At 46.5% G+C, this 64,653-nt stretch overlaps 1 protein-coding gene across 1 annotated transcript; it reads left to right on the top strand.

Annotated features, from left to right (window-relative positions):
* The first annotated feature begins 24,416 nt into the window (after window positions 1-24,416).
* Window positions 24,417-59,951, top strand: LOC119398804 (putative sodium-coupled neutral amino acid transporter 10). The gene is made up of 11 exons (XM_049417427.1): window positions 24,417-24,625; window positions 32,077-32,202; window positions 34,104-34,221; window positions 35,483-35,528; window positions 36,841-37,075; window positions 37,487-37,608; window positions 42,766-42,868; window positions 44,415-44,603; window positions 55,200-55,430; window positions 57,887-58,028; window positions 59,947-59,951. Exons 2-11 carry the CDS (start codon window positions 32,095-32,097, stop codon window positions 59,949-59,951), a joined length of 1,299 nt encoding a protein of 432 aa, XP_049273384.1. The 5' UTR covers window positions 24,417-24,625; window positions 32,077-32,094.
* Window positions 59,952-64,653: the final 4,702 nt, after the last annotated feature.

Here is a 64,653-nt window from a genome sequence, read left to right on the forward strand (position 1 = left end):
TGAATATCCTCATATTTCAGGCCTATCATTCATATAGGGTGCCTCATGTACACGCACAGGCAAGGATTGTTACTTGGAAATATAGAAACACCTTCATGAAACCTATGTCTCGTTGTAGTTGTCCCAGCCTTTATCTGACACGCCAGGTTCCCTTTCTGTCTATGCCACGTTTACGGCTCGATGCCCTAACCTCGTCTGCACCGTCACCTCCATGTTCTTTGTCTACCTTGTTGGCCTTCAATAGCTGTTAGTCGGCTGCTGTAAGTCTCTCTCCTACAACCTTCCTGATGTCTCTCGTTCTATGCCTAAGCATTCTCTAAGTCTAGTAATGTCTTCACGATCTCACCCTGGGAAGTTGATATTCCCTTCATTTTCGGCTCGGCTCGAACTCGCATTGCCTGTACATAATCTCTGCTTCTCCTGCCTCCTTTTTCGGACCAACATGTATTTTCAATCCCGCCCCGTACCCCCCGTCTAGTGGTTCTGGTGCTCAACTGCGGATCCCGGCGGCGGCGGCCGCAATTCAGTGAAGGCAAGATACCAGAGACCCGTGTGATTAGTACGTTAATGAATTCCCGGAGCCTTCCGCTACGCCGTGGCTTTGGGACGTAAAATCTAAAACGTAATTCCGCCCCATACACTGAACACATTGCTGTCTTTTTCACCGTGGGTAAAAAAATACACCGGTGCCCACATGCTACATGATTGCCTCCTGAGGAAAGATCGAAACAAAAAGAAAAGAACAAGTTCATCCTGTCACGTACGCCTCCCTTACGAAAAAGCAACAAAAACAAATTATGCTAGAAGCAATCCTGGAGGTGCCTGCCTAAGTGCGTCCCGAACTCGAAGCTACAGCTACGAGTAGCACTGGGTAACAATGCGATGATTACACGCACAGAAATACCCAATAAATAAAAGGACGCCTGAGCTTTGCCTTCAAGAGTGAAACGCTGTAGAGTAAGAGGGCCTTGTTCGCATCGCCTTATCATTCGTCTGGCACGCTTCGCTTTCCTGTGAATACATCAACCATGTCGTGAAGAAAGGAACGTCTGTGCCCGGATAACATTGGTCGCTTCAAATACTCATGGAATGCCTGCTGCAAATAAGCACAGCTGAGAAGTGCCAACTATACCCAGGGTGTCTACCGAGTTGACATTTCTAAATTCCCTGAGGTTTCGAGGTTTTTTCCGTGAGTGTTTTTGCTAAAATTCCCTGAGTGAAACAGAACTTTGTTTTGTGTCAAGATGCGTAGAGACCATATCGCTCGGTGATGTCGCTCTCTAATACGCAGGTTAGAAAATGAAAACGACTTAATCCCATTTGAATAGTACACAGAACAGATAAACCTCAATATAGCGAAGTTGGTAAAAGCGGTAACTCACTTCGTTATATCGAAACTTCGTTAAATTGAAATTCGGCCTTTGATGCAAGGCATAGTTACTGAAGGATTAATCTTAAACTGAAAATGCCACAAGAATGCTCGAAAGAAAAAATTTTTTTATTTTTTGCGTGAAAAAAAATCAATTTTGTTGAGCCTGAGATGCAGCGATAACAGTTACATGCCTTGCCAGAGTGTCACATGTAAAGACGAAACAAATTCGGGTTTAATGCACTGTGGAATTGCGCTTGTTCTGCTGCTGCTGGTTGTTGTCAAATCCTCGCTCGTTGCCCAGAGCAATGCAACGTCTTTGCTATCATGTTGCCCAACCGAACCATTTGCTCTCGACGAACGAACAACATCGAAAACCATCCCACGTTAGGAAAAAAGAGTCACAGTTTCACCGCGAGAGCAAAATAGTAAATCCGATAGCAACAAAGAGGAATCTTATATGAATATAGGCTAGCAGCTCGCTCCTTCAGCAAACGCAGCCACTGCACTAAGACTAGTGCCCTATCTATGGCTCAGGGGCGGATTCAGGTACATAATGGGGGGGGGGGGGGGTGTACAAAGGCTGAAGCCACCGCTCAGCAGTGAATTTTGGTGGGTCACGCATATTTACAACAGCCCAGAGGGGATTATGGCGGCGCCTAAGAAGCCTTCGTTGTAAATGTGCATAGGGAAGTAGGAAAGGGTAGAGCGATGAGATAGGTAGAGAGCAGGGACAAGATTCATTTTACCCCTTTTGGACAGTGGCAGGCAAAGCAACCTGACAAAGGGGGCAAACTCAAGCCCGACAAAGCAGGTGGACGACAGGCACTGAAGGGAGGGGGCTGGTTTAGGGGGGGGGAGGGGGGCGCTCGCCGCTACCGCCCCCCCCCGGGATCTGCCACTGCTATGGCTTCAACGGAAGTTTTCCAATTAGAGCACAACACCTACAAAGGTATGAGCCGTATGCTGATCCCCACTAAAGATACCGCGGCGCACGCGACCACGCCCGCTGGTACAAAGTACGCACTTCCTGTCGGACTCACGCAGCCGCCGCCTCCCCCTCCCCCCCCCCCCCACCTTCCCAACGCGCCGGCTCCTATCTCCATGTGCCCATCGCGCGAATGAGACGTCGGCTCGTTTCATCTCTGCTTAAGCCCCGTTCGTCGGCAGCGCTCGCGCACTTTCACTCGCACATGGAGCATACGACGCGCGGGGTGATGTAATCGCGATTCGGACAATTAATATAGAAGATCATGGCGAAGGCAAAAAATTCGCGTCGGAGTGTCTATATAATTGCTATCGCAAAAGAAAAGCGATATAGCTGCGGGCCAAGATCGCATAAAAGCGCGGCAACAGCCTGAATTACGGCACGTTCGATATGGTGGACGCGTTACTGTTTTCCGACATCGCGCGCCAAATCGAGCAAGTGGGACCCGCGCCGGTATCGCGAATTTCGGTCGCCGCTATGCCTTGGCTCTGAAAAGTTTTGTAATTCGGCTTTGTAGCAAACATCTACGTGGTGTGGCTGGTAATTGCGAGCTACAGCCCCAAAAAATATCAGTCGACTGCCTAAAACTTGTTTCAGCAGTGCCCTCATCGGGAAAAAAAGAAAGAAAAAAGCTTTCGCTTGCTGTGAAAGGGCCCGTTAGTTACGCTAGCTCTCGCCTGGAAATTTATTCTATTCTTCACGGAGTCCTAAATAGCATCTTTGAAGCTCGGGATCAGAGCGAGTGAGCTCTCCGATAACAAGCGTCGTCTTTTTTCTCGCCGATCGGGATGGCTTGCCATACGAGCCTTGTCGAAGACATCCGCTTCCTGCACGATCGCAATTGCTTGCAAGATAACTCAAGCTCGTTACATCTACTGCTACCGCTTCTACAACTAATCATGCTTGTTCCTTGACAAGCGACGATAACAAAAACACCATATCGGGCGCTAACGCACAGCACGCGCGAGAAAGATTACAGAACTACACCGCGTAGTCACAGAACACCCTGACAACATTGCGCGATACGATGTGTCGTGGTTCGCGGTTCCCGCATGCCACGCATGCCACGCATTAGCCGGATTCTCTGCCCACTTCACCGCTCCGAAGGCGATGACAGCATCGAGGTGCGCCACTTCCCCGCCGCCGCAGCGGCCATTTGATTTGAAAAATGCGTTCACAAAATATCGAGCAAGCGCTACCGCGACTTTCGTGGCCTTTCAATAAAGTTACTGTGGATTTTCCCTGATGGGAGCACAATTTTCCTGAGTTTTCCCTGAGAATTTCCAGACTACCCAAAGTCCCTGAGAATTCCCGGTTTTCCCGGTCGGTTGACACCCTGATACCTTACTTCGTTTTACGAATTAGCGAAGTGTCCACTACCGTCCGTAAGCAATAAGCGCAAATACTCTCACTTGGTCGTGACGTTGACAAAGGGAACAGTCGGCGTGTTCAAGAGCTGTGTTCAAGAGCGTGTTGAAGAGCTCTTTATTTGGGCGAACCTGTGCCCGGAAAATGAATACTGAAACTACAGCAATACAACCTATACACTGATAGTGGCGAACAAAGCGTCGGCAGTCGATAATCTGAATCTGTGGTTACGCGAGCTGGCCATTCATGTGGCATCGAACATTCGAGTCTTATCACTGGTGCCTGCGCTACTTCCAGAACAACCTCAACTGTTCGCGTTTGTGCGCTCAGGCCTACCAGAAGATTCTAAAATAATCTACAAGCTCCCCAGACAATCGGGCGCGGTTTGGGAAAGGCAGTAGCTATACCTGTAGCGCATCGGCTACATAGAAATACGAAAAGGAGTGCAGATGGCATTACCCCTTTCTGAAAAGGCATCGTCCCGATGCTTAAAACAGAACACGGAAAGGAGGAAACTATGCATACACAAAGAATGAACAATAATAAAGCAAAAAAAATGTAGAGCCCTCAGGTTCGCTAACGCATTTGAAACTGCCTAAGGCGCACTACGTGGACGACTTCAGGACGTGTGCGGCGCCGCTGAGAGTACGTAATGTCGTCCGGGATGACGTCGTAGTCTAGAGCACCAAGACGTTGAAACACCTGGTATGGACCGAGTATCGCCGAATAAGTTTTTCGCTGATTCCACGTCTGCGTGGCGTTGTCCAGACCCAGGCACAGTGGCCCGGCTGGTATTCCACGAAGCGTCGCCGAAGATTGTAACGACGGCTGTCGGTCGTGTGCTTCACTTCCCCGAAGCCGTGCGCAGAGGCCTGTCCTTGGAGAAGCCTTTCAGCTTGACAACGCCCTTCGGGAGAGCAAGGGCCCTGACCGGATCATCGTGGACATCCAGCCGAGCTGCATGGAACAACTCGACCTCCTGGTGTATCATGTGGCGGCGGAAGTGTTGCTGCACCGCAGCACAAATGCCACGATGCCACCGACCTGCGAGCGGCGAAGGATACCGGCAATCGTGGAACCTTCATCCTGCCGGCACTGTCAGCTGACTCCAATCGTCGTTCTCTCACGCATTTCTGCGACTGAGACATTCCAGGGGCAACATTCCTGAACGGGATGGAGGGGACAAACAATAGCGCTCCGCGTACCTGCGGTGTCGATTCTCCGATGACGTGCAGATGTCGCCTGTCTGGCCCAGGTGCGTCTTCAACGAGCCGGCCAATTCCCCCAAAAAAAGGGGTCATCCCAAGTGCCCATCAGCAACCGTAGCCAACTGGCCATTGACCTTGGGAGGCACAGGCGTGCTCTTCTTCATGTTCCTGCCAGTGCTGCAGGATTGGTGGAATCATGGCCACCGCGTGAAAAGGAGAAAGAGGGGGTAGGCCCCAAGCATGTTATTTAATCCGGCGTACTAAAGAGCGCCTGAGCCTGTTGACTGAGATCGAACGCTGTAGATACGTGTACGTAGTCATTTTCTCTCTTCAACTCGTCATGTTGAGTGCTCCCGGCATGACACCCACTCGTGGTTCCACCGGTACGCTACCTGAGTCGCAGCAGAGGTGACAGCGATGGGATACCGCACCCCGTATCCTTAGCTGTGCGCAACTAACGCGACCCCAGATGCAACAACGGGCAGAGCTAAAGAAGCCGCCGGCTAGTTCTCTTCGGCGCTCTAATAAACAGTTCTTTCGGAAGCCCTTTGTAACCGACGCTGAGCCTAAGCCATGCTATAGGAACAGACGAACCGAGACACGAGAGACCACACGACGCTGCGGCACCTGGAGCGTCTCAGATGCAAGTGCCGGTTTATTATTAGAGCCACGGCCGCTACATAAAAAAAAGCGGCCGTGTTAGAGCACTCGGAAGGGGACGGAGCCCAAGGTTGCCAAACAACTATGTAATGTCCGCTGCACCTCCCTTTCTTGGCGAAGATGCATTGGTCAACACTGCATCTCGAAGATCTGCTTGAACTGCTTGTCGTAAGACAGGAACTGCGTTGGACGACGTGTTCTCATAGATCTCCGAAGAGGCTGTGTGTCGGAAGCGCTTTCTGCCGGGGTGGTTGGCTCTACTGGAACAGAGTCACAGGAGCAGATGAACCAGCACTGTCGTTGTAATCCTGGTCAGGCGTTTGAGGCACTTCCGAATCACAGGGTACCTGCACATCTATTGTCATCCCATCATCGGGTAGGCTGCTAAAACTAAAGGCTTCCGACGTGCGGCGAAGATGCTGTCTATTTCGCCTGTATTCCTTACGGTCTTCAGTGAGTACTCTGTAGGAACGAGGTGCAACCTGGTCGAGCACCGTTGCTTTTCGTGACCATCCCTTCTCATCCCTCAGGCGAACGATGTCACCTGGCTGAAGGCTTGAAAGCGTTCCCTTTGGTTCATCGCGTTGAGGGCGCTTTGTGACCTTTCGGCTGCGAAGTGGATTAAAGTCGGGAAGACCAGACCTGAGGCGGCGATTCATTAGCAGTTCACCAGGGGAGCTACCGCATTCTAGAGGACTTGTGCGATAATTCAGAAGGCCTTGATAAAAGTCACCTCCTGAATGGTGGGTCTTCTTTAGGATATGTTTCACCACTTGCACGCCTTTTTCTGCGAGTTCATTTGAACGAGGAAAGCGAGGACTCGACGTGATATGCTTGAAGCACGGTGTAAGAAAAATAATTTAGGTGTGGACACTCCGCCCAACGGCGCGTCCACATAATGTTCGCCTCTTTCCTCCTCTCGGCCCCCATGTCGCAGCGCCTCCCACGCAACCGCGGCCGGCGCATGTACTGTAGAAGACGAGCTGCGTGCGTAGCGTCCGTAACGGCGTTGCGCACGTGAGAAGTCAGCGAGCAGAAAGAATGCTCACGCGCTCTAAGCAAGACGCCGCGCTTTTACGTACGCAACGCTGTTAGGGACGCTATGTGCGTCGGGTGCGCCGTTTACACCGTGGCCATATGAAAACTCGCCGTGAAAAAATGCAGAGGTGAAAAAAAAAATGAAGAAAAACGCGCGTTCGCCTCGTCGCAATAGGTTTCTTAAGCCCCCATGTCGCAGCGCCCCCCACGAAACTGCGGCCGGCGCATGTATTAAAGGCGAACATTATCTGGACGCGCTCTCCTTCGCGGCGGGCGGAGAGTGTCCACACCTAAATTATTTTTCTTACACCGTGGCTTGAAGTCATATGACGCTGCGAAGCGGGCAAACTCTCTTGATGTAAACTGTGGCCCATTGTCGCTGAGAACTTCCAGTGGTACTCCATGCCTAGCAAAAATGGACGACATTTTGCGTATAACTTCTTGTGCTGAAGTACTCTGTAGCTCTTCAACCTCCGGATAATTGGAGCACGCGTCGTAGAGCACCAGGTACGTTTTACCTCCATATTGACATAGATCTGCTCCAACGCGAATCCATGGAGAATGGGCAATTTCTCTCATCAAGAGCGATTCCTCAGGTTGAGCATATGCATTGATCTTACAAGTTTCGCATCTGCTGATCATGTTCTTTATGTCATGAGTCATTCCTGGCCAGAACATCAACAGCCTCGCCTTCGCGAGCGATTTGTTTATGCCTAAGTGGCCTTCATGCAGCCGACTCAGCATTTCTGTTCGTAATGACCGTGGTATGACCACTTTGGCTCCCTTGAATAACAGCTTTCCAATGACCCACAATTCTGAGCCGTACGCTTTGTACGGACCCGTAAGCGGTTGCTCATGCTCAGATTGAATTACTTTGATCACATCTGAGAGAATTGGATCTTTTGCTGTCTCTTCGACCAGTCTCGCGCTGGTTTTATCACTGACCAGACTGGACCGGACCGATACTGCATGTACCTCCACATCGCTATCTTCGTCCTCTGTTACATTGCAGTAGGGAGTTGGAGCCCTGGATAGCGTGTCTGGCAGGACTAGAAGTTTACCCGGAACATAGGCAAACTGGTACTCATATCTCATCAGTCGGAGGAACAGGCGTTGTAGTCGAGGAGGCATGTCGCCAATACATATTCTTGATATCGAAATCAACGGCTGATGATCCGTTTCTGTGAGCACCTTTCGGCCATATATAAATTCGTGGAACTTTTCACAGCCGTAGACAACGCCTAACGCCTCCTTTTCGATTTGTGAGTATCGTTTTTCGCATTCTGTGAGGCGTCTGGAGCTATATGCTACTGGTCGCCAATCTAAACCATGCCTCTGGAAGAATGCTGCGCCAAGCCCGAATCCTGAGGCGTCAGTAGAGACTTTACATTCTCTTTTGGGATCGTACACTGCAAGCACAGGTGAGCTAGTTATAGCCTCCTTAATGGCTTCTAACTCTTTTGTATGCTCGGGTCCCCATGCGAAGTCTCTATCGTGCTTTAACAGTTCACGGAGAAGAGTAGTCCTGTCTGAGAGATGTGGCACGTATTTTCCGAAATACGTAACCAGGCCTAGGACGCGCTGAAGCTCTTGCTCTGTACTTGGCTCAGGCATTTGCAAGATGCTGCTGATGAGTTCGGGCCACGGTGTAAGAAAAATAATTTAGGTGTGGACACTCTCCGCCCGCCGCGAAGGAGAGCGCGTCCAGATAATGTTCGCCTTTAATACATGCGCCGGCCGCAGTTTCGTGGGGGGCGCTGCGACATGGGGGCTTAAGAAACCTATTGCGACGAGGCGAACGCGCGTTTTTCTTCATTTTTTTTTCACCTCTGCATTTTTTCACGGCGAGTTTTCATATGGCCACGGTGTAAACGGCGCACCCGACGCACATAGCGTCCCTAACAGCGTTGCGTACGTAAAAGCGCGGCGTCTTGCTTAGAGCGCGTGAGCATTCTTTCTGCTCGCTGACTTCTCACGTGCGCAACGCCGTTACGGACGCTACGCACGCAGCTCGTCTTCTACAGTACATGCGCCGGCCGCGGTTGCGTGGGAGGCGCTGCGACATGGGGGCCGAGAGGAGGAAAGAGGCGAACATTATGTGGACGCGCCGTTGGGCGGAGTGTCCACACCTAAATTATTTTTCTTACACCGTGGTTCGGGCGATGGCTGTATGCCTTTCTCACTGATCTTATCGCCAAGAAAAATTATTTCTTTCATGCCCATTTCAGACTTTTCAGCGTTTAACGTGACACCATGTTTTTGAGCCGCGTCTAGCGCAGCCCTCAAACGCTCTTCATGCCCTTTTTCATTCGAGCCCCATATGAGCACATCATCGACGTATACTCTGACACCCGAGAGGCCATCAAATACTTGCGACATGGCCTTCTGGTACACCTCTGGTGCAGACGCTAAACCGAATGGCATGCGAAGAAATCTGAAACGCCCGAATGGCGTGCTGAATGTACAAATGCGAGAGCTCTCTTCGTCTAACGGAATCTGATAGAAACCAGAGTTGGCGTCTAATCTTGAGAAGATACGCGCGCCTGTCAGCTCGGCTTCAATTTCTTCCCGCTTCGGCATTTCAGAGTGCTCACGCTTGAGGCATTCATTAATGTTCCGTGGATCCATACAAATTCTCAGAGCTCCACTTTTTTTCCGAACTATAACCAAGGGACTCACCCATTCAGTTGGTTCATCAACCCGTGCGATGATGCCTGCGTCGCTCATACGCTGCAACTCATCCTTTAGTGATTGCTTGAGGAGGTGGGGCACTCGACGCGGGTGTTGAATAACTGGACGCGTTCCTTGTCGAAGCACGATCTTATACGGCGTTCGAACGCATCTCAAGCCGCGAAACAAGTTCGGGTAGTCTTTCATGACGCGTTCCCGAAGCGTTGCCTGTCCCGGTCCAACATGAGACAACACTGCCGATACCTCCGCGGTGCGACGCACGAGGTCAAAGTCCTCAGACGCAGCAAGTCCGAGTAGGGCACATCTTTTTAACACCACAAAAAATTTCAGGCTCACAGTCTTGCCTTGGTAACTAACTGGCATCACTACTGTTCCAAGATGCTTGATGGCTTGACCGCTGTAACTGCGTAGCGTTGCCTTGCTCTCCTGTAGCTCGTACTTGTGGCCTCCGAAATTCTTGAGCCAACGCACAGGAATTAAATTTACCTGTGATCCTGTGTCTACTTTTGAGCTTCAGTTTGCTGTTTTCCACGGTTGCGTTTATAATCCATTCCGAGCTCTTGCTGGCACAAACTTGCAAGATTTCATACTGCGCGTTCGACGAGATGCTGCGCGTCTCTTCCACATCGTCGACCATTTTCTTCGTTCTGCAGGCCGCTGCAAAATGATTCTTCCGGCCACACTTTCTGCATCGTTGACCGTACGCCGGGCATTTTTTCGGTTCATGCCACCTCTTGCACTTGTAGCAGGCTCTTTTTTCGTTCGGCGTCTTGTCCTTGCTTGACACTTTTTCTTTACTGATGGCTTCAACAGCTTTTGTTTCCGGAGATTGCCACACTCTTTTCTGGTTTGCTGCTATTTCTGTGGATTGTGCTGCTTTAATGGCACTTTCCAGCGATAGCGAGTCTTCTCTGAGTAGGCGCTCTCGAAGCTGGTCGTCAGCTGTTCCGAACACAATTTGATCCCGTATCAAGGATTCCCGCAAAGTTTCGAACTTGCAACCGTGTGCTTTTAACTGCAGGTCTCTCAAGAAGCTTTCAAAAGGTTCGCCATCCGCCTGGACGCGCTTCCGAAACAAGTACCGTTCGAAAGTCTCATTCGTGCGAGGCTGACAATAGCTTTCGAACTTTTGAAGAAGCGTGTCATAGCTCTCCTTTTCTGTCGTCGTGCAACCAAAAGTGTCGAATAGTTCGATAGCTTCTGGCCCTGCGACATGGAGTAGCAACGCCGCTTTCTGCTTCTGACTGCGTTCCTTCTCGCTTTCCGTGGCTTCGAGGTAGAGTTCAAAACGCTGACGAAACTTACGCCAGTTTTCAGCAATGTTCGCGGAAAATACGAGATGGTCCGGTGGGCGTAGTCCTTCCATGGCTTGAAGACGCGTTTAGACCGTGCACTTCTGACACCATGTAACAGACGCTGAGCCTAAGCCATGCTATAGGAACAGACCACTGGCGGCACCTGGAGCGTCTCAGATGCAAGTGCCGGTTTATAGAGCACTCGGAAGGGGACGCAGCCCAAGGTTGCCAGACAACTATGTAATGTCCGGTCTTGCTTTAAGACATAACACTTTCAAAGACCAAAGAAGGCCACACAATGACGATGAGATAGGCATCTTCAGGGCACAGTGAGGAGGGTGGCTCTCACGCTAACGGGTGCGACTCGCTTTGGCAGATCCATGGCACTGCGGTGGCGGAGACTTGGGGAACAAGGGCGGGGACAGAAGCCCCTTTTTTGCGAAAACGCAGTGTACGTATGGGGCAGGTGCATGCGGAGGAGTCAAAAGAACAGCTTCAATTTATCTAACACTGCCCATCTTGGTATATTCCTCCCAGAAACAATTAGAGGACGTTTTTTTCTCTCTCATTGCATCGTGGAAGGAAAGAAGTTTGAAGGAGACGTTCTGATGTTTCTACTCAACAGCTTCTGCTCGTCACCACTCAACCTATAAATGCCGCCATTCTTCAACTTTACATGGGCGTTGTATCTTGTGGTCGTTGTTTGAAATGCAATAATAGGATTGCGTGGTTAGCACCGCGTACAAGAGACAGCCGGCTATGCCTTGCCTTATATTGTCCTGTAAATATTTCGCAAAAGTGTTACGGGCATAATTAACCGAAAGTCTACACAGTACTAGTGGAAATCGTGACACAGTCGCAAGTTCTCACAATACTCTTCATAAAACAACATGTGTGCGGCTCGTATCTTGACAGTAACCGAGGATTGGACAGCGCTTACTTATGCTTAAGGCATAATTGGTTGAAACGGGCCCAAATCTTTTGGACCCTGGGCGGGTACGGGCCATATTTCAAAACTCCAGAACGGGCTCGGGCGGGCCGGAGCATGGCGCTTTCGGGCCAGTCAGGGCCGGGAAAATCAGCCCGTGCAGTGCTCTACAAGTGTCAAGAGTGGCCGTTGCTGTCTACGTAAGCTAAATCTGAGAAAACACCCACAGAAAAAAGTGGTTTCTTTGTCCTGCATATGAACAAAAGAATGGCTAACACACTTCTCTTTTTCTCTAACTCTGGTAAGCTTCTACTACTTCTCTGCTAATCTGATATATTTATTTATAGTTGATTAGTAGCTGGGGCAAGTAATCATACATTTATTCGGGAGATCCTTTTGTAATCTGTCACATGAAAACGGAAAGGTAAGTAATCAATGTAGCGATGACCTTTAGTTTCTAGTTGGCAGTTAGAATATCCTAAGCTTAAGTAACTACTTAACTACAGAAAATGAGAGCGACTCAGAATGATTCATTGCGAATAACTCAGCCACGTTGAAGCACCTTCGCAGCCTGATGCAATTATTAGTGACGAATGTTGATAAGCATGCAATTCACCAATTAGAAGCTTTCGATTGAAAGCTATTTCATTGATGGGGGGAATGCACATTGCTCAAGCGGGACATTGTATTAATACCCGGCCCGAGGGAGCCCTGTGCTTCTTTAGAAAATGTTGGTGCAACTAATCTTGCTTTGAATCGCCGGTAATGTGGTTGTTCTCCGGTTTCTACTAACTCGTAAGATATCAGTTAGTCATTTATATGAGATTTGCAAACATGCCTTTGGCTCATTGTAGGGAACCCGCATGTGTCCGCGTGAAGATCCTCTCAATCCGTACTACAATTCGGCTGACTGCGGCAGCAGCGGCCGATTGCCACCCCATCAAACACGGTATCTGCTCCCTCATACCCTGGTCTCATATTAGCTTGCGTCGAAAGAGTCGTCCTGAGATACCGCGCACCTGATACCGGCACGCATCGCAGCGTCCTCATGTAAACTAAGAATATAATAATAATAATAATAATAATAATAATAATAATAATAATAATAACTGGGGTTTAACACTCCAAAACCACGATATGATTATGAGAGACGCCGTAGTGGAGGGCTCCGGAAATTTTGACCACCTGGGATTCATTAACGTGCACCTAAATCTAAGCACACGGGCCTCAAACATCGCCTCCATCGAAAATGCTCCCGCCGCAGCCGGGATTCGCTTCCGCGACCTTTGGGTCAGCAGTCGAGCGCCGTAACCACTACACCACCGTTGCGGCGTTCATGTCAACTAAGAAGAATTTGCAGGAAATTTTAAAGGACATTCGCAGCCACCTTCATTGTGCGAAAAGTTTCGCCATTGTAGGTGAGCCTAGAGCGCTTTTGCGTATTTGCTTATTCTCCTTTGGCTGCAAACACCAACTGAAACAGTGTATGAGTTGTGAGCAGATGGGGACGTTGAATTGGGCACCTAGCACGCTAGGATCGGCTATTTGGCACGGGCAGGTTCACCCGTGCGGCTACAGCCGATATCGCTGTGCCGCACGTATCCGCCAAGCTTAAGGAGATGCTGTCGAATATCACAGATGTCAAAAGACGTTTGTCGAAAATTTACCAGTGCCTAGAAACGTATCCACAATGAGCACGCTTGGGAAGGAAATTCGGCATCAGATTACAGCCATTGAATTGAAAAAAATTGATCAAGCCAATGTTGTATTCGATGACCTGAATAACCGAATCCGCCGGAATAACATTATATTCAAGGGCATTTGAGATGACAAAACAGAGACTGAATGACACGGAAGGACTGATCACGGAATTCATAAAGCATTTCGGCACTCCGCCTAATGGCATTGAACGGCCTCATAGTCTGCGAAAAGAAAAGCCGGGAGGTAATCACCCCATAAAAGTAAAGTTGTCAAACGTTACGGATGAAATCATGATCTTGAGAAATGCATTTACGCTTAAAGACGTTGCATCTATTCGAATATGGTCAGAGGAACCGCGCTTGTGGCTGATCAGAATAAAGTGGGCAATTTCGCTCGTACTAACCCGCAACCAAACGAAAAACTTAAGGTAGTTTTTTGACAAATTCTTGCCAATATTGCTAATCTGCTGAGACATGGGAAATGATGGGTGCTTGAACCGTGCTGATGCATTTAGTAACACATGCGAGAGCCGGGACATTCGTCGCAATAGATTGGCACTTGGTTCTTCCGAGGCTCATTTTCCTGGCAATAGCCGAGTACGCGAGTAACACTGAGTTCATCTTTGTTCCACAGTCTCTTGATAGGTAGGTCGGTGTTGCTAGTGTCGGCAGTATTCACAAACGAAACGGCTTTCGTGATCCTGTATTCTAGCTTTCGCGAACGTTCTTATGGTAATTTCCTCCCGTTGAATGCCTTTGAAAGTTCGATTCTCCGCCATGCGATTCTCTCCCGACTGTGTAAGGCCGATGCCGTGTGTGTACACTCACCTGCGGTAGCGGCCACACGAAGCGGAGGCGAGTTGACGGGCAATAAGGGCCTTCGACAGTTCTTAACTCCGGCAAGCCTGCATGATTCAGGCGGCCGCTGCACGCGGCGCGACGTCACGCGCCTGCTTGCAATGGCTCCCTCGTTCATGGCGCGTACCCACTACGGAGAACCAGCCAAGAGACTGGCGATGGATCAGAGCAAGCGGCATCATACCTCTGATATTTGTTTGTTTGTTTGTTTGTTTTGCCTACTTTTCTATGCCACGTACCCACTCTGGGGGATGGGCCAAGAATATGTAGTTGAAGCTTAAAATCTTATTCGAAGAATGTAAAATGGTTAAAAAAAAAATTAAGAGTAGAAATGGTAACAATAAATAAGACATCAAATTAATACTTCAAAAATTATGCTATTGCGCTCGTATTTCAGACAGCCGTATTAACCTTATCAGAACAATTTGGTGAGATCAGATATATTGAACCGCATTTTAATTAAGAGTGTTTTTGAAGGAAGATTAAAAAGGTACACGTTTGTTCTTGTTCTTCTTCTTGTTCACCTGCAACTGTGGCTCACACCCACAGTGGCCCAGAATTGAGGTGTTTTGCAACGTGTTTATCTGTTCACGAGAATGGCTTGGTGGGTCAATTGGTACTGCATCACGAAAGGTTACAGCGCACCTAGACAGTGACGAAGAGAGGACATACAAGACAATAGATGCGCTTCTACCACTTAACTGTTAATCTAGTGGCACTGAAGCGTATCTGAAGCGCATCTGTAATACTTAAAGGGATACTGAACAAAAATGTAAACAAATTTACAATAACCTCGAAGTCACCTCGATGTTATTGTAATTTTGTTTACATTTTTGTTCAGTATCCCTTTAAGTGGCACAGGTGTTGGAACACCTTGGTACACAGCAGTAAGACGGCAACTTACCCGAGTTGCTATCGGCTCATACTTCAGTATAAGAGTGCACCACAAAGCAACCGGACCGATAGGAGAAGAAACGACACACGCAACAAGTGCTGATTCCCAACTAAATGGTTTATTGTACATTTCAGATACATATAAATAGGCAACTACACATGACATGGATTGCCGCCACTGTCTTGTCTACGTAAGATGAAATCACGAAAACACTTGCCGCATAAAATCAAAATCTTTGTCAAATAGATGATGATAATGAGCTCTTCCTGGTGGCGCTCACCCAAGAAAAGGATGATGGGCTAAGAACCTCGCTTACACAGTTTTATCTTTCTTTAACAATATGATACGCTTCAGATACTCTTCAGTACCATCAGATTAACAGATAAGTAGTAGAAGCGTATCTATTGTCTTGTATGTCTTCCCTTCTCCCTTGTCTAAGTGCGCTGTAACCTTTCATGATGCAATACCAACTGGCCCACCAAGCCATCCTCCCACGCTCTACAGTCGCATATACCCGGACGTTTACACACCACAGTGCAAAGCTTGCGGGATGGCTCGCGCCAACCTCGACCACATTATCTGGGCATGTCCCGCAGCGACACACACCACCAAACACAGCAAGAACCCTAAACTTAACCACGCCCGAGCAGTGGGAGGCTATGCTGCTCAGCGCGTGCCCGGATGACCAACTCTGGGCAGTCCGGCTGGCCGAAGACGCCGCCAAGTCCCAAGGTCTGGCCGCCGCCTGAGGAAGGGGGGCTCCGGTAGGGCTAGTCTCCCGGCCCCCGCCTCCCTTGACCCCAGCAAGGACACAAATAAAGTTATGTCTCTCTCTCTCTCGTGAACAGATGAACAACGTTGCAAACGTCAGAGGTATGACGCCGCTTGCTTTAATCCATCGCCAGTCTCTTCGTTGGTTCTACGTAGTGGGTAAGCGCCACGAACGAGGGAGCCATTGCAAGCAAGCGCGTGAAGTTGCGCCGCTTTGAGCGGCCGCCTGCATCATGCAAGCTTGCCGGAGTTAAGAACTGTCGAAGGCCCTTATTGCCCGTCAGCTCGCCTCCGCTTCGTGTGGCCGCTACCGCAGGTGAGCGTACACACACGGAGTCGACCTCAGAGACGGGAGAGAATTGCATGGCGGAGAATCGAACTTGAAAAGGCATTCAAGGGGAGAAAATAACCATAAGAACGTTCGCGAAAACAAGAAGACTGGAGCACGAAAGTCGTTTCGTTTGTGAATACTGCCGACACTAGCAACACTGACAAGCTTGCAGCCGCTGCGGTAACGTCTGTGCCGACGCCTCCTCTCCCCCTCCCCACTCCCCCTCCTCGTTTAGATAAAAGGCTCGCGTTAGGTCGTACACACGCTCAGTCACTGCGCAGGTTGCGCCGGTGTCATGAGTTCCAACGTCAACGTCGGCGCCAGTTGCAGTAATACCTTAATGCCTGCCGAGATCGCGGAGCAGCGGTAGGCTCGACGCGCCAAAGCGCAACATAAACGTCGGCAACCGGACCCCGAGCTTCGGGCTAGGAAAGGCCAGCGCAAACGGCAACGTCGGCGGGAAACTGCTACGTATGAAACGCGGGCTCGACATGCCGAAACGCTGCTTCGCATCGCCTGATGGTAATTTTTTACTGAACTTTTAGCGTACTTTCCATCCACGGCATTGCAAGCTATAATTGGCAAGTGGAACAAAAGACGTTCACAGCTGCAGCCCTGTATTAGGACCAACCCTCATGATGTACTTGATAAGTTATCCAGCTGCACTCTCGGCAAGGTTGCAGACTGGCACGATACTCAAGAAAATCGAAAAAATTGTTCAAAACTCAGAACAGTAGCGCAAAGAATCGCACGCACGGCAACAGATCAAGACGGTACACGGCGTTGTGTCCCGCTTTGATGTGTTGCCGTCCGTGTGATTCTTCGTGCTACTGTTCTGAGTTAGGCACAACCAACTAGCCCATCAGTCTTTCGAAAAATTATGCCCACCAATTTGCAACGGTGAAAAGCCAGACTATGAGCAGCACTAGAAGGCCTTTAGAAAATGATCCACGAATTAAAGGTTACTGCACTAATTATTAAAGAGAACCCTGGCGCTGCGATCTTTCACGTAATAGCGCTAGACTACGGTATTCCCATTTTATGTACCTGAAAGATCGCAGTACCTGAAAATGTTACAATTAGTGGCTTCTAGCGGTCTGTTGCTTTTGTTTATTACTGTTTTTCAGCTTCAGTGATGCGCGCTAGATATCTTGGTTTAGATATTTTGGCAATGTAGATATTTTGGAGTTAGATATGTTGGTTATTTTGGTTTCGCGAGAAAGGCAGGCTAAACCGCGGCTGAGCATCGGCCTTTCACTTTTTAATGTCGCTTGCAATGCTAACCCGTATAATCGTCTCCCTTGCATTGTGTATATAGCTTTTGGTGACAGAAAATGTTTTCATTGTTGGTTGTCCGAACTGTACGCGTTTCCGTTCATGTTTGGTAAATGTATGCTGATAACTCCTGCGGATTAAGATTTTTTTTTTTTTGCGACGAACGCGATAGAACTGTGTGAATGCGTACACTATACGATAAGATGCAGATCGTGTGGTGAGGTGGCCACATTCAGTTATATGCTGTGCGAGTGTCGGGGCTTAATAGACAATTCGGACAGTGCTGATCCCCTGTCTCTTCCACAGCGAGCCTCAGCCCTCGTGCCAACCTCTACTCATCGCTGACGTCCGAAGCTACCTTCGGGTTAGCAGCCGAGCACCGTAACCGCTACACCACCGCGGCGAACGCAAGAAAATTGAGGAAGCTGAAGACAGAACAGCCCTGGAAGACGTTCAACTACCATCCACTCGTCCACGTGGTCCGCAACGTGGACCACGTGGATTACGCAAAGACCGGGGTCAGTGCTGCCTACAATAAATCTGCCGTGAGAACCAGGCCTCTCATCATTACCGGTGACTTATCCTGACCCAACAGCGCCTGGTCCTTATAATTCTTGAAAGAGGGCTTGGATCAGGGCTGGGCAAAGATACATTGAAATTGTATCGCGATACGATACAAGATACTCGGGCAAGAAGTATTTGAGATACAGATACAAGATACGTCCGGAATAATTGTATCCGATACGATACTTCCCAATTGTATCTTAAGATACTTCGATACATTTGCAAATTTTCTATTATAGATCTATATAAAGAAGCAGCAAACGCTTATGTAGAAACGTGTTTACTTGAAAATTTCTTAACTGCGACCAACTTTCTTTAATTTTAACAAAATATCTGTTTGTATCACGACATACAAACTTTCTTGCTCAAGGTATATTAGTTTCATTCGTAAACAACATATTGGGATTTGTTTGGCTGCTTAACATGACAGCTCTTTAACCGCTGCGCTGTCAGTGGTTCTTGCGTGACACTTCTGTAATTTATGGGTGTCGCGGCTCTACTTGGCGACCAGCTAGCAGGTTGCCATCTACTTGCAAGAACGTCATTAGGAAGCCTCCACACAATTACGCAAATATCGCTGTGCAGTCTTCCCTTGTCCGCAAGCATATTTTTTGTTTTCGTAATACCGTATCAACCGACAGGTGTAGAGCAGCAACAACGTTGGTAGCGATATTGTTTGTGACGCATCGTGTGAAGACGATGAACTACACAGTCAGCGCTCACAATTAATTGAGGGAGGACATAAAACTGCAGTGATTTCTCATATTTTACTTATCTGCTGGCGTAAAGCGTTCGCTGGGAGCATATTCACTAACGTGCACTCTTACCATTTCTTCGAGAGAACCTGAGCCTCCAGGAAACGCCTCAGACATGTTCTAGAGGCACAAAGCGCCGCAGCTTATCACTGCTATTCACACTATTGCCACTTCTGGCTCTGCTACCTACAGATTTGTAACAATAAGAATATTTTAAGGGGACCTAGATAAAGGAAAGCCAACATATATATATATATATATATATATATATATATATATATATATATATATATATATATATATATATATATATATATATATATATATATATATATATAAGTCAAGTAGCAAGGTGGTTCCGTACTAAACAATCAACGTGAATAAGTATAGAGGGTGTTTCCCGTAAGTGGACCAAATATTTAAAAAATTGGTTGATTGCCGCTAAATGAAACCAAAGGTATTTGGTTTACCGTCATGTGGCACTCGTTAGGGCATGTTTTGTACTAAGCTTAACAGGTTAATTAAATAAGGTCAATTGTGCGACATCTTTAATATACACTTTAGAGCCAACTGCGCTTCGACATGTCCTAGAGCGCATTTAAAAACGATCGATCCTTTTTTTTTTCTTTTGCAGCGTACATGCTGCGTGGTGAATATTTTCGGGCTTTTAAAGAAAGCCCGCGAAATATGAAATAAAACCAGGTTCGCAGACAGTTCAAAATAAGAATAAAGCAGAGAACGTGTTTTAGCAGCAGGTTACAAAGGACATATTACAATAAGCAGACGGGTGAACAAGATGGCTCAAAGCTTGCACTAAGGCGCGCAAAGTTCGATACACAGCGAAGCTGATCGGTCTCATGCATATTTATTGCTTTATCTAGGCAGAACTTGGCAGTAGAGAGGCTTGAACTTGACTTGAACTTGCCTTCAACTTGGCTGTAACGTTACTGAACTTCTGCTTTAACTGAACTTTTGCTTTAACTTGGCTGTAGCGGGGATGAACTACGCTGTTACGGCGCAAGAGACCGATCAGCTTATAGCTAGGACCTGTCTTCGTCTTTCGAGTATAAAAGCCGGAAGGCATCAGGCGCCTTCCATCGTCGTTGGCGTAGGCCTTCCATCGCTTCGGGGTCTTCTCGAAGCCGCCATTGCCTTTCCCGTTACCTGGTATTCTCTCGTTGTACGTACTCGGGGTCTCCGGCCGTCGCTTCGCAGCAGTTTGTTGGGCTAACTGTCGCCTTCTTCATTTTTAGTGGACCAGTGATAAGAAGGGGAATTTACCCCATCTCTGTGGCATACCCGTTTATGATGATGATAGTTTTTTGGTTCGTCCGACAAGGAACGATTTGCTGAAGAGCTTCACTGTTAAAACTATGCAGAGGACTAGGTAATGTACGGGATGCAAACGGAGGACAGCAATGAGAGCACTTGTGCTAACGATCAAATTATCATTGAAAGAACTTCTCTAAGGATATAGCAGGAAAAACAAAGACACAGTACGTCAAAATGTTCCCTATTACGTAAATGCTTGTTCTATTGCATCTAACGTCGGCACCGATAGCGGGACGGTATTTAGAATCTCCTTTGCATGTAAGACGATATGATCGTACTTATGTAAGTCAAGCTTACATCAATGAGATCATTCAAATCGCTAATGTGTGAAAGCCGCGAGACGCAAAGCAGCCCCATTTCTGCATTCTTGAGACTTTGCAACGAAGCACTACGCAAGACAAACTTGAATTGCGACAGTATAGCGGCATCAAAATTTGTGCGAAAGACGCCGCACGCATAGGAGTACGCAGCAGAGTGCAGTGGCTATGAACGAATGTCACGATATCAACACAACTAAAGAGAGAGAAAACATATTGAAAAAAAGGTAGGTTACGCGTAGACTTTCGCACGCTTGTTTTTGTCTAGATGACTCGAGCGCCATCATGTGACTCTGCTCCACCAATAGGGACGCCTAAACCTCATCACTTGAGCTCGCTGGAGCGCTCTGGCGGAAATATACAAGAATGCCACTGTCGTTAGTTTTATTAGGGTGGCTTAGCGGCAGCAATATCAGCTTGAGAACCAGAATTCCGGCGGACGTTTATTGTTTCGCACGGTGGTGCTTTTATGGCTGTATCTTGTATCTTAAGATACACGATACAATTTTAAATGTATCGGAAATACAGATACAGATACTCGTTTTGCGAGACGTATCGCGATACAGATACAAGATACTCAACGAGTATCTAAGATAGTATCTAAGATACATGTATCTTCGATACTGCCCAGCACTGGCTTGGATGTAGGCAGGGCATCAAAATACCTCACTGCCACGTCCAGGACCGGAGGCATCAAAGATCATTTCATCGTAAGAGGAATCCAGTATTTCCACCAGCTGTACTATACCTCGCACTTCACTGCACTTAGACCCCTCGTAGCCACGATCACGAACGGATCCGAATAACAAGTCCGGTCCAGCTGCTGGCGCTCATTGATCACGGTGATGATTGCCTTGTTCAAGAACTGTCAAAAAATCCTTCCACTCATGCACGCGGCTTCGTACGTGCGTGCGTGCGTGCGTGCGCTCTCCATGCGTGCCTGCGTTCCCCGTCATAAAGGACAAGTATAAGCATAACAACTGTAACTGCAACTGTGACTGTAACTTACATGCAGTGCGCCTGCGCGTGCCACTCGGCTGTGTATATATTTAGGTAAACTTTTCTGAATACAGCTTAGTTGCGAGTAGCGCTTGTCCTGCGCATCTGTGTTCCTCCTTTGTCTTGTTCGGATTCGCGCTATCCAGTATTGCAGAATAGAAGCCCTACATATCCGCTTACCGCGTCTGGTGTTGGTGACACCAGATGTGGCTGTTGGTACCGTTAAACAAATGTAAACAACTGGTTACATAATACATATGCGACTCTTCAACATATGAGTGTGCGCATACCACTTCCACATATCTCTGGCGTCATTCCGTAACGTTTCGCTCAATGTGAAAAACTACGCCACAGCAACCATCCCGCGCATGCTTCGCATAACATCGATTCCCATGGTACGTGGCACCTGCCGAATTTTTTTCCAGACATATCTTTTCTTTTCCATCCAGCCATAGGGTAACTTTAGATCATGGTTGTAAAATGTGCCCTATGTAGCGTGTTACGAACATTCTAAGTCATGTTTAATAACGAATACGCGCGCCTTGCATTTTGTACTCCATCTGCTATCACTGTATCAGCTCACTGTATGTAGCTGGAATTGTTTTTTCCTGCTTGAGCAAATTATTTCCTAACTGAAGCTGGAAATTTTCCCAGCTACAAATGTGAATTCCCAACTGGAACTGGAAAATTTCCAGCTGGACAGGACTTTCCAGTTGGGAATTGTTTCCATATCCATGCTGAAATATTTCCAGCTGGGAATGCTTTTTACTCCCAGTTGGAAAAGATGCTGCCATTTGGGAATGGAAAATTTCCAGCGAGAAGAGCTGTTTCCAGCTGAAAGTCAGGCTGGAAAACGAATTTCCAGCTATTCAGTTACCATTTTCATGTGGTACACATGCCGCCGCCACCCACGCAATCCAACAGCTATGATCGGTGTTGGCGCTCGCTTGATGGCATTGTTTCAGGAATTGTACTGCTCTTATAAGGAAACCCCCTTGCATTTAGCGGAACAGTTTTAAGACAAAATTCCGGGGAATCCCAGGTGAAAATTTGCAACTGGGAATGCAACTGGTCTCAACTGGTCCCATTTCAAATGGTATATAGAACAATTCCCAGTTCAACTGTCATTTGTAACTGGAACCAGTTAGTCTGGACTGTTTTATGCCCTCAATTCTGTAAAAAGAAATGGTGACCCGCACCCATCTGGAACTACACGTAACGGTTTACACACGAGTGTGATGCCAGGTGCTTAGATTTAGGCGCACGTTACCCAGGTGAAAATATGGTTTCCAGCTAGTTTTAACTGGGAACTGGGTCGAGATGGGACCAGTTGGTCCCCAGCAGGAACCACTCCAGTCTGGAAATGGAACCAGCTGGAACCAGTGTGTCTTGAAATGGAGCCAGCTGGAACCATTTGGTCTGGAAACGGAGCCAGCTGGAACCAGTGGATCAGGAAACCAGTCGGTCTAAAAGTAAACAACCTAGAAGAACCAGTTGGTCTGAAAGTCAGCTAGAACCATTTGGATCGGTAAATGAATTAAACCAAGTGGCCTGGAGCCAGAACGTGCACGTATACTAGCTGTACTAGCAGGAACCTTTTTTTGTTTCTGTACAAACCAGCAGCACCCCAGGCTAATCGCATCCTGGATTAAATGTGGAGGTTATGCGGTTCAACTATAAGAACGAAATCAGCTCTTACAGGTACGTAGTCTCCGAGTGCGCAAGTGATAATATTTGTCTCATGCTTTTAGTATATGTGTGTCTTGTTTCATTGGTATTTCTGTCTGGTATTTTGCTGGCACTGGTCCGAGTTGGAACCAGAAGCCAACAACGTCTGGTTGGAACGAACTGGCAACTGGTTCCAGCTTTCAACTGTTGTTCCGTGATGCAGTTACTCTGGTTCCAGCTGGAACCAGCTAGAATTTTTCGCCTGGGCAGCTGGGTAAAGAACCCCAGGTGGTCGAAATTTCTGCAGCCCTCCACTACGGCGTCTCTCATAATCATATCGTGGTTTTGGAACGTAAAACGCCAGAAATTAATTTATTGCGGCGTTCGCATAAACATCGATCATGCTTATGCGAACCCGTCATTCATATTCACCACACTAATGTTATGCCATGTGAAGCTTTCATCATGTGCACCTTAGCAAGCGCAACGGAACGAACGCAGAAGAAAAAGACACGTACGTAAACAGGATGGGCGCTCGTCCTGTTTACGTGTCTGCTGCGCTGCGCTTGCTAAGATATGCACAAATTGTACACCCACCAACTAGCCAAAATTTTTACGTTGAAGGTTTCATCAAGTGGAACATGAAACGATCACGAGACGTAGGCGAATCGATAGACTGAAAGGTGTATTTTCCGTGGAAGTGTCTTTGTTTCGCCGAGAAATGTCTCGCAGAGCATAGCACGTCATCTCATCAACGGAAGGTATTCGATGACGGAACGTGGCAAAGCTTGTACTCATGCATTCTCCGTCGGAGATGAGTTCCCAGGTGCAGAAGCGAATTACGACTGTGCATAATTTTCTTGCACTACCAGTGTTTTTCTGAATACACCGAATTACAAAGTGCTCGAACTGTTACGAAGTTGTAAATGGCGCGTGTCGTCAGTGGGGCAGCCAGCGAATCAGATCGGTCATCTGTATGACGTCGTTTACCCACGTGACATTGGCAGGGACGGCGCCGCTGCGATCTGCAGCGATGCGCATATTTGGTAAAATATGTAAAACCCTTCGCTCAAAACGGTCTGTAATGATATCCAAAAGACCCGCGCTGCCAAATCGTCAAAACAGCTTCAGCCATGGAATTTCTCACTACGTGGTTTTGAAATTCCTTTCAGAAAAGGGCGTGTTTCTTTCCTCCGTGTACAACAGTGAGGGAACTTTGCATTCCTTTCATATAAGGATTTACACAGGCTAAAAAAACTACGCTTCAAAACAAGTAGTTTTTTACACGGTTTTTAACTCCATAATTTTTAATGACGATGATGGTGATGCGCGATACTTTTGCTTGTTTCCCCCTATTGGTGCTGCTACGCACTACACGCATAAACAGCTTGCCGTGAGGCGCGGCTTGCGAGATCCTGTATCATCAGCTGCTGCGGTGCTCGTCGTAAACGTCACACTTGCCGAGGCGCTCCTTTGAGCGCACGATGAACTGCTACGTGGTTGACACGCGGCACCGGTGGCTGTCGCTTTGAAGTGAGTGCGACGGCTTAACTGTTGACAATGGCCCGGTGAAGTCGCTCGCAGTCGAAGTCTTTCGCTGCTGTCGTCGCATCGGGTGAGTGCGCACTGACTCGTTATTCGCAGTAGAGCGTGAAAGCCACGCCGCGCAACGTTTGACCTGTGTATCGGTCGCTTATTGCGTGAAACAACAAGATGATCGGAGCTTGCTCGTGGCTCGCAATCGATGAGCAGTGGAGATTTCGCTTACAGCGTGTATTGCACTCGGGTTCGAAGGTGCAGCGCTCTAGAACTCTACCTGAAGTGACGACAGAACGCGCGGACGTCGTCTCGTACGTAACGTGCGTTTCTCAGCTGGCTTTTTGCCTTTTCGTTTGCGAGTGACCACAAAACCGGCCGGATAAGCGGCCGCTCATCACAACCTGTAGCCACGTACGCAGGCGAACCGGACAATGCGGTTTTTTTCTTTTACCCAGACCGTTCGTTGCAGCGCCGGTGTCATTTTATGCTCGCAGAGCGCTGAGGTTGTGACGAAAGACGCGCAAGCTCCCGAGGATGCGTGTCGTTGACTGTTTTCGTTTTGTTTACCTCCACGTTCGAGCGAAAAGCGTTCGCAAGGAAATCCTGCTGTGCGTACTACAACACGCATGATGTCATTCATTTCTACGCACGTTATCGCAGTCGTAATTAATGGGCGTTATGGACGGTGAATACGCTCGCTGTTCAATTGTTTACTAAGAAGGTCAGCTTGGGAAAGGAAGGATTGGAATACGCCCAATTCTTTGACCGTCGCGCCTAGGCATACAATGCAGCGACTTGCTTGTTCGCTGCGTAGCCGTAGCTTGCGTAACGCACGGTATCTACACCTGCGATTTGCGTGCGGCTATCATGAATTGAGAAACACGACTTCTCATGAGCCTGAATAAATTCTACAGTGGCCAGGTTAGATTAAAGTTTTGCCTCAGATGTCGGTAACTGTCCCAATGGGTTGTACTTACCTTTACTGTGCATTCACGTGTACATATGTCAATATTGTGTTTGAATGGGACCTCAATCAAGGATGTGCTCTCTAGAATTGCAGTGTAGCAGAGGCATCAGCTGCATTTCTTTGCCAGCGTAACACATTATATCGGGCATATGCTTGTGGGAGAGGGATAAAAACGTCACTTCGGCTGCATAATGATCGGCCAAGAAAGGTCGTGTAGATTTGAACAATGTGCAGGCTTTCTCTTTGACAAAAAACCTGCTGCAAGCTTTTGAGCGTCACGCTGGTGTGGCACGGTGCTCTGCTGCTCACGATTAAACCCGATCGAGATCAGCTTTCTCGGCAGTGCTTGGCTACCTTCCGCAGCTTGCATGAACGAGCCAATCACATTCAAGAAATTCTATCTAGATAAGTCCCTATCGCGACCAGAAGTGACCATATGAACATAGGCGTGCGCAGGATTCCCCATTAGGGGGGGGCAAAGGTTCATCGAAGCGCCCCCCCCCCCCCACACCCTACCAAGTCAATGTATGGGGCAGATTTTGCGCCCCCCCTCTTAGGTGATTAGGGGGGGCGGCCGCCCCCCTGCCCCCCCTGTGCGCACGCCTATGCATATGACACTGGTAGCAAACATCGCATTAAACAAGCTCAGATCAAAGCTAACATATTTTGCTCAAAGAAACACTTTGCTTATTTGAATGCGGGAACAAACAAATTCCTTCCGACTGAAAGAAGTGCTTCTGTACTCTCAGTATTTACACGTTTCACGAAGGCATAAATTTCGTTGAGGGACACTTGTGGGTTCTTTGGATCATGATTTCTCCTTCACACACCTTCCTACACCTTGGGAATTTCGGTTAAACAAATTTGCTGTATTCGTTGATGATGTGCTTTGAGTTCTCATTTTATTTGGCCTTTGTTTTGTGATGCCTGCTAGCCTTGTAGTCGGCTCATATGTTAGAATGATCATCTTGGAAAGGCACCTGTTCTGGGCACAATGTAAATCCTTGGATGAGCATGAGTTTTCCGTGAGCTGCGAGGCTTCCTTTCTGAGAATACTTACACGTATCATTCGTAGCAGTTGGATTTCTGCGGAATTGATTTCGCCATACTGGTTGGCCTTTTTGCAAGAAAACCACCTGTTGGGCTTGCTGACTTTCACGAGAAACCACCTGTCAAGTTTGTGAGTGATGTATAGTGAGAATGTCAATGCACGTGTCGTTGATTTCGAGATACCAAATTTTGCAACGTCAAACTTTCTTCTGGCCACATGTTTCCCCGTGAAGAAAACATCCGCTAGCAATCATAGGCTGCTTGTGGAGGGAAAAAAGCGGGTAATATAATAAAATGTTTGAAAGTCTTTGTCCCAGGGATGCTTAGTCACAAAAAACCAGTGCACATTCACGACGCGGACAAGGAAAAAGCACACCCCCACAGTGTTGATACTTACCTACATACAGGAGTCTGCCCAGAAGCCTGTTTCATTAGCTTTTCTTACCGAGTTGCAAAATGTGTTGGTCTGAAGCAGATCTTGGTGTGTCTTTGCTCTGTGAAGTGAGCACACACACCTGCCAGAAGATTAGAAATTTCACGTAAGTGATCATGCATGGATACGTGATCGCTCAAGAACACCACCTCGGCTGCTGGAGGAGTAGTAAATCTGCACTGGTGTCACAAGAACGAAGAGGATTTCTTAAATTGCAAATAACAGATTTGTTTGCATGTCAAGAAAGTGTGTCTACCGATCCTGTCGTTGCTTCGAACTTATGCTTCACACTTATTGCTTCGTAGTTTCACTGTCGAAGGTACAGAAAACGTTGCCGATGCATTGAACTTTAATCACTTCTGCCGGGTGGCAATGACAGCATTGAAATTTCTGGGTAGCGCGAAGAAATAGATCTGTTCAAAAGAGAGAGTATGTGGGACAAATGCAGACTCGCACTATTCATTCATCGGTATGTACTGCTAAGCGATATTCGGAGAGGAATTTTTTTTTTTTGGCTTGGGCTTTAGTGAATAAAACTGACATTGCCAGCTTTTTATACTGAAGATGCTTGCAACTCGAACCTAAAATTTTGCACCAAATCTTTGCTGGATCTTGTCCTTTATCACACGAAAGTTTTTACAGTCGCCCCTAGGAAAGTTTTTGTATGCGGGATGTATCTCACAGTCTCGTAAGTGTTCATAGGAAGACCGATTAAAAGTAAGAAAAAATTGTATTGAAAACATAAGATATTATTGTTCAAGTATGCTTTCCTGTGTAACCTGCTGCCTATCCTCGTGCCAACCATGAACCGAAAGACATGAAGGGCTCATCAGCAGATACATGTAGTGGTAGCCTCACTGCCAACCACAATACCGAAAGACACGACAGCGGTCCTTATCGGTGTCAGTCAGCGCCACAAAAATCCACTAATCGTCATTATATCACATCTGCACTACTGAAGCTCACTGTTTAGGCAACCCAGATTATGTACTAGGCTAGACAGCGTGTAGCTAGTTGCCCAAGTGGATTGATTCACCAAAAAAAAGCCTTCATTCAAAACCTATTTGACTCTACCATTGCAATTTGTGTTGCGCGATGTTGGCCTACGTCCATCCAAAGCGTACAAAGTAGCCAAAGACAGCTTATCACTCTTAAAATTGTGGGGTCTCGAAAGGAGCTGTGCATGGAACAAATGAAAGCAGTGAAATGTAGTGCCGCAAACATGTGAACATCTATTAGCATATTTTACATAATGACAAGCCCGCCAGCTGAATCTTGCAAATGAGTACAGTAACATGACAAATAACCCAACAGAATGCCACCGTAACACACGCAACATAACACATACAATGTGCGGAAAGCTGGGCTTGTTGGTTACTCGTGATCCAAATAACAGTGCGAAAAACAATGGGACAACGGCATGTGTGCATTCCCTTCCTGTTGTTCTGTTGATTTTTGCGCTGTTGTTCGGACATACAATGTACCGTGAATGCGGGGTCGTCGATGTTCAACTCACTGCGGGAGTCCGTGAGACCGAGCCGTGGAATCGTCCCCACGGACCTCCTATTAGAGACAATGGATGGCTTGCGTGCCAAACCCCAAAAGAGACCGAGTGATCTTCCTCATAGCCCATGTAATCTGTCGCCGCCAGGGCAAGGCCACCGCAGGAACGGCACCATCCTTCGCACAGTGGCGAGTATGCTAACTACGCCAAGGGATGTGTGGGCGCCATGAGGCGAAAAGACTTTGCAGGGGGTGTTAGCACCCCCACAAAATAACGAAAGGTGCACCCAGTTTATAGTCAACCAAGATTTTTCTGAAAAAGACCTGCTCGGAGACCTTCTGATTTCATGCGGATTGCAATGAATCCTAGAGTGTGAATTGTGTTTGAACAGGAAGTGGGTCGTAAGCTACTGCTGTTGGGAATTTCAAGTAAAAGAAATAAAAACAATAACGAAAAACGAAATTGCAATATCTTGGGAAATAAATGCAATGTTTGTGATGTTTATTCAACATTGTCGGTAGGAACTACAGTATTGACATTTTCATTAATGACAGCGCTCTCTTTTAAAAATACCATTTACCTATTCTAAGTAATGTGTATTCTGTTATTTAGATCTCGTTTATGGTCTTTTAATGCATGATCTCAATGTACCGAATTATAAGTCTCTGTAGACTGTTTTTAGGCATACAAACAAACAGTCCACATCAATATTATGATGTGGTGGATTATTTTGGCTGCCTTTGCGAAAGAAAGCGTAGTTTTGGTTCCCTTTATGTGCTGTTATTGTATACCCACAGCAGAAGCAAATACGGTGTGCGATTCACATTTAATGTATCCTGTCAGCGACTGTTGCTGAGCGGTGGCATAAAGCCCTGCCATTTACTTAATACTTATGTTTTAACATAAATCCAGTATGTGAAGTTGCCTGCTCATTTTCAGCAGAGGAAAGGAAATGTTTTCATTTATATTGGCTTTCTTGCTGATTACGTGTCTCGCTTTGCAATGGGCTATAACCATCTGTGCATTCGACAGAAGGCGGGGTTGCAGTTTATTGGAAACCAGCAGCTGGTTTTGGAGCACAAGAAGCAATACAAAACAGCAACAGAATTGGGTCAAACACTCAACACAATTGCAGTGTTACAAGTGCAATTGAGTATAAATCCGACAGACAATGGTAACAGGGAGAGCTTAGAATAAAAAAAACCTTTTTCCAAGTTGAACAAACTGGAGGCCTTGTCCAATATTTCCTGTTCAACAATTTCTGATCTCCATCTTCACGATGTTCATCTACACCCTGAATGTGTGTCTTGTTCGGATTTTTTCCAAGTTGAAATATAGAAATTGTAAAGTAAAAAGAAGTGAAAGTGGATAAAAAGATCACTTGCTGCATACAGAAACATTTTCGCATAATGCGTAGGATGCTCTTGCCAGTTCATCTATTACAATGCTGTTTTTCCATTTCCTTTATTGGACATTTATGGGTATGATGTTGAGTTCCGGGCGTGGTGGCACCACAGCTTGCACCTACAGCGACGAATGTGGAAAATCGTTTTCCGCTGCAGGCATTGTTATTTAGTACGTTATCTTTGAAGACAGCCCAAGCAATGCCTGTTTTGCTGCCTGAAGGTATCAGTACTGTCAGAGTTGAGGGGCCCAATTTTTCTTATTCGCCATGTTATGAAATGAGAAAATGCATTGCGTTAATTACTTTAAAAAGAAATGTAAATGTAGAAGTGATGACGTAAAGAACAATGAAATTGTGGGTCTGGATCCAACCTGCGGCACTTTTTTTTTCCCGCCAACTTTGTCATTTCTACATTTTAAGCATAAAAACTAATTTGCCCTGTTGGGTCCTCCTTGGTTTCACAGCCTGTTGGCTTTGTAGCAGCTGCATTGGGCTGCGGACAATGCTGCAGCCTCTGACGATGGCAAAGTGGGTCGTCTTCTCACGAGCGTATTACTTAAACTTAAGGAGCAACACAGAACGAAGCACTCAGAAAGTCTTTGAAAAAAGCTGTGCTAGCTGCTCATTGCTCTTGCGACATAGTGCAACTACTGCAGCTAAACACTTGCTCATTTATGTCCCAAATACAAGTTATTGTGTGCACAGTTTGTTCTTTTTTACACAACTCACCACCAGAGCAGCTTCGTAGAATTTTGTGTAACAAAATTTTGGTTGCTCTTTGGTTGCTGTTCTTGTCACTGATTCCGACTGAAGAAGTGCAAACTAGCAATTACTGAAGCACAGCTCCCTGTTTATTTAGGTACGTTATCTTTTGGCATAGCTACTGCTGTGGCCAGCAGGTGCACAACGAAACGTTTATCTGACATGTCTGTCGGCAGAGTACTCCACACGGGCATCGCAACGGCAGTGAACAGCTGTCGAGCGGCGCAGCTGCAACTGAGATATCTCCACGTGTCACGTTGCACGTGGAACAGCATCCACGTTGTGTGACGGGGGGGTTGAGTAAGCTGAAGCTACGTAAAGGATAATATTGACTCATCGTTCATAATTATTAACTGTACTGTTGTGGGCCCCAGATGGGGTATTACATAAGGTGGGAGCATGATCAAAGATCAGCATTTGGTTGCTAGTCTAAACAATGAAAATATTGCATGAAAGACAATACAAAACAATTTTTAAATTATTTTACATAAAATACACCGTTATAAAAAGTATAAGGAGTTTATATAAGCAAATTTCAATAATATAAGCAGACAGGAATATATTAACAAAATCATTGATTTTGTATAAACAGCAGCGGACTACATTGGTAAAAAGACAAGTAAGGAGAATTGGGAGCACTTAGAACACAATGTGTGCAGTTGAAAGCTGTCTAAATACTGAAGGATTGCATTAATTGTCAAGTGATCCAGGCAGTGTATACCATTCTGCTTCGAAATGGGCGAAAAATGAGTTGTTGTACAGATCGCTAGTACTGTGACGATGTTGGATGCTCGAAGATGTAAAAAGATTCCTCTGTTACATCAGTAAATGAACGGACAGTTGAAAGCATGCAAAGGACAGGAAGACGAGCAATGAAGTGAAGAATGGTCAGTGTGGTACTTGAGAAGCAAGGGGGCGGAAATATTAATTAAAAATGAAACAGGTTTAGTTGATGTTCTGGGTATGCTAAGCTCTGTTGTTTGCCAATTTGTAGGCATAGCTAGGTAAGTGGTGATAGGTACGGTGACTAACCAGTATGCTATCAGAGTAACTCAAGTGATTCGAACAGAAAAGTGAAATACTGCTGAGCTTTCGAATGATTCGATGGTGTATTGGTGGCATAAAGCTCCGTGGCATTCGATTTTGACAGTTGAGGTTCACACTTAATGGTATTTTGGCCATGATTTGTAATAACTGCTGAAGTAATGGACATTACAACTGAGTAGTCATCTTATTGCCAGAACAAGTGTCTTAATGTTTCCATGTTACAAACTGCTGATGAGAGTGCGAAGATGTCAGCTTTATTAAGTGACAGCTGTACGGCAGCTGTCACTTTGTAGGTTAGTGCTTCTACTGGTTTATAAAGGGGAGTGCTGTGTTTGTCTCTCGTCTCTTGCTGCATGCAGCCTTAGGTGAGCAGGTGGATGACGGCCGCAGACATGGCGTGGTCTTCATCCCTGAAGAACACCATCAACCTGGGCAACAGCATCATAGGGGTCAGCATACTCGCCATGCCCTACTGCTTCGAGAAGGCAAGTGCACGGCTGCATCCACTGCAAACATTAAAGGACTCCTGACAGCAAAATTTTTGTTTGTGACTTTTTTGCTGTAATTTGTAGTCTTGTGTCTGGTAATGCCAAAATTGAATCGTAAATGGTGTAACATATCGTATAATTGATGCTAACATTCTTAATTGTAACCAGTCTTAGCGTCGCTTCGAAAAGCCTGCCTAAAATCATAAGAAACCAGCGCCTCACAGTGGGGGAGTGCCTGAGACCACATGTGCTCAAGCATTGGTGACACTGACAGTGCAGTTTTCTAATTGGGGCCCTCCACGTAGTAAAGAATGAAATGATGTGGGTGCTTCGGTATGAGTTAAGCTTGCGTGCCCCCTCAGGCAAAAGAAAAGCATTCCTGGCATAAGCAGCTGAAACCACCTTGAGGACAGCCCGACTACAGAGTGAAATGGGCGAGAAACAATAGCTCTCATCGGGTGCCATTCATGGTTTTGTGTGCGCCCCGCGAATGTTCTGCCACGTCGACAACAGTCGCTTTTCTTATGGAACGTCACGCGGGACCTTCCTCTACGTCCTGCTAGCGGCGATGGTGCGAGGTGCTGTCAACCCAGAGGAGCACTCACGCTTACTTTAAGACCAAATTAAAATGCCTTAGAGGCAATGTTTGTCACTAATAGTCGGCCAGAATTGCCCACATGTACAGGACAATCAAACATCACATGCATCTCGGGGGATTAGATTTTGGTTTTAGACTTTAAGCAATGTCACTGCACGAGGTTGCATTATTTGACAGTGCTGGAAGAGTTCTTGGAAGTGAAACCCGAGGCCACTGTCAGTGCGATGTGTGCACGTTGAGGTCCCGTTTGGATTGTCATTCTAGTAATTTCTCTCTTGCTCGATTTGACCTTTATAACACGTTGGTATCTCGTGCGCTCTGGTAACGAAAACACAGTACAGTAGACTCTCAGTAAACGGAACTCTTTTAAATGGAATTTCTGCTTAAAATGGAACAGCTGACTGTCATATGATTGCTTTCTCACTTCAATTCTGCACCCCTGTTCATCTCTCAATAAACGGAAGTCGTGTTAAACGAAGCATATTCTCTTGTTGCATTCAGGTTCCATTTAACAAGATTCTACTGTATACAACAGCGCAAAGCAATAGGTACTGCATATTTTAAACAATAAGCCAGCTAGTCAAATTGGACAGCGGATGTAGCGTGCTGATGGAGCGCTTTGCAGAATCGACAAATCTCGACTCGCCACACTGGGATATTGAGCTGAGAATATTTGTCCTGGCCAAAAATCCATGTCTGCACGTGCATTCATGGGTGAAGTCTCGTGAAGGGAGGTGCAGTCAAGGGAATGGGAGGGGAGTCGCCTGTCGGTCCCACAGAGACTGACTGCGCGTAACTTCGGCCCAAAGCCAAAGAGGAAAAGAGCAGTTCTTCTTGCACACAAGTCATCTCAAGAGTGCTAACGTATGGAATTGCCCAGTGCGGAATACAGGACGACATACTTGGAGAAACACACACGGACAGCGCTTCAAGTGTTTCGTCCTGCATTCTGCGCTGGGCAGTTTCACTCGTTATGGATCAAGACCACTGTTCCCCCACTTTCTGTTTTCTTGTCAGGAGTGCTAGCACCATCTCTTGCCCTGTTGCATATCCACACCAACTTTGGCGTGGCAAGCACCATCAGGAGAAGCCAGGTTCCAGAAGTGAGAGCTACGCAGGGAAAACATCAGGAGCGCAATTGGAAGGGCACAGTTGAGCGTGCCTGAATACGTAATGAGTTGGTGCCTGAGGAGCTCAAAGCAGAGTTTTAAAATGCAGTGCCATATTGAAACACTATGTGGAAGCGAATCCCTTATCTGACACTTTCAGTTATGAGTCTTACTCTCTCATTTTCATCCAGTGCGGCATAGTGTTGAGTTCGTTACTCCTGCTAGTCAGTGGCCTGCTGACGCGCATGACCTGCCATCTGCTCCTCAAGTCTGCCATCACGGCCAGGCGTCGAAACTATGAGTTCCTAGGTAAGGAGATCTTGACATTACTGTCCCATTATGCTGGGGAATTTCCTTAATTTCGTTTAAAAATGCATTTTTAACCAGGTGGGACAAAGGCACTTTATGGGCATTGTTCAGCTCCTAAATCTTGCTCAGCTACCTACGGTGCTCACAGATTGAAAGGGGCAATGTCGGACTGGGTAATGCACACACTCTCATCTCCACTGTCTTCGGTTCACATCATATTGACGTAATTTCGACTCAAACACTTGCATAGGAGCCAAGATTACTTTTAGTGGCCAGATTCGCAAACGACATGAAAGTGGTTATTTGGAGCAATGTGCATGTGATTTGGTATACTGAGAGTTTTGATGTTTCGTTTTAATCTGTGAGCACTGTACCACCCACGTTGGTTATTGTTTATCTGCATCGAAGGGCACTGTGGAGAAAATCTGCTATGTTTCAGTGGAGTATTTCCGCGAAAGTAATGTCGGCGTAGCTGCGGAGCTAATAACACAAGCTTTCTTCAAATATTGTAGGACCTAAGCATACAGTGTGTGCACCTGTTAATTAGCGGCTATGCAAAATATAGCGTGCTGCCTCTGAGACTTCCTATGTGCCACGGGCAGCAACTTGGATCTTGGAGGCTATGCCTAGTAGCCATGCTATTTCTTGACATCGTTAACGTAATATCAAAATACAAAAGTGGGCCTTCTGAAGCTACAAAGGTTCGAGGGGCAGTGCCAGACTACTGGACGCACAGCAGCACGGGGAGGCAGAATGGCCAGAATCATTTTTAAATACTGAAAATATCAAACGCCATTTGTAGACAGGCCAGTCAGTACATATCAGAGTGTTAATAAGAGTGCAAAAATGAAAGAACTGGGGAGAGCACACAGACATTGTGCTGTGTCTGTGTGTTCTCTGTTGTCTTGTTTTCACGCACTGTCTCAAACATTGTGCAAAACAAAAGATATTTTGTTAAGTTTTTCTAACCCTTCAATGGAGGGATGATATGTACATGCAAATCATTGAAAAACAATGGTCGTCAGTTCTTTTATAGCAACAGTGACCGATCTCTTCATGGTGTCAGCCTGTTCACGAGCAACAGCTCGAAATGCTGCATGGCTTTAGGTAAACAGAGGCATGACCTGTGAAATCACGCAAACGTGTGTCATCATGATGGCCTTGAGAAAGTTGAATGTGTAATGAGTGCAGCAATGTGGTTATGTCGTAGTTATGTACTAATGTAATTATATCTCGACTTGACCAAAAAATGCCCTTGCAGCTTTCCACACGTTTGGACCAACCGGCAAGCTGGTCGTTGAAATCGGGTGAGTGTTGCAGCATTCCGTTGTTGCATAGTCATTGTCCATGGAGTGATCTGCTTGCAACTCGGCCCTGGCTTGGCCTTTTGTGGAACGAGCTTGGCCGACGTGTTTCTGGGACTAAAAGAAACCAGGACGAATTTTGCTGTAGGGAACTCGTAGTTAACTGCAACGTCTATTATTTTATTACATTGGTATAACGGCAAATAGCCAGTGCTAGCCAACTCTAGCCAGTGCTAGTGTAATGGAGCAATTGCTGCCGGCTGCACACAAGCTGCTATACACTCTTTTAAAAATAATTGACATTCTAGGGTGGATGTCGTCTTGATAACAGGTTTATATAATCTTTTGTTTGTCCCACTACACATCAGTACAGCCTTTTCCCTGCCAGTTTCACCTTGGAATATTTTTTTTTCTTAATCCTTACCTTCAAACTGTGTCTGAAAATCAAGCTTGCATTAAAAAAATGCTTAATAAGTGACAACTTAATTTTCATTTCATAGTTATTCTTGCACCTGTATCTCTAGCCTGAGGCTGGTCAAGATTCATTCAAGTGTATTTATGAAAAAATAGCTGATTACCTAAGAAACAAATAATGATATGAACAAAATAATACTTTTACAAATGTTATAGCACTTCACAAGCTACTATAACCCAATTATTGCACTATAATACTACTTTTTCAAATGTTTCCTACTTTATGACGTTAGTGCGCATGTTGTTGCTGCACTTGTACAAGCAGCACATTCATATAAGTAGTACTGTTATAATATGCTGAACATAAATAACAAAATGTGTTATAACTGAAAAAAAAAGTGAGCAGAAGAAGATGGGTTATAATAGTGTCGCATGGTTGTGACTGTGAAGAAGGCTGCAGCAAGACTGGGAAATATGGAACTCTTTTATTTGGGCGAACTTGTGCCTGGAAAAGGAAAAAGTCAAGGTACGAGCAATTCACGCCATACACTGATAGCGCAAGAACAATCATCGGCTGTCGAGTATTCTGACCTGCGGTTTATACATGTGCCATTGAAGATTCCAGGCTCGTCATCAGTGACCCGGTTAGTTCCAGAATAATATCTACTGTTTGCGTTGCGCGTTCAAGCTTATCACAACAATCCAAAACAATCGAGAATGTTTGGCATTATGGCACGGCGTGCGCGTGGTAGTGGTTTCACATGTGAATGATTGGTTGCGTGAAAATAAAACTAAAGAACTGCGCTTGGCAATACGTGATATCGCAGCAACTGTCTGCGGCTAGTATTGGAACGCGTCCAAACTTCTGAAGTGTGTGTCTGTTGCTTGCCACCGCACCTAGCATCCTGGGCTTTCTGCTGGGCAGCTGCGTGGCTTTCTTTGTGGTGATGGGAGACCTGGCTCCTCCGCTGGCCTCGGACTTCTTCCTGCTCGAGGCATCCCCGCGGCTGCGGCTGACCGTGCTGCTGCTGCTGGGAACCTGTGTGGGGCTGCCCCTGGGTCTGCTGCGCAACCTGGACAGCCTGACCTCCCTGTCCGCCCTCTCCCTGGGATTCTACTGCCTGCTTGTGCTCAAGGTACGGCCCACTCTTCTGGAATGACTCCATGGAGTGTGTGTACTACACTACCGTTCACTCCAAAAGCTTTAGAAGGGTGCTGACACAAAAATATCGGTCTTGTGCGAGGGCTTGTCACTTGCATGGTTTAATCGTCTACTGAAAGATCTCCGTCATACCCGAAGTTTATTCTATTCAAAGTTATAGACTCAGTACTGTATTTTCTCTCTTACAAGGTGCACCAAATGTACAGAAGATTTCGGAATTGGCGTTTTTCGTCTCGACTTTATCTTTAAACTTGTAAAAATTTTTGTGTGGGTTTTACGAACATATGGTATGCTTCAAGTGGCAGAATTTTGCAAATGTTGCTGCCGTACCCGTCGTAACATCTCAATGACAATCCTTCTCTGATGACATGCGGTGTCGATGCAGGTGTTTCTGGAGAGCTTCCCGGTGCTGTGGTCTGGTGCCTGGTGGGACCGGGTGGTCTTGTGGCGGCACGAGAACCTGCTGTCGGTGTTGCCCATCTTCGCCATGGCTCTCTCCTGTCAGCCGTGAGTTGTATCCACAACTTTGTGACATCATCCCGTTTCGTCTCCTTTGGAGCTTCATTCTAGCATTAAACAGAAGCAGTTGAGAGCGAAGATGACAAAGGACCACTGAAGTATTGCTGTCAAGAGGAGTACCTGTTTCATTGTCTGGCTTTAAGGGGGGACGCGGCTTTCGTACCGCGTAAAATGGCAAAAAAATCGATTTTTTGAAAATCACATTTTCAGTTTCTGTAGCCCTTTTTCTATCTGATTCCAAAATATCTTCACTGAAAACCACCTAGAAGTCCTTTAAAAAATTTGTTGCGTGGGCTGAGGTGGCGAAAATTATTGTGGAGATTGCAAAAAAACAGTGCTTTTCAAAAAATTCTTGCTCCGCAACGGTACAACCGGGCGCCGCCATTTTGAGCTCGCCGTAAAGAGCATTTGTTCGTTTTTAAATTCCCCTGCCTCAGTTGACTCCTCCCTTTAAAAACAAGCGCACAAAAAGCAAATCTCTGAAGGTCTTCTCGAGGGCTCCGATTGGCCGCATCCGTTATATTGCTCCAGCACGCCTCGCCATTGGTCCGATGCTCGCTTCGAGAGGACAGTCGTCTGCTGCTCACGCGTCGCGATGTTACCTGATGTTACGACTGTCGAAAATCACTTAGTGATGCGTTTGCTCTCGTTCTGTGTACACGGGTCGACGATAATTTAGAATATGATTACCTTGTAGTTTGACAGCTGCAAGCGGAAGCGCAGTCATCAGTGTACGATAGACGATAGCGTGCCGCGCTTGTCGCACACATCGCAGATGCGCATCTCGGGTAGTTCAGCTTGTCAGCACTTCGTCCTCCGTGACAAAGAACTTCGCGGGACTACTCTTTGTGCTCGCGATCGAACATGACGTGCTTTGAAACATCAGGCACCGCGGCCACGCACACCGCGACCGAGCTTACTGCTCGGAGTCGTGGCTATGCCTAACTCCGCTTACGGCGCTGGTTTACGAGACGAATCCGAACTTTGCGGGCAAGGACATTGCTCTAGCGGACAAGCCGCACTGTGCTTCATCGCAAGCAACAAATCGCACCGTCCGCTGGCTACTCGAAAGTGCGGATGGGCACTTTACGCATCGGCAGCAGACTCCCGATCAAGCTCGTCGCGCATTGACCACTCCGAGCAGCGGTTAGCAATTTCGCGCGTCGGCGCCGCAAAATGCGAGGCCAAGTACGCTGCGCGCGCCAATTTTTTGTCACCGCGGCTAGGAGCACTACGCATTTTCGCCGAATGTTGCCAGCCAGCGTATAGTGCGCGACTTCCCGGACCCCGCGGCCGAGTGCATCAGCATGTAAGAAAGCGCTGGTGATGCAGTTTAGGCACGCTTAGATTCGTGCTTGGTATCGTTGCTAGCTCTGATGAATCTTCTAAAGTAACAAAATCCTCGCAAATTGCCATTTCCGCGACCGAGTGGATGATGAAACGAGTGGATGATGATCACAGGCGAGGTTTGCAAATGAGCGTGGCGTGTGTGAAGCAGGGAGTTGAATTTATATCTGACCAACTCGCGTTATTGAATAAACTGCTCATATATTTCATCCCAGAAATATTTGCAATAAGTGTGCCAATTTTCATGAAAACCTACGAAGGAATAAGAAAGTTGGTACTGAATGCCACGTCCCCCACCTTAATTTTATTCAGAAGGTCACTGGAAAGAATCACCTCCGGCACACATCCATTGTTTGTGATGGAGACAGTGATACTTCCCTGACCCTTTCTGAAGAAAAGACATACGGATTTATTCCATTGGCTAAAGAAGACTATATAAATCATGTCAAAAAGAGCATGGGTACAGCTCTGCCAACACCTGTATCAAGAAGCAAAAAAGATGAACCACTTGGAGGATGGGCCGGCCTGACTCAAGACCTGATTAATTTAAAAGACTGACTAGTTATGGTATGGCTATCCGTGACAACGTTGACATTGATGACATGTAAAAGGCCATAATGGCAACGTTCTGTCACGTCACCTCGAGAGATTAAGAGCGACCCTGAATTCTGCCCACTTGGGTCCCTGAACTGGTGCAAGTACCGTGCTGCAGAAGCTGAAGGCAAGGCTCCATAACCACACACGTATAAATTGGCAGCACTGCATTGCTGCCAGTCTACTAAAACCTGACCACCCCCAGTTGCTCGGCTGTTGCCGAAACAAAAAAAAAGTCAAAATGCGGCCGAGAGTCTTCATTCGGTAGTTTGGTCAATTCCACCAGAAGAGCTAAATGCTTCACTGATTGCCGCCGAAACAGCCGTCAATGAGGCAGTCTGCAAGCATAATACTGGCACTCTCCATGCTTGTAGAGAGTTTTGTGCATCACTTGGCCCGAAGCCTGGAAAGCACTCCATTCAAAGAGCTGCAGAGAAGGATGCCATACGGGAAAAAAAGGCATCAAAAGTGCACCAAAGCAAGCACCATCACATCACTAAGGACACCAAAAACTATGATCCTGGTGCAGTCCAGATCACTGGACGCAAGGTGAAACTTCGAGAGCCGTTTTCTCAAAAGTGCCTTTTTGCCTGCCTGCCTGCCAAGTTTGCGCACCCATTGTCTTCATAACCGTTTGGCCTATTTTGGCTCCGTTTCTTTTGTCATGTTGATTAGACTACAATGCATGTCGTCACATTCTTTCTTTCTCACTTTGACGCTTTGTAATTCTATGATGTGACTACTTGTTCACCCCAAGAGTGTGCCTGATTTGAAGGTATCAAAAAGAATCGCAATGCAAGAATATTCTGTCGCAAAAAAAATAAAGCAAGAATGTCACGACACTCAGCGTGCATTTAGCTATGCAACAGATATTCACCTAGCCTTCTAGTCCTTTTTTTAAACTCTCCAGGCATTGCACAAAGTGCACTGGAATTCAAGAACTAAAAATTTAATTGAATAAAAAGTTCTGAAGGTATCACTCTGAAACTTTTTTGGAAGCATCAGGGAGACATGCTGAATATTTGTGCCAATTTTCATCAACATCTGTTAAGTTATAAGAAAGTTGGTTTTCCAAAGCCACGTCCCTTAAAGGGACGCCAAAGGAGAAAATATTTTCTGTCAGAATGAAAGGTTAATGCTTGGGAACCTCTAAAACGTCAGTGTTATGCAAAGAAGCGCTTTAGCACTTGAGAAATTAAGGTAAGTGTGGGGCACGCCACCAGTGGGACATTCAGGAACAAGAGCCCGATGACATAGAATGTCCTCAGTGTAACTACAGTAAAATCTCGGTTATACGAATCTCAAGGGGGAGTGAAAATATTTGTATCACTAAAACTAGCGAAATCCATTTTAAAACCGTGATATATGCACAAAACATTTATTTCCGTCGAAATATAACTCGCATATGTCTTTCTGAGACACGCGAACAGACCGATAAGGGATGGTGCAGCTGGCTGCCGCGAACGCGTGCATCATAGCTTCGCTTGAAAACTAAATGCCTAAGTCCGCTCCACTATAGTCACCAGCGAACTATTAGAGTGCCGAAATGTTTCATGCTTTTTGACGACTTTATTGCCTTTAATGTGCTACTGCGTTAGCCGCGTACCTTCGGAGCTGCATAGTCGCTATCGATGATCACATCGATGGTGACCACGATTTTGCGCGCAGCAGTTGCGGCGAACAGTAGTTTCGTTTTCAACCCGTGTGCACTGGCCATGTGCGTGGCTTCATTACAACGTCGTTGCTATCTATGATTGTGTCTGTCGCGCTTTTTTCCGCATCAATTGTGGCAAGCAGCGTCACTTCAACTCGGTGCGCGTTGGATGCACGTGCATCTTCGGAGTTTCATCGTCACCGTACACGATCGTGTCGACAGCAACCGTGGCTTCGTCCACAGTGCAAACGATAACCACAGTTCTGACTCCGTGTGCAGTGGCTGTGCGCATACTTTCGATGCTTCCAGAGCACACCTCTGTCGGCCGTCACTCCATTGTTTCAGTACCCAAGTTCGTATCACCCGTTGTGACGTGGAAAAGTGTTCGGATCATCCGAATTTCGGCCCGCAGGGCATAGTGGAATCAGGCCGAGGAATTTCACGAATTCACATCAGACTGAAATTTATATCAGCCGGCTTCTTATCACTGAGATTCTGCTGTAATTGCTAGTACTCAAACTACTCGTGATGAAAAGAACATTCCACTGCATTGCCAAAATTAAACCATATTAATTAGACCAAATTAATTAAACCGAAAGGCTCGGTTGTGCATGAGGGCTGCACCTAGTGAATAAAAAGTGAGACCCTTACACAAGTCTGGTGTATGGTGTCCTACTGAAAAGAATATTGAAAGTAGAGATGGTCGTATATTCGGGCATTTTGAATATTCGAACGAATATTACAGTATTTGAATTCACTTTGATACGTATTTAGATTATTCGGAATCTAGAAGGCATTCGAAATGAACGAATATATGCATACATTTGACCGCACATAACCTCCTGTAAAGGTGGTTTCACTGCATGTCTGGTTGCTGTGCCGTGAAACAACCCATCTAGGGGAAATCTGCACTGCCACGAAGCCACACTTCAAGGATAAATGTACATATTTTTTCAAGTTTAAAAGCGTGTTATATGGGCTTTATGCGCTAAGCATGGTAATTTTTAAATTGTCACGTATTGCACCACTTATAACTTGCACTCTACTGCGATTCAAATCTTGATACTACTCAAGGCTGCTTCATTTCAAACCAAATAAGTGACTCATACCTAGTTCTGTGCTTAAAAATATTGTGCAAGGGTCATGACAAAAATGCTCATTTTTCTTAATAATATGCGATAAATAATATTCGAACTATTCGATTCGAAATTATTCGACCAAATCACTATTTGCTACGGTTTGGCTTCGAACCTCAAATTCATATTTGCCATTTGAAAGCATTAACATAAAAAAAAGAAACGGTTTTTACAGCTAATTCTGAATCAATTTTAAGCACAGAGCGACAAGAGGTGAATGGGACAGACACTGATTTGCAACTTCACAAATTCGCAAATTTGACATGCTTTTGAACTCCTGAACCCCCTTTCACTGCATACATCCGAGCGTCTGGAATTTCACGCTTTCGCTAGTAATCGTCGAGCCAATCTGTGCTGTCAACGTTGTACTCTGGCACTCAACGTTGTGCTCATCCGCTTTTGTATTTTTTGCAGGCAACTCTTCGAAATTTTCGACACGGTGAATGAGCCGTCTTTGAAGCGCATGAACTCGGTAGTCAACGGTGCAGTCCAGATGTGCTCCATGGTCTACATCATGGTAAGTTATCCTCGGTTCTTTGTACACTGCACAGTATGTGTCTGAATGCACAAAAGTAGCGTACATATGATACGCGAAGATGTCATTGTGTTGTGTGTTTGGTCTTGTAATAAAACCATAGCATAAAATTTTGGCTCTGTGGTTGAGATGGATACTGATGTCAGTAAGTTTGCTTCTGTACTATGATGATATGTTCCAAACAATACGTCTGCAAGTCATTTAATTTTTATTTAAGAAAATTTTAAAGGTTGGTGACTAATTCTAGGATGGTGCCTTTCAATGCGAGCCGCCCCGCGTTTTTGATAATTTTTTCCTGCTGTTTTCCTACCTCGCTTTGTGTGGCAGCAGGTTACAAGCAAGCGACAATCCTTCTGTGCTCGAATAGTCGATGAAATTGTTGCTCTAAAGTTTTTAAAGGTTGGCACTACTTGATCTAGCGTCCGATGACATCACCAGCTGCTCTTTTTTAGCGATATACCACGTGTACTTTGTTTGCACTATGGCAGGGTATGATGTGATGTCATTGTAGACATTTAAAGGGGTCATGAAGCACCCCTTGGGCTTGTTGAAAAAACACATCCTGCGGAAAGCTGACAAGGCTATGAACTGCTCTGCCAAATATTACAGTCGTGCGCGCCGCGTGAAGGCCACAAGTGGAGCGCGAAGTTGCCGTTTCCCCAGGCACCCTCTTTTCAAACAGAGGCCGGTTCTCACTCTCGTCGGTGGGCGGGGCGTCTGCACATTGACGTCGCGGATCTGCCAGTTTACGTTGCAAGAGACATAGCATGCTTATTGGCCGATAGCCAACGTAAATCGAGAGCGGCGTTCGGATCAGATGCGCTCCTTGCCGCGGGGTGCCGCCACTTGCCGGCGCCGCACTCCTCAGTACACGGTAGCCGCACTCGCACAAGCGAATCACAGCGGGAGAGCGATCGCGTTTCATGACGCGCGCTGGCGTAACTTCTTTCCCCCATGCCATCCCTCCCTGTCTAGCTTCCAGTGCGCTCGCCGGCACGAGAAAAGAGAGAAAGCGCTGGGAGCGTGCGCCAAACCCCCGTAACTCCGCTGATTCTTGGCGGATTTGAGAAATTTTTGCGGCAATCGGTTCGGGAGGCAGTAAACTCCGATACTGAGGTCATTAGATCATTACTTGGAAAAGTGGTTCATGACCCCTTTAACGGAGCACATACCCATTTCAATTCTGGCTTTGACACATCATTGCTTGCTTATTTAGAATTGATGGTTCTCTCAGCAAATTGAGCCAACCTTCTTGTTACAGGACTGTGAGTACCATTTGAAAGCAGCAATATTCTAATACGGTCATAAATACACCAGAGTTCCCCAGTGAGCATTGCGGATCACCAACTGGCCCAAACCACCACCTTCCAAAGTTACCTGCAGCTGATCTAAGCTGTGGAAAGTGAAGGTGGCAACAGAGCAATTGCGAGATAAACGCCGGTGTTCATTCGCTCTCTTGCTGTCGCTCTATTTGCGTATTAAAAGATATTGCATCATTCTACAGCCGTTGAGTGCAACCTGTATGCAGATGGGCTTCTTTGGGTACGTGGCGTTCTGCGGGGGCGGTGGCCCCCTGCCAGGCAACGTGCTCATCCGCCTGGGTTCCTCCCTGGCCTCTGAGTTCATCAAGCTTGGCTTTGTGGCCACCCTCGTGGTGTCCTTCCCGCTCTGCCTGTTCCCCTGCCGCACCAGCCTGCACTCGCTGCTCTTCAAGCGGGTGAGTTGACAACGCCATTGATGCATCCCTCTTTAGTAGTGGTGCGCGAATGTTGATTCTTCAATCTGAGTCAAATACTAATGAGTGCCAGAAGTTAGTCTAATCAAATATTAGCTCATAGTCGAATAAAGAACTGTTTTTGCAAATAATATAAAGCATTGTTCACATTGTAGTACTTAAAATTTTATCATCAGAGCCACAAAAGGAACATTATGAACAAATAAATGGATTTGTTGCATGAGCAATACTCTTCAGACAAATGCGCGGATAATTGTTGTAACGCTGGTAATGTCTGGTTGCAACCCACTGCCGTGGTGTAGTGGTTATGTTGCTTGACTGCTGACATGAAGGTTGTGGGATCTAATCCCGGCCACGGTGGCCACATTTTGATTGAGGCAAAATGCTAGAGGCCTGTTTACTTAGATTTAGGCGCACATTGAAGAACCCCAGATGGTCGAAAATCCCAGAGTCCTCCACTACGGCGTCCCTCATAGTACACAGTGTGATTCCGGGACGTAAAACCCCTTAAAGTCTCGTTTCCAAGCAACATGCACTGATGTTTATACGAAAAGTCGCGCGAGAGAGCATTAAAACAGCGTATTACGAGGACTTATTGGTGCAATAGTAACAATGCAACTCTGCCACTTATAGCCTCCTTACGCCCGTACCATGTCTTAATTGCTGGCTTTAAACAACCTTTGTGGTGCTGCCAGAGCACACTGACACAACCAGTCAATTATGCCGTTAACAAAACTTCCCAGGCTTCTCACCCAGCGTGACAGAAGAAGCTTGTTGCACATGATCTTATACAACAAGAAATGCAATGCACAAGGACGTGAGGAAGGAAAGCTGAAAAGGAGATACGCTTCAGTATGTTTTTAATAGCATCCTGGTTCCTTGAATTGAGCTGCGACATTTTTTTTTCTGTGGCTTTGAGGCTTTCCTGCATTGAGCCGTGCCCGTTTTTGTCTTTGATAGTGTGAAAGGTGCAGTGCATCTTTTGTGCATTTGTGTTCGAATCCTTGCACGCTCGTGTTGACTAGAGCCATGCTGCATGTAGTATTCTATACATCACGTACGGGCCTGTTTCTTTAATAGAGTGATGTGAAAGAAATGTGCACACTTGTGTAAGTGTAACATCAGCGTAAAAATGCTGTGGATGTCAGAACAAAGGAAACCACTGCCTTTGTTCGGTGGAAGTACAGTACTACGGATTGAAACGCGAAAGCTTAGGGCTAAGTAAAGCACATAGTACTTCAGTTTCCAGCATCTGCAGTTCATGTCATATCGGCTTAAAAATTTTGACTCGGAACACATCAGAGCCAACATTACCTTAGCAGCCACATTTGCAGTGACATCATGCGCTTATCACGAGCAATTGCACATAGCAGTCGTTGTACTAAAAAAATGCTAATGCATTTCAATCTGTTCGTACTGTACTCTGCTCATGGAATGTGCAGTGACCATGGAGTACTGTGCTTATGAAACGTGTCACTTTGGGGCTAAGTAATGCACATGCAGTGAAACCCTGATTATACGACTTTGAGGGGACCACGCAAAATCGTCGGATAATCCTGGCATCGTATCATCTAAAAACTAAGAATATAGGCTGTGATGGTCAGTGTTGCCCCACAAAAGTGGGTACATACTGCCTGAGAAAGTCCACAGCACGAACCTGCGCTGCTCCAAGTGAGGTAGGTTAAATTTTTTGATAAAATCACAACGAAGCATTTTATTGGAGGTGTGAACAAATCTTTACTCTCACCTTTTAAAAAAATGTAATTTTTTTTTTTCTGTGAGCTTGCCCAGCCACGACGCATCAGCTTGCTTTTGAGAGCTGCGACATCTGGCAGCAAGTCGCCGATCTCATCGCGTGCGTTAGCAAACCACCGAATGTTGTCGACGTAACACAGGTCCGCGTAAGTCGGAACGGACGCACTAGCCTCTGCAACGTCGTCCATCTCTTCCTCCTCGGAAATTTCTGCATAGTCGGGACACTCATCTTCGATGATGTCATCCGGCGACACTGCACTGCACACTACAACACCGTCGTCGGCACCAACATAGTCCGCGAAAGTTTCCGGCAGGGGGGCTCTGGCTTGCTATGGCAGCCGGCAGGTCAAAAAAATTGAAGAGACCCTGGGGTGGCAGCGCGGGGGAACTCTGTTCCTCGGTTTATCGACTTTTTTCATCCGACTGCAGTTTGCTTGCGTGCCAGCCTGCATCGTCTTGAGGCTTTTTTTCTCGGACGGTCGCAGGGAGGCGTCGCACGAGGCGGGACCGGCGTAAAATTGATTCGTACGATCGAGGTCTTTAATAGATTATTTCTATTCGGGTTTTGCCAAGGCCAAGCGAATTCTTTGTAAAATGTGGGTCGTCGCATGGCTGGGGGACGTGTAATCGAAGTTCCACTGTACTTTCATCTCCACCATCTTCAGTTCGTGTCACATTGGCGTTATTCTGGCTCGTACACTTGCATCAGAGCTGCCGTCAACTATGGTGTCCCGATTCATGATGATGTGACGTGGTCAGATTGAGTAATAGCGCGCACCACTCGTTACGTGTAAAGTTTTGGTGTCGCTTTTCATTACACGTGCACTGTCCGTGGTAATCATATGCAAGGGCTTATCCGTTTCGACTCCACACTATTGATAATGAGTAACTGAAATGGAATAGAAAATTACTTGCAGGAACCAAACCCACGAGATTAAGATAATTTGCACAGGACTCAGCTCAACTGAGCTGCAATGGCTACCCTCCTTCCCACTTTTCGGTGTATGTACGGTACATTACTGGTATCATGGAAGGAATAGGTACAGTAGAACCCCGCTGATACGTTTTTGAAGGGACCGTAGGAAATAAACGTAAGAGACGGGAAACGTAAGAGCCGAAAAACAGGAAAAACGGCAAAATATTTAGTGGTACAGAATTTTATTTCAATTCTTACGAGCAGCACGAAAATTGGCGCGCTCAGCCGCGATCTAGTCGATGGATAGAAACGCGGAGCTTAGGACGGCCTCATCCACAGAAATGTAATCAACGTATGTGATTTTTTTAACACGAACAGCTGTAGGCATGAAAGAACTAAGCACACGCAATCACGACCGGCGCGGCGAGTCCGACCGCGAACCGCACGCACGACCGTGCGAGCTCCAACCAGCTCGAACTCCTCCCGCTCTCCGACAAATAACGATGATGATGAGTCTACGCCAACGCGATGGCAGAAGTGAATGCCAATCTCGAAGGCCTTGCTTTCGCATGCAATTACGTCATACACGGCATATTTGTGCAATACAAATCTCAAAGGCTATGCTTTTGTCAATAGTAAATGCCACTCTCGAAGGCCTTGCTTTCGCGAGCAGTGACGTCATAGACGCCATCTTTGCAATTTGAATCTCGAAGGCCATGCTTTTGTTTGCATCAATTGAAAGATTCTGTTGCTTGCGCCTCTCATGCGGCTAATATTATGGTCAAACGAGGCCAAGCTGCGTGAAAATGCACCATGGCGGCTCTCTTTGGTAGTCACTCGGTCGGCTCCGAGCGCACTTCGCGACGTATCATACGGGAACGGTCCGACAGTTACGATGTAACAGCGGGGTTCCCAATACATTGTATCCTATGGGAGCTATGCCGGGACCGGCGGAAAACGACGTAACAGCCGGGAAAACGCAGCAGTGAGGAACGTAACAGCGGGGTTCTACTGTATTATGTGGCAACTGAAGTGAACTGAGTAAAACTTGTTGTTGGGCTAGTTGGTACATGCTTAGTGAAATACAGTGAAACCTCGTTAATACGTACCTGCCGGGAACGCGGCATAACTACGCACTAAACGGTAGTACGCATTAAACACCACGTACAAATTTGCATCTCCTAGCGTACGCCATCGCCGCCAGCAAATAAATAGAGTGCCACAGCAAATATTGCCTAAAGTATCCACCGCAAAGCCTTTTCTTTCTTTTTGCCAAAGTGGAGAAAAGATCCTGGCACACTCGCACGACCGCCCGATAGCGCGTAGTGGCGACGCCGAAGAGCGCATTTCGAAACTATTGCAGGGTCCGGGATACGCGGTCAACGCAGTGACCGACATAGCGACAGAACGGACAGTGTCTGCTTTCCGCGGTATATGTGCGTGCGTCTAACCGCGATCTGCTACTAAACGAAAACTGACACAGTTCCAGTGAAACGCGGTACGGCCGCGTGGAGCCGATCGTCTCCCGGCTAGTTGCGTGCAGCGCGTCGCCTACTCGGCTCACGCCGTCACTACCGGGCCGCTTGCTGTGCCGCACGCGCGCATTTATCGTGGGAATGTTGTTCGTACCCACTTCGCTCCAGATCGTGCACAGATGCGGCGAGTAGCTTGTTCGGTTAACGCAGCGATGACGAGCTTCATGCAAGCGATGCGCACTCCGCGATGCTCTAGCGGTCCTGGCAGCGGACGGAGGCGCGTTGGGTGGTCGCCTAATAAAAGTGTGCAGTATGGTTACAACCGCGCTACGCTTGCTGTATTGTACACGTGCGTTTAGTGTGCTAGCGTCAATGCAGCGAGGTTTCTCGGCGCCCGCGACCCGCAACGCTAACTACGCAACAGCGATCTGCTTTCGCTTCTACAAAGCGGTGCGCGCCTGATGACGGCTTAGCAGCGTTTGCTGTCGGGCTAGTTGGTACATAGTTGAAGTTCTTCGTCCCTGCCCAAGCATTTGTGCCATTAATTCAACTTCAGCCTTGAAGACGGCCGCGCACAACGAAGCGGCAGCGATCGGCGGCCCAGCGCGTTCAGGTTGTCACCTAATAAAAGTGTGCAGTAGGCTTAAAAAGTAGCGCTGCGCCGCATGCGTGCCCGAGCAGATAGCTGAAGATACTTATTGTGATAAGGCTGTCGGCGCGTTCGTCGGTGGCCGCCACCTCGCCTTCATTCTTTCCCGATGCTTACCCGCAAAGGCGTCGCCGCAATCGCGCGGAAGTCGGAATCGGGGATCGACTGATCTGCGCACTTCTCAAAAAGGCGGAAGACCTTTGGTGGCACATTCTGGCGTCGGGAAGTTGAGCGGCGCAGTAAAATTTTATGGCACAAAACGTTATCGCGGTATGCAGGGTACGCACTAACCGGTACGCATAGGGCGAACCACTACGGCTTAAGCGGTCAGCGAATGCATTGGGCTTTATGGGACTCGGTCGGGGATTCGTCGCAACTACGTTTTAACCGTTAGTACGTTTAAAGCGGGTACGTATTAACGAGGTTTGACTGTACAAGAAAGACGCGTACCATCGAGGAAGAATTTAAGACAGAACAGAAAAAGGCGTCACTCGCAACTAACTTTATTCTCACAACATCAGCAACATATATAGACGTATCAACCATGTGCGCGCACATCGCCTCACATGCTCGTCAAAAATCACGCGATAAGAATTCGGCATTCAGCACGCGATAAGAATTCAGCGATCAGAATTTGGCAAGTGCACTTGAATGAAGAGCAATAGTTGATTGACACAGATAGTTTATATACAAACTAGTAGGGATGGGTGAATATTCGGGCATTTCGAATATTCGAATGAATATTAAAGTATTCGAGTTCGCTTCGATATGAATTTATATTATTCGAAATTTCGAAGTATTCGAAATGAACGAATATGTGTATGTTTGACTGCACATAACCCCCTTTAATGTTGCTGTGCCGTGAAACTACCAATCCAGGGGAAATCTGCACTGTCGCGAAGCCACACTTCAAGGTTAAGTGTACATATTTTTTTTTAAGTTTAAGAGCGTATTATATGAGCGTATATGCGCTAAAGATAGTAAGTTTTAAATTGTAACTTATTTTACCCCTTATAACTAGCACTCTACTGCTATTCAAATCTTGATAATATTCAAGCTTGCTTCCACTTCACTTCAAACCAAAAAAGTGACATTCACTCATACCTAGTTCCAATCCTTAAAAATATTGCGCAAGGGTCATGACAAAAATGCTCATTTTTCATAATAACATGTAGTACATGCTATTCGAACTATTTGATTTGAAATTATTCGACCAAATCACTATTCGCCGATCCCTACAAACTAGTGCTATTGCCATGACCTTGCACGCGATTGGCAAATTACGCGTAGTCTTGGAAACAATGGAACAAGAAACTGAAACTGTTCCACAAGTGTCAGACTACCTAATAATTTTAGCGATACTCGATCTGTAGTGTTGTTGTATTGATGAGACAGTTCCCAGTGCTGGAGTGGGTTTCTGAAGGCATAAAACCTTGCGTGCATTATTGCCTGTTGAGTAATTAAGTGTGGTTGGTTATTGTGGGCTGCTTTCTTTCTTTTTCTTTTTTTTTGTTTTCGTTGCATGGCTGGGATCTTTGCATTCTGACATTTCCCTTTGCTCTTTTGCTTTGCTCTGCAATTGCTGTTTCTTGGGTGCCTAACATCATTGCCTGATGTTTTCCTGTCGCTGTGTGCTACCTCATGTGAAACTTGAAGGGCTCTTAAAGTGACAGAAACGCTATGATAAAGCAATTTAACGAGCACTGTTTATTGATGTTGGGATTTTAGTAGACTGTGTGACTATAAGCCATCTTGATGAAATTATAACCTGAATTCTGTCAGGACGGTTCCTGGTGAAACTGCCACAGCCTGCTAGGAGCGCTGTAAATCTACCGAGACTACTGAAACTGGTGATAAAGTGTGGCAGCGGCTACCTATGCCTTATCTCTCCTTGCTTCTGTTGGCATGCATCACGCCAGAATCGTTTGAACGGGCCATTCACAGCAGCAGAGAGATAAGCATTGGACAAAATGGCATTGATACCACATTAATGCCAAGTTCAAATTTTGATAACAGCACTGCCGTCATTTGCTGTGTCTGAAAGTTACCGAGTTGCAAGTAGGAAAATGAAAACATGTAAAGTAGGCTATAGAGCTGGTGTAGTTTTTGCACGTTTAAAAATCCCGCATCAGCCTGGAGCACCTACATGTGCTTGGCTGTTTCCCATTTGTAAGAGCCTTTTAAGAATAGAAATCTTTTTTTTTTTTTTTGAAACCTTGGCCAACTTTGGAGCGCCATAAAATTTTTCCTCCACTGAAGTGAATGTCGAATGATTTTTATCATCCATAAAAAGAAGGGTGCTACTCATTCAGTCTTTGTGTGATCATGCTGTTTCATGTTTAGGAATTTCGTGGCAAAAGGCAAAAAAAAAAAAAAAAAAGAGCTGTAAGGGTCCTTTAAGTGCTCGTTGTTATTTTTTTGACCTTTCTGATTGTCCAAGGTGTGCACCCTGGGATTTAACAGTGAAGCTAACCACGTCGTGCTGCAATGTAACGTCCCACAGCGCATGACGTCGCGCTTGCAGTCTCGTAATAACCTGTAGCATCGTCATCCTGCGCAGGCCGACAGCTCTCGTGTGTGTCTGAGCCCCAGTGCCCCAGAGTACGAACGTATGTTGGCCCCGGTCACTCCCGGGGAACAGGCAAGTGTCGGGCTCGTCGAGTGAGTAGCTAGTTGCAGCGCCCGTTCGCAGAGTTGCAGCACCAGGCTGTGCACCGCAGTGCACCGTTACGTTCTATGCACCGCCGAACACCGGAAAGTCGCTTTCAGGAGCACTGCAATAGAGGAAGACTTGAACAGAGTCTACAAGCCATTTTGATGCCGGAAACAATGTCGCTCTGCAACTAGAATTTTGATTGCAAGCACTGTACTGCAGGGGAGCAGATTTCTTGAATCCTTGGGGCCTGTGGGATAGTGTAACAGCGCCTGTAAGGTCAGACCGTGAAAAAACGAACTTATTAAATAGGTGTGTAAGTCCTTTCGATGTCACATAAGCAATGATCACATCCTTCTGTGCACCACTGTGCACCAGAACATGACTTTAGAGAATGACTCCAGCACATATGTATTGTCTTCTTAGCACATCCCCGTCATCTCACAGTTATTCTTTCACAGTGTGTACTATGGCATCATTTGAGCTGAAAGTCGTGTGCTTCGTTCGCTACCGTGACAGTTGCATTCTGAAAGACAGAGTAAGAATGCGTGTGTACCCTGCTATCGGTGCACATTGAAGAACCTCGGGTGTTAAAAGTTAACCTGGAGCGCTCCGTCACAAAGTGACTGTCCTCTACAAACCCACACTGTGCAGTTTCATAGACTTCAGAATTTGACTTGACAATAACTGGTTCGCCGCAGAGTGCCATCTCGCCTCATCTGCTGCAGCGGCCATCTAATGATGGCTGCAGTACACGGGAACTCTCATATTTCTGCATTCAGCAAGTCTCACTGCACATCTAGCTTGCCTTAATATTCACATCCTTTAATGTCATTTTATTAAGCATGAGACTACAACTGCAGAATCTCAGTGATACGAACCTCATGGGGGAGCGAAAATATTCATATCACGTGAAATTTTGCATAATCAAAAAACTAGCGGAATCCAACTTGAAATCACGAGATATGCACAAAACATTTATTTTCATCGAAATAACTCGTTTATATCTTTCTGAAACACGCGCGATTCGACGAATGAGGGAAGGTGCAGCTGGCTGCTGCAAATGCGCGCGCCAAAGCTTTGCGTGAGGTCGACTGAAAACTAAGTAGCAAAGTTCGCTCCACCATAGTCATAAGCGAAGAACGACAGGAACGCTGAAATGCTTTGTGCCTTTTTTGGACTTTGTTGCCTTTAATCTACCGCTGCATTAGCTGCATGAATTTGGAGTGCGTAGTCGCTATCGTTGATCGTGTCAATAGTGATCGTATTTTCATGCGCAGCGGTTGCGGATAACGATAGTTTCATTTTCAATCCATGTGCATGGGCTGTGCACATGCCGTCAGTGCCACGTCATTATCTGTGATTACATTTTCCACTGTTTTGTGCACTGTGGTTCCGGCAAGCAGCATTGCTTTTACTTGATGAGTGTTAGGTACTATGTATTTTTGGAGTTTCGTCATCGCCATACACGATCGCGTCGATAGCGACCACGGTTTGATCCACAGGGGCTGTGGCAAATGAGAACCATGTGCACTGGCTGCGTGCGTGCTTCCGGAGCATGCTGCTCTCAGCCGTCGCTTGACGGTTTCGGCACCAAAGTTCGTATTGCCTATCGCGATGCAGAAAAGTGTTCGGATCATCCGAATTTTGGCCCATTAGACACAATGAAATTTGGCCAGGTAATTTTACGAATTTGTATCAGACTGAAATTCGTGTCAGCCGGGTTCGCATCACCGAGATTCTAGTCTATATGATTCCAAGTGACTTTGAGTCGTGCTTCTGTGCTTGTACTGCATCATTCGCACCTCTTTTTTTTTTTCCCTGCATGCATGGTTTTCACATCCCAACTCACATTGTCATGTCATGTCTGTCATCCATTTTCCTCTGGCATTGCAAAAAGTACTGTGGTGGCAACGAAAGGAAACAGAATAAACGCACAAAAATAGGCCAAAACTGCTTTTTGTACAGAGAAGGCAGTGGTTTAGTGCAGGCTATGCAAGAAGTTCAGTGAGCAAAATTAGAATGCTTTGCATTTTGTGATCAGCTTTCACGGTTCCGAATGCTTGTGCAAATTTAGCATGAGCCTGCACGTGAGGCACCAGTACAAGCTGCCGAAAAAACCTGAGAAAGAAAACAACAAAATGCAAAATGTTCAGAAACGAAGTGCTAACAACTGCAACGCAGCTTTGCTTCCCTTTAACTTAGCAAACTTTCCTTTCTTATTAATAACCCTGCCTAAAAAAAAGCAGTTTCACACATTTTCTGGTTAAATCATTAAACTGCTATGTCTTATTGCGAACGTAGCTTCTACAAGAAGTCTCGCTAGCCTTCAGAGTGTTGTGTGCTGTGCTTGAACATGGAGTATATATTATAACTGGGGCATGATGACATACCTTGGCACCGCCTGCAGCCAACATGTTGCCTGTAACTCATGTTTACATGATGTCAAGTTGGATCGTGTGCAAGAGTGCCTGCTTTAGCTCTGTTGCATGCTGCTCAATTTTTCATTGCACTGTTAATGCAGAAAGTTTGCTCATCAAAGTATTTATAGGCAAAGGTGATTGTTCCATGTTTTGTTTTTTAAGTTCTTACCCACTATATGAGAATGTGCAGCGTTTCTATGCAAGAATTTCCAACGGAACTCACTCCACATGCTCTCACAGAACTAGCTCATGGTAGCTTTTACAGAAAGTTGACGATGGTTAAATTTATGTGGGAAATTCTTAAGCACACACGTGCATTTGCAAAATAAGTCCCCTTTTGAAAGGTGTGTACTGCGGCCTAGCGACATACCTCATAAATCTGCATCTTTTAGGTATGGTAGAGTCTAGTTAAAACTTAAATTGAAGGGGCCGTACAATATGTTCCATTTAACGGGAGTTTGGTCAACTGAGAGAGATGGACAGGGGTTAAAGCAGCGAGATACAAAACCAAGCAAACTAGAGGCAGCTGTTCTGATTGCGGGGCATGTCCGTTTAAGTGATTTTCGTTTACCGAGAATCTATTGTAGTTGGTCTTAATGGGCAAAGTTATCATGACCGAATTGGCCACTAACACAGGCAGACGAGTGAATGCGCATGATGGAACTATGGCCTAATGGGGGATTCTTGTCCTGCGGAACTTACTACAGGGTAGCAAGTTCCATGACCCTTCGTACGACTACATCCCCGACGGCCAGTTTCGGCTGCTTACGGTGTTGCTGGTGGGAGCCACCTTGGCCACGGCGTGCCTGGTGCCCAACATCGAGATCGTGCTGGGACTGACAGGGTCCACCATTGGCACGCTCATCTGTGTCATCATGCCCGCCCTTGTGTTCACCCGCGTCCAACCGAAGAGCACCAATGAACGCCTGGTTGCCAAGGTGAGCTGGTCGGGCTCATATTCATTGGTTATTTTGAAAACATTTGAGAACAAAGACATTTGAGAATGTACCTGTACCTTTGGGCCTTGCTTGCACCAAGCTGCATAACAGTTTCAGTTAGTGACGTTAAAGGGACACTAAAGAGCAAAACGATTTTTCTCATATTAGTAAAGTATTCTTTCACGATGCCAAAAACACCACTCTTGCTGCGAGAAGATGCTTAGTAAGCGAGAAAACGCGCAAAAACAAAATGTGGGTGGCGATGCCACCTAGAAGGTTCCGCACCATTTGCGGTGACGGCGCCTACTAGGGACTGCGTAGTTCCTAATCGGTAAAAATGAAGTACGTTGTCCAGTTTGGGTTAATTTTGTTAAGCCAATGGCGCCAAAATACGATAAATAGACTTTGAAATCAGTGACATCACGCGGGGAGATTTCGGCACGAAATTTAATAATGATACTTTGAACTTGGTTTTCTCCTCTATTAATAAACCTATGATGGCGAAATTAACGACATTAGAGTTCTCAGAGCACAATGTATCGATCTAAACCGATTCATTGTTTCTCTTTAGCGTCCCTTTAAGTTGATGAAGTAAATAGATAAATAAATAAATCAGGTCGATCGAGGTATGGTTCTATTGCGCACGCAGTTGTGCAATATCTTTAATCCTCGATAAATTTTGATTTCCTGTTTGAAACTTGCAAATTTAGTGTGTGTGCATACCTGTTAGGATGTATTCATCACATATATGCTCGTTTCTTGTAAGTTGCACCTTCTTTGCTATCACTTTTGATTGCTGCTTTTATTAGTATTCATTTTGACAGTGTAATGGTACATATTTCCATGGCAGTTAAGTTATTTATGCATATTGTAATATCGTGGTAGACATACAAGTATTTAGATGCATTTATGCCCAGAGAACCACGTGTTGTAATAATGAAACTGTCCTAATGAAAAGCTTTCATAGTATTGCTCATGTGTGCTCTGCTGTTGCACGATTGTGGCCCCCTGGCTTTGTTAAGCTGTATGCTTGCAGCTTACTTGCCAGGGTGGCCTTCAGTATTGTACTTTGTGCATGTTGTAAATAAAACTTTACTTGATCAGGAAACAGCAAAGGCAAATACACATGTCAGTACGTGATATTAGGTCTGATTAATCTGTTAAATTCTTGCATAGGTATGAACCAGCTTAGATCTACCTCAGTGAAAGCCAGCAGATAATGCAGCCAAGGAAGGTATAGCGCATAGGTCGGCAAACTCACTCATGAGTCAACTCACTGAGACTCGGATCGAGTCGTGAGTCTGAGTGGGTCCGGGTGAGTAATATGTTGGTGAGTTTGAGTCCGAGTGAGTCCAGTTGAGGAAAATTTTAGTGAGTCTGAGTCTGAGTGAGTTCATTTGAGGAAAATCTTGGTGAGTTTGAGTCCGAGTGAGCCCTAAGGGCAAAATATATTTCTTGAATGAGTCTGACTGAGCTCCACACTTTTTTGCCGACCTATCGTGCTATCTATTCAACTTCAGCATTACTATCGCCTCATGTCGGTATCAGCCGACACGAGGCTGGTGCCATCAATTTCCCCTCGCCAACTCTTTCATAAAATGTTCTTGATAAAAAATATCTCGTGGGAGTCATCTCTTTCAATAAAACTGTCCTTACTGGATTGCAACCACTGATAACTCATATCTGAAGGTACAAAATCAAAAGGCGCCAAGTAGAGCCAAAATTATTCAAGATATTGTGTTAAAGAGCATTGAAACCATGATAGAAAAAGCCAATTACACGCTAACGGACTCACTCAGACTCACTCATACTCAGATAGAGCCGTGAGTCTGAATCTGAGTGACTCCGAGTGAGTAATGTTTTGGTGAGTTTGAGTCCGAGTGAGTCCGGTTGAGGAAAGTTTTGGTGAATCCGAGTTCGAGTGAGCTCTAAGGGCAAAATATATTTGATAAGTGAGTCTGAGGGAGCTCTACATTTTTTGCCGACCTACGTATGGTATAGGGGACGTTAATTGTACTGTTTTAAGTGTATTGTACTAATTGTGATACATATAGCTGTGAAGAGAGTAAAATGTATGAAAAGGCAACTTGCCACTGGCCGGGACCAAACCTGCAACCTTTAGATCCAAAGGTTGTAGGTTCAGTCCCTGTCAGCAGCACGTTGTCTTTTCATCCACTTTACTTTCTTCACATCTATATCACAATTAGTACAATACACTTAACACAGTACAATTAACGATCCCTATACCTTCCTTGGCTACATTATCTGCTGGCTTTCATTGAGGTTCTGTCAAACAAAGAAACGAGTCCTCGAAATTTGCTTCTTTCATGCGTAGATCTGCCTTTCTGTATCTGTGTGTGGGCTCGAATTCATTGTACCTGTGCTCAATCTCTCGCAATTTGACTGTACAAGTATTGAGTCGTTGAGCGTATGTAGCCAGAGCATTTCACCTGCAGTTCCTGTCCTGGGCGGGTCTCTGCATCATGATTGGCTGCACGATGACCACGCTGAGCCAGGTGCGTCCCCCGGACCGAGGCTCCGCCCCCAGCCGCTTGAACCCGTTGGCCGTGGTGGTCTCGAGACCGGCTCCTCTGCTTCGTAAGTCAGCCTAATTATTTCACAAAGGCAGCTCAAATTGTATTTGTTGTCTTGGAATGACTGGGATGCGTTAAAGGCTTATGAACATGCAGACATGGTGCTACACTCCCAGCAAAATGTTTTATTTCTGCATACCATATCTCACTGATGCCCTCTGCTTTTTGCCACAGAAGACACATGCATATGTGTAATGGCTTGTACTTCAGCACAAAATACAGTTAAACCTTTATACAGTATAGACCGCTTATAACGTAAGTCGCCGGAGTCGCGAATATCCGCACTATAAGCGGTACCGCACTATAACCAAAACAACCTTCTTCAAAGGCTGCGCTTGCGCAAAACGTGCTGAGCATGTAGCCTCGCGTGTCCGATAATCGACATATGCGATTTGGGGCGCTTACAACCACTTAAATCTCCGAATGTTCAAAAATTAACCGCCAAAGACCCGCATTGCCAACGAAATGAACACGGGAGAAAAAAGCAAACAAAACAAAGCGCCATCGCGGAAATTCGCCGACTACGTTTCAGGCCACCTCGAGGTATGCGCATTACACAGAAACCATGTCGAATCGAGACCGAAATTTCACGTGCTGAGCGGTACCGATCGTTCGATTTCACGGGCGCGCATGCGATGTCCAAGACATTGCAATCGAATCCGGAACCACCATTCGAGAGTTGCTTGTGCCAACCGCGCCCCCGTTTTCATTAACGATATGATTCCCTTCCCTTCAAGTGCAGCCATCGCAAAAAGTTTCGTTGATTCCGCACCAAACCGCAACTTTTATCGCCCGCGACCGCTACCGAAAAGCAACCAACGCTGATTAGGCCTAGCCTGCGGTTCAGCATGTTGTCGCGGGAAGTTTGTCCAAGACAACATTAAGATCGGACGTCGAAAAGATCGCACTCAAGCATTAACCCAAGAACAGCGCGCGTGATACGAAGTTTGTGTTCGCGGCCGGTAGATCAACGGCGACAAAAGCCCGCCAAGCTCGTTTAAGTCCGCGCACTGGCAGAAAAGGCGAAAGCTCGCATCATGAAGCTGCAAAACTTTTCAATTTGCGGACGAGGTAGCAAACGCGATAACTGTAGCAAGTGTGATAACGACGACGCTTTTCCCGACTTTAAAGCGCACTCGTACGTTCCACGCGGAACGCGCTGCCGGCAAGCGGCCGCGGAGCCAGCGGAGCCTTGCCGCCGCCGGTGCAAAGGCTACTCCGTCGCCTAGGCAACCACCATCCTTCCCGCTCGGCGAACCCGCACAGCGCTGCCGCGGTCTTTTTCCTCCCTCCGCCCCTCGTTCGTTCACTGTGCGTGCCCTCGCCCTTCGTAATGACCTCGTCGCTCCCTCCCCAGCGGCGTACCTCCTTTGAGAACCGCACTCACTACCGCGTTTGTCAAATATTTTCCCGCAACCGCATTATAAACGGTATTTCATCTTGGGGGACTGCACAATAAGCGGTATGCGTATACATGCGGTTCTATGGGAGGGTAAACGGGAGTCGAAAAAGACCGCATTATAACCGGTCCTGCACTATATGCGGTTACGTTATAAGTGGTCTGCACTGTATAACGAACCTCATCTAATAATAAAATATTTTTGCTATGTTCAGTATTTCTTATAAACATACATATTTTACATGGTAAGAGCAGCGAGGCAGCTTTTTGTTTACTTCATTAGATACGGTATAATTCGCTATATCCATGTCTGTTACATTACGTATGGCTGTGTAACGAAACCACCCTGCATTAGACAATGAAAAAATACATGCTCAAAACTGCTAATATCAGCTCATGTGCTAGAATTTTATTTCTTTATTCGGCAATGCAATCCATATTTCCAAATGCTGGCCTCACTAAATTTGGCTATGTGCTCGTTCTGCTTTTGGGATTGATTGAACTTGCCCACATTTCTGCCCAGGGTAATCATTGTAGTATCTTGAAAGGGCGATTTGCTGCTTCATTTAAGGGAATGGCTGATGGCACACATCTCTTTATTGTTCCTCTGAGATGGCCTTTGAGATAACTCTATCAATTAGAACAGGGGTCTCAACCTCACCTCGCCTAACGGGCCACAGTCACAAAAATATACTCCCGCAAGGACAAGGCCACAGTGACGAAGGTAAGAGCGGGGGTTGCCGGGAGGAATAGTTTGTACAAAATGCCAGCTAACGTTGCCATTTGAAAGACCTTTCCCATGTTTCATACAGTCTTATAACGATACCATTTATAACAATACAGTCGACGACTGATAATTCGGACTCCACGGGGAACGTAAATAAGTCCGAATTATCGAAAGTCCGGAAAAACGAATGCGTCAGAAAAAAAAATACTTTTATTGACACTTCAGTGCCCGGTGGCCGAAAAAAGTCGTCTATGCGCTGCTGCACGCACTTCCGCTTACGTGCAAGCAAGTCCGCCTGAATCTCCACCAGTGTGATATGATCGCTGTACGAAGAAGAAAGAACAGCGAGGGCTCGAGACAGCTCTGCATGCGACGGCTCCAGAGCACACGGCGCGTCTTCATCGTCAGAGTCAGAGCCGCTGTTTGTCGGTTGCAGAACCTGCTCAATTATGTCGTCGTCGTTCAATTCGGCACACGACGACACCGCACTGTCGACGTTTGCAAAGTCTTCAAACGTAACTGTGCCAGGAATCGGCACGCCGCAGCCTCGAAGGTTGTCAATAACGTCCGCACTTGAGCTCGTTGCGCTGGGCGGCAGGTCTGGTTCTTCAGTTGCAGTGTCGGGTTCTTCAGCCTCAGTGTCGGGCTCACTACGGAACGTAAATCCAGCGTGCCGGAAACAGTTGCTGATCGTGCCTGCCGACACTGCCTTCCAGGCATCAGCAAGCATGCTCACGGCTGACATCAAGTTAACGTTGTATTTTATCTGGCTCTCTATGCACAGCAACACGCGCTGCAGCATGCGTGAACGATAGGCTAGTGCGAATAGTAAATTTTAGGTTCGAAGCGAATTCGAAGCAAATAGTGATTTTGGTCGAACAATTTCAAATCGAATTCGAATAGTATATATCACATATTATAAAGAAAAATGAGCATATCTGTCATGACCCAACCAACCTGCACAACGTTTTTTTTTTTTAATTGTAACAAGGCATGTGCAAATGTCATTCTTTTTGGTTCAAAGTAAGTGGAAGCAACTTTGAATGATAGCAGTATTTGGCTTTCGGTAGAATGCAAATGATAACCTGTAAAATATGTTACGTTTTAAAATTTACTATACTTGGAGCATATAAGCTGGTATAACAAGTTTTTAAACTTGAAAAATGATGAATCGATGTGAGGGTAATGTGTTCATTTAACCATAAAGTGGGGCTTCGCGGTAGTGCGGATTTTCTCTGGAAAGGTGTATTCACGGTATAGCATCCCCTCACTGCAGTGAAACCACCTCTACTGAAGGTTACAAGCGGATCGTGCGGATTTTTCCTGGAAAGTTGTATTCACGGTATAACACTCCTGCACTGCAGCGAAACCACCTTTACAGGGGGGTTATAAGCGGACTAATATACACCTATTCGTTCATTTCGAATACTTCGAAATTTTCAATAATTTAAATTCGAATCGAAGCGAATTCGAATACTGTGTTATTCGTACGAATATTCGAAGTGCTCGAATATTCGCACAAGCCTAGTGAACGATACAGCACCTTCAAATTCTTGATGATACCTTGGTCCATGGGCTGCAGAATACTAGTCGTATTCGGCGGCAGGTATTCTAGCTCGATGGCTTTCAGACAGCTAGTCGGCGCATGGGCGGTGCAGTTATCTACAAACAAAAGGACCTTGAGCTTCTGCAATTCAAACTTTCGGTCCAATTTTCGCACATACTCTTCAGTTTTTGCGTGACCCACGCCTTCGTATTGGCTTCGTACCAGACAGGCAAATTTTTTTCCCCCTTAAAACATCGAGGGTTTTTCGATTTCCCAATCACCAGCAGTGGGAGCTTTTCCGTGCCGGAAGCGTTGCTGCCAACGACGACAGTGACTCGTTCCTTGCTGAGTTTTCCTCCGTGGCAAGGTTCTCGAAAACGGGCGAGTGTCTTCTCCGGTAGTAGCTTATAAAAAAGCCCAGTTTCATCGAGGTTGAAGGTGTCATCCGCTGAGTAGCGCCGAAGCAGCTCCGCCAACTTTCCACCATGGTAGTTCGCTACCAGTGTGCTATCCACGGCACCGCTCTCACCGCACATTTTTTTGAAAGCGAGGTCGTACCGCTTTTTAAGTTCCGGAGCCAGCCATCACTGAACTTAAATCCATCAATGCCAAGGCGAAGTGCCAATGTCTTGGCCTTTTGCTTCAAGAGGTGGCCGGAAACGGGAACCCGTTGAGCGACGGTAGCGTTAAGCCAGATGCTCAACGCTTCTTCCATCTGCGGATGAAAACCTTGGCGCACCCTCTTTTGTTCACTTCCGGATGATGTCTCCGTCGCGCTCAAAATCTTGTTCTTATTCTTCATGTAGTCCGATATGGTTTCCTTCGAAACGTTGAACTCTCGAGCAACTTTGACTTGCGGACGACCACTGAGCACTTGCTGAATAATGGCGGCTTTCTTCACCATGGTTAGCATTGTATATCTGCCGCATTTCGTCGTCGTCGGCGCGGCCTTCGGCGCTAGCTGTGAGGGCACCGTTGGTGCCATTTAACTCGGATCTTGTGAGACAGCAGGGCATAAAATAAAGATAGTCTCAAAGTAAAAATAAACGCACGCAGAATTGAGCAAGACGCTGTACCGCAGACACATTCACGGAATGGCGGCCATAGCAGCGCAGCGCAGGGATACAGGCATACAGGAACCGGAATGTAGGATGTTCTCGATGTCGATACGATTTCCCACAGGTGAGCAGTGCCTCCAGGATTGGCATTTTCAATTTCAGTACAAATCTCTGAGACATAAAGTTGCGATCGAAATAAAGCCTCATTGATCCCCAATTAGCTTTCGTTTTGATCTCTGAGGCCATACTTTGCATGGTATGGGCGCCGGAGGAGATAATGGCTGCCGATTCGGCGTGCGCGACAGTCTCGGACAGGGTCCGAATTATCGAATGTAGATCTGGCAGCTGTCCGAAATATCGGTCGTCTTTACACATTACTTCTATGGGACCATCGGCGGTGCCGCACAACGATCCGAATTACCGAGCATGTCCGAATTATCGGTGTCCGATTTATCGGTCGGTGACTGTATATCGGATATAATGATGAAGAACGATGGCACTGTCCACTTTTGTATGCTTTCGATGGTAAAATAAACCGCTTATTACGATGCTCCAGTACCGCGATATCGGATATAGTGATTGAATCCGGCTACAGCATGCGCTGAAAATGGCTCTCTGCACCGACGTCATGCGCCGTGATGCACCTCGCACCCCATCCACTCCCTCAGAAAACGAGTTGACGGTGCTGCTCATGAAGAAGCGAGAGCAAGAGGAGCTTTCCTTGCGAGCTCTCCTCCCGGAGCCGCCGCTTGGGTCTCGTCCATGCACCCGGTCGCACCAACCTTGGCTCGCACAGCTCACTCGCGCACTTGCCTGTTGTGTGTGGGGCTGTGCGTTGACTGTCTAAAACTGAAACGTAAACACTCTGGCCGTCTTTGGCCGAAACGTAAAATTGCCTCCGTTTTACGTTTCGTCGCGTCGGGACGTCATGGCTGATGCTCTTAACGTAGATGTGTCGGGTCTGGACAACTCGCTTCATGCAGACGATGTTGTGGAAACGTCCGAGTGCCTCAGTGATGAGGCGACTGTTGCGCGTATACGTGCTGCGGATAAGCGGCGTGAGCGACGACTCCGACGACGTGGTTGAGCAGCCTACTCAGGTTTTTTTTTTCTTTTTTTTTTGTCAACCCGCTTATAACACTTATCGGTTATAACGATGGGATTTCCTTGGCACTTGGATGTCATTATAAGTGGACTGCACCGTATATGGGTCATTTTCTGAAGTGGATTTGGCGCCAGGATTTCAACAACATATCTACCTTATGGCTATGACAACATGACTAAAATCTGGGCGCCAATTCTGAAATATAGAGTTTTGTTTCATGGTTATGTATCAACCCATGTTGACCGTAGGTGTTTCCTCACAAAAAAAATTATTGACAATTCCTGTCTAGCTCATCAACATACTTATTGAGAAATTAAAAAAAAAATCACAGCATATCCACGGGGTGAATGATGATGAGTGGGGCGAAGCTACGGAGGGAATCATCTGTAAACCGTGAAACTCTTCCGTGAAATGCGCCCAGTACATAATATAAAGAGTGTGAAACATCGTGTATATATTAAACATCAAACTTTATTGTACTGTTGGATTACGTGGTCCCTCATTATCACTTGTGATCGGTGAAATGCAGGAAGAAGTCCGCTCCCGAGCGAAAGAGCGCCAAGAGCGACCGCATTCCCCGCTCGCCCTGTGCGAATTAAAGGCAAGGCTAGAGGGAAGACAGGACGCGCGTTCCACGACGCGATGGTCGGTAGCATGCCCAACGAAAGCCAACGGAACGCGATCGTGCAAGTGCTCCGGCTTCGCATCGCCTCATGGTTCCATTTAGCGTCCCAAACCAAACATATTGCTCAGGTGTGCCTTGCGTTTTTTCGTAGAAATGATTTCTTTATCAT

Source organism: Rhipicephalus sanguineus, chromosome 7 (genome assembly GCF_013339695.2).
Source record: "Rhipicephalus sanguineus isolate Rsan-2018 chromosome 7, BIME_Rsan_1.4, whole genome shotgun sequence".
In the NCBI taxonomy this organism is placed as follows: Eukaryota; Metazoa; Arthropoda; class Arachnida; order Ixodida; family Ixodidae; genus Rhipicephalus; species Rhipicephalus sanguineus.

Bases quoted from the DNA above. Each gene is read 5' to 3' on its own strand.
- LOC119398804 (XM_049417427.1), top strand. From the start codon at position 32,095: ATGACGGCCGCAGACATGGCGTGGTCTTCATCCCTGAAGAACACCATC. The intron at 37,076-37,486 runs GTACGGCCCACT...GTGTCGATGCAG, and splicing joins ACTGCCTGCTTGTGCTCAAG to GTGTTTCTGGAGAGCTTCCC. The intron at 55,431-57,886 runs GTGAGCTGGTCG...TTTCACCTGCAG, and splicing joins ATGAACGCCTGGTTGCCAAG to TTCCTGTCCTGGGCGGGTCT.